Source organism: Carassius carassius, chromosome 21 (genome assembly GCF_963082965.1).
Source record: "Carassius carassius chromosome 21, fCarCar2.1, whole genome shotgun sequence".
Lineage (NCBI taxonomy): Eukaryota > Metazoa > Chordata > Actinopteri > Cypriniformes > Cyprinidae > Carassius > Carassius carassius.
In genome coordinates, this window is record NC_081775.1 from 8,213,533 (window position 1) to 8,266,723 (window position 53,191).

General features: G+C 37.5%; 2 protein-coding genes across 5 annotated transcripts; one reads left to right on the forward strand and one right to left on the reverse strand.

Annotated features, from left to right (window-relative positions):
• The first annotated feature begins 20,055 nt into the window (after window positions 1-20,055).
• On the forward strand, window positions 20,056-34,190 carry klhl22 (kelch-like family member 22). 4 transcript variants are annotated; one of them, XM_059503198.1, is made up of 7 exons: window positions 20,056-20,221; window positions 20,868-21,088; window positions 25,916-26,393; window positions 28,185-28,594; window positions 30,029-30,221; window positions 30,562-30,795; window positions 33,576-34,190. In XM_059503198.1, the coding sequence occupies exons 2-7, from the start codon at window positions 20,868-20,870 to the stop codon at window positions 33,915-33,917; spliced, it is 1,878 nt and encodes a 625-aa protein (XP_059359181.1). In that variant the 5' UTR covers window positions 20,056-20,221; the 3' UTR covers window positions 33,918-34,190. The 4 variants fall into 4 exon arrangements, with proteins under 4 accessions (XP_059359181.1, XP_059359180.1, XP_059359178.1 ...); XM_059503197.1 differs by having other exon boundaries at window positions 20,057-20,221; window positions 20,802-21,088; XM_059503195.1 differs by having other exon boundaries at window positions 20,057-20,221; window positions 20,805-21,088.
• Window positions 34,191-40,615: 6,425 nt separating this feature from the next.
• Window positions 40,616-44,589, reverse strand: tbx16 (T-box transcription factor 16). The gene is made up of 9 exons (XM_059502721.1): window positions 44,370-44,589; window positions 44,054-44,210; window positions 43,818-43,920; window positions 43,245-43,409; window positions 43,018-43,164; window positions 42,275-42,345; window positions 41,982-42,067; window positions 41,609-41,822; window positions 40,616-41,521 (listed from the first exon to the last, which is right to left on the reverse strand). Exons 1-9 carry the CDS (start codon window positions 44,383-44,385, stop codon window positions 41,065-41,067), a joined length of 1,416 nt encoding a protein of 471 aa, XP_059358704.1. The 5' UTR covers window positions 44,386-44,589; the 3' UTR covers window positions 40,616-41,064.
• Between the last annotated feature and the right edge of the window lie 8,602 nt (window positions 44,590-53,191).

Here is a 53,191-nt window from a genome sequence, read left to right on the forward strand (position 1 = left end):
ACCTAATGCAATTTAAATAAGGGCCATTTCCCAATGAATCCTTCAGCTGAAGTTCCACCAATCACCCTAAAACAGACCACAGTGGTTTCTGTCACAATGAATCAATGGTCATTCTAATGGCAACAGACCAAAGGCAGAAAAGGTAAAGTGAGTATGATGAGCACATTTATGCTTGTTTCGGTCGGAATGAGAGGTCAGGACCAAGTTGACTTCTTACATCAGTTGTAAGTGTCATTCACATCATTCACATTTTTTTATGTGCTCAACAGAATAGAGAACATTCTGGAAGTCCCCTAATGACTTGAGCCTGATTCGAGGAGGGAACAGGCCTCTGCTCCTTCAGTACCCTGAGAGTTAGAATCACCGCAGGACATAGAGACCACGGCTCACTCAGACATGATGGATTCTCTCTCTTTAATCAGGGTGACAAATGGAGCCCAAATGCCTAATGATTCCACAGAGAATTGCATGAAAAGCAAAACCATTTTGTAAGACATACAAAAATATGTGTGGTCGGGGTTCATTTGTCAGTTTTTGTCTTCTTTGTCAACTTCTTATTTATTATCTGCTAAACTGATTAGCTAAATGAAGTACATGCAGCATGAAAATGTAAGGTATTTAATGGCAAAAGAAAACATTACCAAACATAATATAATTTTTACATTATTATATTATATTATATTATATTATATTATATTATATTATATTATATTATATTATATTATATTATATTATATTATATTATATTATATTATATTATATTATATTATATTATATTATGCTTGACAGATCATTAGTTGATATAGGCCAATAATGTGATGATATCTATTCATTTGTATTAAAAAATCAACAAAAATATATATTTAAATTATGTTTTTGTATTTTTTATTATTGTATTTTTTTCTATAATAAAACCAACTACAAGGAGAGACCAATAATATCACATTATACAACATACATTTCATAATAATAATAATAATAATAATAATGATAATAATAATAATTGGATGCATTTATATATTTATTTATATATATATATATATATATATATATATATATATATATATAAAATTTCTCCCACTCATTAAAGTTATCAGATTTTACCAAAGGCACTTTTTCATAAAATTTATTGACTTATTATGCTCATGATACATAACTGTTTAATATGATAAATAACTGTTTAATATTAGCATTTATATTTAATTTCTAAAATACAACCTCTCAAGTGTGTGTATCATTTTTCAAAGTGTGTACTTACATAATAAGCTTCATAAACAAAATTCTGTCCAAAAGCACCATCCTCAATTCCTCTACTTTGAATGAACTGCATCCACCCTGATGAATGGAAATGCTCCAAAAGCACAAGAGCAAGGCCTGCATGGGCTGAGAGAGAATAATGCTTTATCAAGATTACATTTCATTAGGAGAGTGAAAAGTAAATGCAACCCAGGGTTAGATTTTCTGTCTCTCTCTCTCTCTCCATATCCTCCTATATTCATCTTTATTCATCCTCTCTGCTTTTGTTCAGAGTCACTCAGTAATGCAAGCACACGTTTGCTAAATGTTAAATCTTCTTCGTCCTTCATCATATTTGTATATTTAATGTCCAGATCACCTCCATTTGAGCACATCAGAGGTTGAGCCAAATTCATTATAGACATAACCTAATTTACAACTTAAATTGATAACATGAAAATCCTGTCATTGACTACTCAACCTCATGTCGTTCCAAACCTATACTTGTATTGTATGAAAAAAGCAGCACAAACATTCTGCTAAATTTCTTCTTTTGAGTTCCACAGAAGAAAGGAAGTTATATACGTAGGTTTGGGACAACATGAATGTGAGTAAATGATGACAGAACTACAATTTCTGAAGATATTTTTCTTTGTTTAGCATCTTGCTGGTGTATTTGGAGTGAGAACATGCTTTCTCTCTCATAACGACAGGCATGAGAGCACAGATTAGGGTGAATGAATCCATAGTGAATCACTTAGCCGTTCTGTTATCAGCCCTGCTGTGTGCTTAATATTTATCTTCAGTCGTGTGTGTGTGTGTGTGTGTGTGTGTGTGTGTGTGTGTGTGTGTGTGTGTGTGTGTAATTGATCAATATACTTTGTTACCTAGAAATCGGACTGTGGACCTTTTAAGCAGGCACAACAAAATGTCCAATATGGAGCTTTAAATAGCACAGTCGTCTCATTAAAGCACAGTTTAATAACTGATATCCTCCTGACCACTTTTAAAAGCAATCATTTAGAAATACATCTCAATAGCTGGACAAATTAATTTGCCCAAAAGTAGATGAATCAGTAATCAATTTAAATCAATGAAATTATAAATTAAATATCCACTCTATAAACATAAAATATATATATTAGACTCAGATTCACTTTTTGTAATATACTGTACATACACATCCATACATAAAAGTATATGAGAGATTCAGTTCGACCCCCATCATGTAATCATTGCTAGCTTTCAGGTTGCCATTGGACTGTGTGTGCAGTGTAAAAAAATAAAAGAAAATTGTACACCGTCGTCATGTGGTACAAAAATAAAGTGCTAAATAAAGATGTCAACACAATAGAGGAGTTACAGCATCAACCAGCAGAGGTTATGAGAATAACCTGCTAAACCCTGATGCCTCAGTAAAAGTATCACTTTTAATGTTTTAAGTACACTACAAGTGCATTTTCAATACATATTCATTCTGTTTCACATGGGATAGTATAAACTTCCAGAAATTTGCTTGCTCATGTGCTTAAATATATTTAATTATTATCCTGACTATTTACACATGCTGTTAAACATACATGATGCTGTCTAACAGAATAAAAATATAGAGCTAAAGTTATAGCCAAAGCTTAATAAGGAGTTGACAGTCATATCAATTATATAATGTCGTTCCAAACCGTTAAAAGCTTTGTTTGTCTTCAGAGCACAATTTAAGATATTTTAGATGAAAACCGGGAGGCTTGTGACTGTCCCATAGACTGCCAAATAAATACACTATCAAGGTCCAAACTAGTATGCAAGACATCATCAGAAAACTCCATCTGCAATCAGTGGTTCAACCGTAATGTTATGAAGCGATGAGAATAGTTTTTGTACACGAAGAAAACAAAAATAATGACTTTATTCAACAATTTGTTTCCTCTGTGTCTCTCCACACATCAGCGTAGCGCCATTTTGGAAAATATTTGCTGAATGCAAACTGCCTACGCGCTTCTGTTTCATCCGCGACACACGGATATGTTTTCTACGTGCCTATTTACGGCGTAGGCACGGCTGACACAGAAGACCGTTAGCTGCCTGCGTTCTGCTCATATTCTCCAAAATGGCTTTATGGTGATGTGGAGAGACACAGAGGAGACAAATTGTTGAATAAAGTCATTATTTTTGTTTTCTTAGCATACAAAAAGTATTCTCGTCGCTTCATAACATTACGGTTGAACCACTGATGGCAGATGCACTATTCTGACAATGTCTTTCATACTTTTCTGGACCTTGACACTGTTATTTACTTGACAGTCAATGTGACAGTCACATGCCTCCCAGTTTTCATCCCAAATATCTTAAATTGTTTTCTAAAGACAAACTAAGCTTTTACGGGTTTGGAACGACATTGGGGTAAGTGATTAAAGACAAAATTTTAATTTTGTGGCAGAGTATCGCTTTAAGAGTTGAGTCAAATGTATTTATGTAGCACTTTTTACAATACAATTGTTTGAAAGCAGCTTTACAAAAATTATGTTAATATCTTAATGTTTTATTGTCACATTTAGCAGATTTGAACTGGGTGTAGTTTATATTTTACATTGATTAAAGCTATCAAGCAGTTCAGAATTGCTGTAGTATATCTCACCCTACACTCTTAAAAATAAAGGTTCCAACATAAGGAGGTTCAAAACATTTTTCTGAGTGTGAAGAACATTTAAAAAATCTAAAGTACATTTGAACTAAAGAACATCATGTGCAGTGGAAAGATTCCATGAATGTTAAAGGTTCTTCATGGAACCATCAATGCCAGTAAAGAACCTTTATTTTCAAGATTGTGTAGGCACTGTATTGGACACACTCATATATCTAACTTGATTTAGCAAGTTTAATGTTTAATCCACTACATTAAAGGTTGAGGATTTGACAGCTAATCGTTGAAATGGGTACTTCAGTCCAAATTCAAAATACTGGAAAGAATTGTTTCTCCTACACCTTTCTCCTCAGACTCAAGGCTTACAATGGTTGCTAGATTAAGATTACACAACAGCAACAAGAGCAACTGACAATAGAAGGTGATGAGCTGAGGCTGTCATTGTAATCTGATAAGTTAATTTATGCATCTTTAATATGCCTCAGGTCTTACAGCGTTTTAGTTGAATGTGGAGGCTTTTTAATTATGTTGCTGCACTGTGTTTTCCCCCAACTGGCCACCCAGGGAAGTGAGCAGAATCACACAGACCAAAACAATTGTTTTTCAGAGAAACAGGCTTGCTAATCATAGGCAATCATATTATGGTGTTTTATGCTCTAGTACAGTCAAAAAAATTACATACAGCTGCATTAAGCCATATATGATGGAGACGTGTACAGCTTCGTAAGAAAGACCCAGAGAATCAGTTCGGCTCACCTTCCCACCTTCAATTCAGCTGAGGCAAAGCCATTAGTCCCTGACATCACTGTTGAACGGTCACCCCTGCACTCCATTACCGCTTCACAGAAAGGCCTCCAACACCTCACACAATTACCAAGAGTTCATCAAGGGCATTGGGCTGGATGGACAAAGGACACAACAGCTACAACAAAACAACAGTGGAGCAAGAACAGCACTGTCCTGAGAAGCAGCTGAGGTGGTACTGTACGTCATCAACTATTGACCACATCTTTCCACCAACGTGAAAGAAACCTAACTCAAATGCTGAACAACTCTTTTCAGTCTTTCAGAAAAGCCTCTGCTTATGCGTCAGGTCCACTGTCCACAGTTGTGAAATACACGCTTTCTTTGCCTTAGAGCCAAATTAATAATGACTGATATTTACCCCTGCCCTTCTGCCTACCCATGTCTTTCCTAGTATAGTTCCTGAAATGCCCTGGCCTTTCTGGAAAAGGACCACAAAATGTTCCACCTACCCTCAAGACTAATCTTTCAGCTGGTGTGGGACAGATCGAGAGAGACTGGAAAGACCTTGGGTGACATGACCTGACCGACAAAACAAAGCCAAAACTGGCAGCACTGGAAGATTGTGTTGCATAAACATGACATGGATGGTGGATGTTCATGTCTTATTCAGAAGATCCCACATACTCACATTCATTTCAATACAGCTTCAAAAAGATGAATTGGCCAGTTGAATACAGGTAACATGTACTTTTATTTTTTTATGTTTGTCTTTTTATCTACTCTTCTACTAAATCATTCTATTTTGTGGTTTGGATTCTGGTGTCCATACCAGGCTTCTCATAACCTGTAGACTATGACTGGAATTGTCTGAATTCATAGTTTATTGCCATTATTATATTAATAATATGTTGGATTTTAAATGGTCAAAATCCATATATTGAGAAAATATTTGATTAAGTATTTTACATTTTCACATTAAAAGTATGTAATTACAAATATTACTGTAAAGTAAAACTTTTCATTTAACATTCACTTTTTAAAAGTGCACTCAAGTGTTAAGAAATATAGTCATCAAAGTGTACTCTTTTAAAATATATTTTTAATGAATTATTATATTATATGCAAGTGCAATATTTAAATACACATGCAATACAATTAAAGCACACTTCTTCTTCACAAAGCCAGTGTTAAACCAGCATTAATTAGCATAAACCGGCACGGAAGTCCTTGTCTAATTTTATCTTTTTGGCATGTCTTGGGGGATGTAGGTTGAGGATCAGGGTCAACTATAGGTCAGCTGTATAGGTCCACAACTGAGATATTGATTAAATCCTTTGATAGCGTTCCAGTTTAATCAGGAGATTTTCCTGATTGCCTATCAAAGCTCAATCTTGAAAGATGAAAACAGTCTTGGTTCAGAAGTAGCTATTCCTGCAAGCGGAGACAAGTGGAAAATGGCAATCCAGTCCTGTAATATACACAGTGAGTGACTTTGACAAAAATAATTTATCACAGCAGTTTTTGTGGTCGACACAACTGTCTCTTCATGACTGATTCAGAAGGTCGGTGGGGAGGAGAAAAAGAGCATAACGTCTTTGATTTATTATTGTGAAGGGCGAGAGTTATGCGTCTCTATGAAAGTACCCGAGGAGACCGAGCGTTGAGATCTGACAAGCGTTGGTTGTAGCCTTATAGGATTTTTCTCTGTGGCTGAGAATTGATCACATGGCAGCGCTCGCTGAGAGGCAAAGACAAAATTGCTGTTGTCAGGGTCAGCCAGCTGTCAAGACACCATCCAGACCTGATTAATAGAGTCCAGTGGTACTCAGAGAACTCAGAGAACCAGGACCGAGCGCTGCACTGCTACAGCTAAATTCGATAGCATCTGAACCACAGGTAAATTGGATCTGCCAACATTTCTAAACAGTTACAACATGCTACATTGGATGCTTTTGTGTGAGAACACAATCTATAGCTCCCAGTGAAGTATTTGATCAGTCAAGCCACTGTAGGGCACAGGCTAATATAGTTCAGAGGTGCAAACTCAAGCAGATCACCCACATGGAAAAAATCTATATAAACATATATGTTCAATATAGGTTTTGATATATGTTTTTAATATATGTGACATATATAAAATTGGCCGTTTTCCTATATTATATGTACAAATATGTACATATATGCACACATATATATGTGCATATATCTACCTTTATAAGTACAACCCGAATTCCGGAAAAGTTGGGACGTTCTTTAAATTTTAATAAAATGAAAACTAAAGGAATTTCAAATCACATGAGCCAATATATTATTCACAATAGAACATAGATAACGTAGCAAATGTTTAAACTGAGAAATTTTACACTTTTATCCACTTAATTAGCTCATTTAAAATTTAATGCCTGCTACAGGTCTCAAAAAAGTTGGCACGGGGGCAACAAATGGCTAAAAAAGCAAGCAGTTTTGAAAAGATTCAGCTGGGAGAACATCTAGTGATTAATTAAGTTAATTGATATCAGGTCTGTAACATGATTAGCTATAAAAGCTTTGTCTTAGAGAAGCAGAGTGTCTCAGAAGTAAAGATGGGCAGAGGCTCTCCAATCTGTGAAAGACTGCGTAAAAAAAATGTGGAAAACTTTAAAAACAATGTTCCTCAACGTCAAATTGCAAATGCTTTGCAAATCCCATCATCTACAGTGCATCATCAAAAGATTCAGAGAAACTGGAGAAATCTCTGTGCGTAAGGGACAAGGCCGGAGACCTTTATTGGATTCCCGTGGTCTTCGGGCTCTCAGACGACACTGCATCACTCATCGGCATGATTGTGTCAATGACATTACTAAATGGGCCCAGGAATACTTTCAGAAACCACTGTCGGTAAACACAATCCGCCGTGCCATCAGCAGATGCCAACTAAAGCTCTATCATGCAAAAAGGAAGCCATATGTGAACATGGTCCAGAAGCGCCGTCGTGTCCTGTGGGCCAAGGCTCATTTAAAATGGACTATTTCAAGGTGGAATAGTGTTTTATGGTCAGACGAGTCCAAATTTGACATTCTTGTTGGAAATCACGGACGCCGTGTCCTCCGGGCTAAAGAGGAGGGAGACCTTCCAGCATGTTATCAGCGTTCAGTTCAAAAGCCAGCATCTCTGATGGTATGGGGGTGCATAAGTGCATACGGTATGGGCAGCTTGCATGTTTTGGAAGGCTCTGTGAATGCTGAAAGGTATATAAAGGTTTTAGAGCAACATATGCTTCCCTCCAAACAACGTCTATTTCAGGGAAGGCCTTGTTTATTTCAGCAGGACAATGCAAAACCACATACTGCAGCTATAACAACAGCATGGCTTCGTCGTAGAAGAGTCCGGGTGCTAACCTGGCCTGCCTGCAGTCCAGATCTTTCACCTATAGAGAACATTTGGCGCATCATTAAACAAAAAATACGTCAAAGACGACCACGAACTCTTCAGCAGCTGGAAATCTATATAAGGCAAGAATGGGACCAAATTCCAACAGCAAAACTCCAGCAACTCATAGCCTCAATGCCCAGACGTCTTCAAACTGTTTTGAAAAGAAAAGGAGATGCTACACCATGGTAAACATGCCCCGTCCCAACTATTTTGAGACCTGTAGCAGAAATCAAAATTGAAATGAGCTCATTTTGTGCATAAAATTGTAAACTTTCTCAGTTTAAACATTTGCTATGTTATCTATGTTCTATTGTGAATAAAATATTGGCTCATGTGATTTGAAAGTCTTTTAGTTTTCATTTTATTAAAATTTAATTAATTTCCGGAATTCGGGTTGTACATATATGCACGTATATACAGGTCCTTCTCAAAAAATTAGCATATTGTGATAAAGTTCATTATTTTCCATACTGTAATGATAAAAATTAAACTTTCATATATTTTAGATTCATTGCACACCAACTGAAATATTTCAGGTCTTTTATTGTTTTAATACTGATGATTTTGGCATACAGCTCATGAAAACCCAAAATGCCTGTCTCAAAAAATTAGCATATCATGAAAAGGTTCTCTAAACAAAATATTAACTTAATCATCTGAATCAACTAATTAACTCTAAACACCTGCAAAAGATTCCTGAGGCTTTTAAAAACTCCCAGCCTGGTTCATTACTCAAAACCGCAATCATGGGTAAGACTGCTGTCCAGAAGGCCATCATTGACACCCCCAAGCGAGAGGGTAAGACACAGAAAGAAATTTCTGAACGAATAGGCTGTTCCCAGAGTGCTGTATCAAGGCACCTCAGTGGGAAGTCTGTGGGAAGGAAAAAGTGTGGCAAAAAACACTGCACAACGAGAAGAGGTGCCGGACCCTGAGTAAGATTGTGGAGAAGGAGCGATTCCAGACCTTGGGGGACCTGCGGAAGCAGTGGACTGAGTCTGGAGTAGAAACATCCAGAGCCACCGTGCACAGGCGTGTGCAGGAAATGGGCTACAGGTGCCACATTCCCCAGGTCAAGCCGCTTTTGAACCAGAAACAGCGGCAGAAGCGCCTGATCTGGGCTACAGAGAAGCAGCACTGGACTTTTGGACAAATTTTGCACGTCATTCGGAAATCAAGGTGCCAGAGTCTGGAGGAAGACTGGGGAGAAGGAAATGCCAAAATACCTGAAGTCCAGTGTCAAGTACCCACAGTCAGTGATGGTTTGGGGTGCCATGTCAGCTGCTGGTGTTGGTCCACTGTGTTTTATCAAGGGCAGGGTCAATGCAGCTATCTATCAGGAGATTTTGTAGCACTTCATGCTTCCATCTGCTGAAAAGCTTTATGGAGATGAAGATTTCGTTTTTCAGCATGACCTGGTACCTGCTCACAGTGCCAAAACCACTGGTAAATGGTTTACTGACCATGGTATTACTGTGCTCAATTGGCCTGCCAACTCTCCTGACCTGAACCCCATAGAGAATCTGTGGGATATTGTGAAGAGAAAGTTGAGAGACGCAAGACCCAACACTCTGGATGAGGTTAAGGCCGCTATCGAAGCATCCTGGGCCTCCATAACACCTCAGCAGTGCCACAGGCTGATTGCCTCCATGCCACGCCGCATTGAAGCAGTCATTTCTGCACAAGGATTCCCGACCAAGTATTGAGTGCATAACTGAACATAATTATTTGAAGGTTGACTTTTTTTGTATTAAAAACACTTTTCTTTTATTGGTCGGATGAAATATGCTAATTTTTTGAGACAGGCATTTTGGGTTTTCATGAGCTGTATGCCAAAATCATCAGTATTAAAACAATAAAAGACCTGAAATATTTCAGTTGGTGTGCAATGAATCTAAAATATATGAAAGTTTAATTTTTATCATTACATTATGGAAAATAATGAACTTTATCACAATATGCTCATTTTTTGAGAAGGACCTGTATGCACCTATATGTTCACCTATAATAGTAAAATTAAAATCCATAGCTGCTAGGCAACATAAATAAAAGTCCAGTTATTTTTGGATAAATTATTCCTTTAAAGAAATATTAATGCTTACTAGAAAAATAAATGCTGATTTCTCAATCACTTTCTCTCAAAGACACAACACTTGTGAAAAAGAAGTGCACTTAATTCTATCGAATGTGTATGTAGTTTACTGCCATTGACATCTTATACTGAACCTGGAATATTCCCGAAAATAAACAGATTACATTTTTATTCCACCTTGAGTTGTAAGAACATACATTTACTGAAAACACTGATTCATGCACGAATGCCCCACATGGAAAGAACCTATATGTTGATATATGCGCATATATGAAACCTATATGCGTATATATGCCACATATAGGCAAAACTGAGGTGCATATATGTGCATATACAGGAAATATAGGTCTTCTGTATTGCTTCTTCATATCCACATATAAGCCCTGTACATATGTCTTCTATATAGTTAATGGCAGGATCTGGTCATTTTGTAGCTCATATCTCATTTTTGACTGTCATACATGATGCCTAGCTCATATTTTCTATTATCAAGGCAAAAACTAAGAATTAACGAAAAAAATTATGCAAGAACTTGTGTATGTGCGAACACGTGAAATTTGTATCACATGTAATTGGCATGCTATGGAATTTAACTATGGTAATATATTAACATGATATACAGAGCCGGACAGTAACGGAGTACATTTACTTGAGTACAGTACTTAAGTACAATTTTTAGGGATCAGTACTTTATTCGAGTATCATTTTTGGGGAGTACTCATGACTTTACTTGAGAGGCAAATATTGTACTCTTTACTCCGCTACATTTCTATCCATAACCGTAAGTACCCATTACTTCTTCGGCTCCGTCCACACGGAGAAGGACCCCCGATCTTTTTTTCCCTCGTCTCAAGAAATATCCGCATTCACACGAAACCGATGTAGTATACATGCTAGACCAGAATGTGGCGCTGTAATTTTGCCACAGAGATACACTTAAAATGGAGAAGACATGGATTTGATGATAAACCTTGCGCGTGGTACACAAACAAACATGGAACAATACATTTATTAATCCGTGTTAATGTTAGTTAATAAAAAATACAATCATTCAGTGTTTGTTCATGTTTTTGTTGCTGTTACGTGACGTAGTGGTGTTTGACTAGAGGCGAGATGTGGGCTGATGACGTCATATTTTCAGAAAATGTACGGATTCGCCCTCCAGACGAAACGCAAAGGAGCCGTTTTCAAATATATCCACTCTGGGACCCGGTTTCAAAACATCGGTTTCACTCTGCCAAAACGCCAGATCCGTGTGGATGAAAATGCCTATCCGTTAAAAAATTTGGAAGGAAGAGGAAGAGGAGGAGGAGGAGGCGCGTCATGACAGACCTTCAAAGAACAAGGTACACTGCCAGTCTGCATCCAGTGTGTTTTATTACATTGCAATAAAGTAAAGATAAGTAAAACTTTTATAATAAAGTGCATTACCAGTAGCTGTTACAAGGTATGACACCAGCAGTAGGCAACTTTGTCTTCTCTCTCTCTTTCTCTCTCCCTTCCAGCGGGCCAACGAAGAAGAGGAGCGTATTGGGGATGAAGAGGACATAGTACCACCCTCTAAGAAAAAGGTAGCCTAAATGATGACATCCAGTGTGTGGTGTATTACATACATACATTACATGAAATACAAGATGTGGAAGTTTCATGTTCAAATGCAGGACAAATTTCAGGACAAATGCATTTCAACCTCTGGCGCAGTAACAACATCACTCTTCCTCTCAATGAGTTTGAATGAGAGGGGGGACTTCACAGGAGTGTTACTGTGCCAGAGGTCGAAGTGCTGCAAACTAAGTGCTCTTCTGCCATACAATATAGTTCTCATTTTTTATCCTCTTAAAAAAATCCCCAAATATTGTGCCCCTATACTTGAGGGGTAACTACTCATGTAACAATCTTTAAATAGGGAAAACATGGAAGTTTTTGGTGACTTCTAAATTCATCCCTGTTTGGATCCTAAGGAATTAATGGGCTACACTAAATACTAACAGATTCACGATGCACTGCACGCATTGAAAATAGACAGGGATTTATAATTTCGTCTAAGTTGAGGTAAGACCATAGTAAAAAATAAAAAAAACGGTGTAGCTTTCCTTTAAGTAGGGAATAACCACCAGGAGGCAGGACAACCAGTTACATATAGCCAAGTGGAGGGACTTCTGCCCTAGACTTCTTGTCACCTTCCTCTTACACCTCTCGTAACATCCTCCCAGCCAATCAGAATCAACCTTGACAAAATTAAAAAGGCAGCCATTATTGGTGAGTAAATGCATAATGCGTTGAGAAGGGAAAACACATATTTTAAGACTTCATAGGTTCACCACTTTAACAATAGCCTACAGTACTTGTATCAATGTTTATTAGGCATCAATGGAGACTGCAAAAGGTAGGGCACCCATTATTGTTACTGTATCTGCTTAGGACCTATAATACTAATTCATCGCTTGCTCACTTCTTGATCCTACCTTTCCTCTTCTAAAGCCACATTTCTGGTGTATTGCACTGTAAGGTGTGTAGTCCTCTATTTTGTAGAACATATAGGAGTGGTATCCCGGACAGGGTTATCTTAAACCAGGACTAGGCCTTAGTTTAATTAGGAAATATAAATAGTTTTAACAAGCATGCCTTTCTAAAAACATTACTTGTGTACATTTTGAGGCAAAACAAAGGGGACTGATGTATTTTAAGATATGTCAGTGCAAGATTTTTCAGTTTGGACAGCTCTTACATTTATTTTAGTCTAGGACTAGTCGAATCCCTTTCCGGGAAACCACCCCTACGTGTTGCAAATACCTCATAGCACTAGTTGTTGTCGTCTGAAGTGTTAATAAATAATCATATTCACCCCTCCTTCATCCTTAATCCTCTCTGTCATGTGTTTGTGCCTTATTTTGTCTATACCGGTAATGGATTTGCTTGATTTAATGCCTATCTTATTGCTCTTCGAGTAAACCTTGTATGGCAGCTCGCCGGTGGAATGTGTGTGTGAATGGGTCAATGGGAGGCCATTGCAAAGTATTTAAGGTAGTGTTGGGTGCAGAAAAATGCTATAAAAGTGCAGCCCATTGACAAGTAGATATGTTTAGATATGTGCAAAGTTTCTTACATCAGATTAAATATTTGAGGGTTTGGAAAATCTGAATCAGTGGAAACAAATAGTCAAATCATGACGTGCATAAACATGCACCAAACTTTATTCAGAATAATAGCATTTTGACATCCGCAGAGCGGTAATTTCCCTAAAACAACTGCAGAAGTTGTACTTCACTTGTGTTTTAAGCAAACCAAAAAACGCAGGAGTGGCTATATTTTTCCTATCCATGAATTTTCTCTGCTTTGGATGTACATGATTGACCGTGTGACTGTTAACAATGCAGTCCCCATGACGGACGTGCATATGAAAGAACGATGCCGCTAAAAATAAAAAGGGGGGGGGGTGATGTTTCCAATCAGAATTTCTTTCAGATTTAACAGAATACAATCAGAATCATCTAACAGACGTGTTTACATGACGCACTTTTTATTATGATCAGCCCTTTATCCAAAATGTGTGTCCAATCGCAGATGTACTGTAAGCATTTTGGGTTCCTGATGAAGCACTATATAGTATAATAATAATAATGTCTTATTATTTTTGTCTTCTCTAGATGCTACATTGAAGAAGTGGCCGGCAGCCAGCTGAGGGCAGGTAGGCACATCTATTAATTCGAAGCTCACGGAGCTGAGAAGAGCAACAAGATCTTTTTTTTTTTCTGTTCAGTTTTTTGCCTTATTTTTGTTCTTGTACTATTTGATTGTTCTTGTAAATACATAATGTAAATTTCTATATTTTGGACTTTTATTTATGTTGGCTAGCAGGTTTTTTGTCTTATTTTTGTTCTTGTACTATATTTTTTGTTTTGTACTATTTGATTGATCTGGAGTAAATAAATAATGTACATTTCTACATTTTGGACTTTTATTTATGTTGCCTAGCAGCTATGGATTTTAATTTTACTATTATAGGTCAACCTATAGGTGCATATATACGTGCATATATGTACTTATATAGGAATATGTATGCACATACATATGTGTACATATATGTAGACGTGTAAATATATGTGTGCATATATGTACATATATGTATATATATATATATATATATATATATATATATATATATATATATATGTGTGTGTACATATGTGTGTGTATATATATATATATATATATATATGTACATATATGTGTAAATATATGTACATATATATGTTCATATATGTGTACATATATATATATATATATATATACATATGTGTGTGTGTGCATATATGTACATATAATATAGGAAAACGGCCAATTTTTTATATGTCACATATATTAAAAACCTATATCAAAACCTATATTGAATCATATATGTTTATATAGGTTTTTTCCATGTAGGGCATAATTAGAACTCTGATATAAAATGGACTAATCAGCACAGGTAGTATGTGAATTAGGATGCTACCAGAGACAACACATTATCTGATTCCTTCCTGAGTGGAGCTGAGAATGACCTCTACCAGACCAACCAGTCGACATGGAAACCAACCACCTCAGCTGGTCACTAATTAGAGTCATGGTGTGCAGATCAGACACTCCCTGGCACACGCTTCCGCTCTGGAGAACACTGCTCTCCGCTCACACACCTGCAGGACTTATTAGTAAAAGCACAATATTTACTGAGTGAATATGTCATACTCATGTTCACAGCAATAAAACACCAAACACTCCAGAGAGCAAGACTGAGAGACTCGGTGGCTCTGTAAATGCAGTCATTGAAGGTGTGCACAAAGTCAAATAGTTTTTTTTACTCTCTGGAGCAAAGAACAAGCTTTCCATATATGTCCAATTAAAGAGTCGTCCAAATGCTGTTCAAGAATTTTGGAACAATGCTTTATGTCCTGGGCCGACTCCATCAAAAACAAATTACACCTCACAATGTGACGTATTACTCTGGCGGGCGGCTCAAGGGACAGAGAGCAGTGAACCGACAACAATCTGGTAAAGACATTTATCACTCGATGGGTGACGGCGAAGAACTATTCTTTACTTCTTTTACAAGTTTGTAATTGCTGGTGGGAAAGCAGATACTTTTAAGTATGTATAGCAGTATGGGTACATTTATTTCATATTTGTAATAAAACCATTGTGGAATCTTTCATTCCTAGTTATTTTGAAACATCACAAACTTTGTGTAGTGGGCAATATTATGTCTAGACAGATGGATACATACAAAAACGTTCAGAAACAGCATACCATCTGGCCACTTTCGACTCTTTTAAAGTGTTATGACATCAACAATTATGTCAATAACCCAATGTACAGGATTTTTGACGTTCACAATAATATTTCATTTTGTTTTGCAAAACATGTGTCCAAATGTAGCGTCTGGCAGGCACACTGACACTGATGTATGTAACAGCTGTGGAAATCTATTAGTGCACCTGCCGTTATGTAATATGTTTGTCTCTTAATGGCTTCCCATAAAGTGCCTTTGGGAAATTCTGTGAAAGCCAGATGCAGACATACTGTAGTACACAGCAATGACTTGAGCAAATCTGTATCAAGACGACACTGATCCAGTGCCAGTCAGTTTAATTGAATATTCTGCTGGAGACAGCAGCCATGACGCTCATATCAAGTATGTACTACAGCCGCTTTCTGACATGTACTATAGTTCATGTCACAGCCAGGGGAGAATCGGTTTTGACGTTTGCAACCTCCATGATCTGGCTAAATGAAAATGCATTTATCATTCAGAAAGAAAATCGACAAATGAGTTGATTTCAGTATCTCAGCTGTTTCTTAGACAGCCATGAGATTAAATACAGAGACCCAATAATATCACGTGCGCTTGCTGTATCGTTTCAGAAAGACGTCAACAACATCTCAAACTGCACTCAGATTTGCCAAGATAATAGAATTAAAAGTTAAAAACCTCAATATAGCATGAAAAACTCATTCAGTTCTTACGGGGAAAAAATATCTGAGAAATTCTAACCATATTCATTTTATAGCTCTACACTGTAAAAGAAAAGGAGAACGTTTTACAAGACAGTTTCAGACAATACAACTTTCTTTTATGTATGTGTTTGTGTGTGTGTGTGTGTGTGTGTGTGTGTATATACATATCTTACTACATTCAAATACGCTTCTTTCTTTTTCTTTCTTTCTTTCTTTCTTTCTTTCTTTCTTTCTTTCTTTCTTTCTCTCAATGTGTACTCTTTAAGCATTTGTTTCACTTTTGTCTCTATTTCTGCTGAGGAGTTTTAAGGGCAAAGATGATACTTAAATAGGACACAACAAAGAAATGCGTTTTTAAATTTCCAATTTACCTGCATTGTAAAAATGATTTTCCAAGGTGTTAATATAACAAAAATTACTGGAGTAATAAAATTTTCACTCTACTTTAAAGGTTAAAAATGAAATTCAATGTGTTATTTGAAAAAAAAAAGAAGAAAGAAAGTAAGAAGAAAAAAAAAAAAAAAAGAAAACAGCAATTTCTGAGAGAAAATTGTTTCAAAGGCATTTTTTATGTAAAGACTAGAACATTTGGTACAATGTCTTTATGGAGTAAGACAAAAAAAAGATGACCTATGATGTACAGTAAGTAGTAGCCAATGCTTGACTAAGTTTTATGATTCTAAAAAGTATTTCACATTTAGTGCTTTTTGAATGCATAAGCAATGCTGTCTCTCTTAAGGAACAGTGAACCAGAACTCGCTATGATGGGACACTTGACTGTCTTCATCTCGATCTCTTCCTGCCGTCTACCAGACAGTGACATAACTGCATCTTATCTGCATCACTGCCCTGGCCAAGAGGTCCTGAGACACTAACTGAAGGAGACAGGATGCTCCTCCATGCAAATCTCACTCCACAGAGCTGCACACGTACACAACCAAGCAACACAAATACAGTTGTTCAACCTAGAAAATGATTTAATTCTGTACTGTGACAGGAATTAGTCAAATACATTTAAACATGCAAAACTAATCCCACCCCATTTCACTGCACTATACACTAAATGGTTTTTCTACATTTTATTTCAATGCCATTTTTGATTATGAATTTATTTTAAAAGCATGCTTTGTAGTCTTACATCGAACTCAAACAAAGATCCTTCCTTTACTTTAGACAATAATTTTTTGTCATAGGCCCTGGAGCGACAACAAAAACCTACTTTTGAGTATTCAAAACATTCTCTGCAATGTTTATCGATGAATAATTAGCATGTGAAAGCTGTTTAGCATACTGAACTAGAGTGACATGCACTACGTGCTCGAGTCTCCTGATACTGCTAAACCCGCTCGCAAGATGCATCATCATTTGTTTTTATGAACCTCGCTGTATGGTCTCCACGGGCAAAGCTAATTCAATGAACCATCAGGTCATTAGCAAAGAGCAGAATAGCACGCTTATCTTAGTAAAAACTCATTACAGACCATACCACCATCTTTGTGCAATATGTCGACATCGTTTCCATTTAAAAAGGGTAATTTGACAGATAGAGATGTATGAAATGATTGCATTTTGCAGGTGGTTTGCAATTGTTTGCTGTCATTGGTAATGAAAACAATAGTTTCATGCTCCACTTACTAATCTACTCATCCCCCGGTAAACGCCTCATATATTACACCTTACTGATACCAGCACAGGTTTATGAAACGCAGATAAGCTTTTTGTGAAAGTGGGTATGTTTAAAGATGATTAACAGCCTAATTAATCATGTGTGGACAAGACATCCTACATGCTCGCTGAATGCTTAGTGCCAGTGCAACACTTGCATTTGACAGGCTAGTGTGAGACATCTGAATATTTTATATATCAGAAACTGAAGTGCTTCCAGAGCTCACACAGGAATAATATCAATAATAAAAAAGAGTTAGATTGTGAACAAATGACATAAATGTTGTTGTTTGTGTTCTGCACTTCTATTCTGTGGATGTACAAGCAGCAGGTGTGATTACAGATTTCACTGGCCTTGCATTTGGCTTCTGTGTTTGATTCTTATTGATTTCAGACCCATGACAAGTAGACATATGTCATCACAAATGACCCGGCTGGGGGTTTGGGTGATATGAGCAACACGCGCCATTAGATATGAGATGGCAAAAGCACTGAGAGAAAACAATTCACTGAATAATAACATCAGCTGCTCGAAAGGTTTGTCAAAACGATGCAAATACAAAGTAAAAAAAGGATGTTCTGCAATATGTTTTACAGGAAAATACTATTTTAGTCTTTCTGCTTCAAAATATCACATCCGAGGCAGTGTTTTGCTGCCATTTCTTTGTCATTATCTGAGAAATTCACCAGCAATTTCTGAGTGAAAGTAGTTTCAAAGCAAATCTCACACCATTTTTTTTTTCTTCTTTTTTTTTAGTGTATGATACAAGAAAGCAGAACAAGATTTCACTTGATGACTTCTCTTTTTCTGTTATTTGACCATTTCAGGGAAACAGATGTGTTTGAAAAAAGCTTTGCTTGCTGCTCCATGGCAGGTCAAAGGAAATGAATTTATGTTTACAGGATGTGTATATCACTGTGGCATTACCTTTTTGAAAGTACTACTTTTAAGTTACTAATATGCATCATTTTGGGATGTATGTTTTGAAAGCGTACCTCCCAGTGATAGCTTTTTTACTTTTTCTGTGACTGTATAGCTTATTTTATATATAATGTGTTTATTATTTAATTTAAATGTTGTAATTTAAATCTTAAAAGCAGCGAGGGTAGCTAGATGTTGGTTTGTTTTCTTATAATCCATCACAATCTCTATAAAGCATTAACCAGCGTACCTGATGTAAGTGTGTTCATTCAATATGAGTGAAAAGTTATATCCAGAATGTGATGTTTTCATGTTTAGATGGAGTACTTCAGACCTACTGATGGTGCTGCAGACATAAGAGGCTGAAAAACATCTTTCTTGTCCTGAGATGAGCTAAGAAATAGAGCTCTAGCGTCCTCTGCTGGTCATGAGAGATGAAAGAGCTATTTATGATATATATATTTTTTTTAAAAGGCCTTTCCATTTACATTGCAAAGCTGTTCAAATATAACAAAATGACTTTTTTTCACTTGTGTACAAAGTAGTATATAAATTAATATATAGGTTTTTATGTAAATGTAATTTGTAAACCACAATCAGTGAGCTCCACTTAATAGCCCATGTGAAAGGCTATTCAGCTTATTTTTCATTGGCAAAATAAGATATGAGAGTAGAATAGTGCAGTAAACATTAAAACTAACCGTGCTACAGCTGAGTTTATAGCTAAAATGATAATATATAATATGCCTATAATCCAAGATGGGATTAGGCCTACATAATCAGATTACAAAAATTAAGAATTTGTGTTTAGATTACATTACATTTTAATATGCTCATAATCAGATTACAGTTACTTATTCATGGATTGCATGCTTACATATTATGCACATACAAAGGCTGTAAATTATTCATAATTTATTGATTCCTAATTCTTCTTTTCCTCTTTTAAATTTTCCTTTCCGAAAGAAAGTACATATTTCAAGAAATATTTATTCTTTCTCTTTACTTTTTATATCAATATGGTACTTTTAATGGTAAATTGAAAACAAGTTTCATGAGATAATCCAAAAGTAATCTAAAAAGTACACTGAATACATAAGTTAAAATGAGTAACATTTTTAATAACAGATTGCATTAAGTTACTAACTACAATTTTAACCGACTACAATATGTAAGTAATCTACACTCTTAATATAACGTAACTTAACATAACATAACATAACATAACATAACATAACATAACATAACATAACATAACATATTATAATACCAGTAAGTAACTGTTTAATTATGACCTGCAGTGAAGCAGCGCTCCGAGCTTTTCATTTGACAGCAGCTGCTGATGTCATTTGTTTTGCTCTGTACCGGAAGCGCTGCTGTGACGTCACGGGGAAAACTCAGCTGGGCGATCAGAAAACAAACATACTGAAACATCTTCGTCACAATCATCACAAGTATCAAAGAGTGGCCGTTGACGTCTGACTGCAACGGGCTTCTTTAAACCGTCCGATTATTTACGGTAAGTGTTGCAGATATCACACTATTTCGTGCACTCATAACTCATAACATTTACTGTAGACTGCTGTAAGTTTATATAACGACCACACACTGCTGTCAGCTGAATACATCTCACCGTTTTATTCGCATCATTTTTATTATCGTACTGTTTGTTTGCACTTTCTGCTTATATCATTTTCATTGGAGGAACAAACATAGGCCACTACAGCTAAATGATGTTAACATAATGTACGAATATAAAAGTAAGAGAATGGTGTCAATCATAGTTTTCTGTTTATTTTAAGTACAAACTTAACATTGCCCTTAAAATTTTATTGTTTTTTATTTGTTCTTGTTTATAGTAATTAACATACCATTATGACCTAGTTCTTGTTTTTCTGTGGTTATAAACGTGACAGGCAGGACTTTGTTTCCTGTAAATCAAACCATGTCTTCTTCCTGTTTTCATTGTTGTATATGATATATGCTCGTCATATTTACTTTCCGTGATGATTAATATCAGTTGATGACTCACACAGGGTTTGGAAAGCTGTCCGGGTTTGTGTGTATTTACTAATTTGTTTCCCTGTGCTTTCATTTAGCAGCAGTGTGGAACGTCGCACAAAAATGTGAGCAGGTTCACTTTCTGTTTGCATTTCTATATCAAGATGGCTGATGATTTGGTCTCGTGCGCGGCTGGAGGAGCCGATCACTGCGCCCAGCCCTGTGCCAAGCAGAAGTACCGCAGTCATGCCCACTCACAGGGCCTGTTAGACGGGCTCCTGATGCTGCGACAAGGAGGGATCCTGTTTGACGTGGTGCTCTTGGTGGAAGGAAAGGCCATTCAGGCTCACCGCATTCTCCTGGCGGCCTCCTGTGACTACTTCAGGCATGTCTGACACTCCTGAAACGATTAGGCATGACAACATTTTTTAAATGTTTTCAGAATCAGAATCAGAATCAGAATGAGCTTTTATTGCCAGGTATGTTTACACATACGAGGAATTTGTTTTCGTGACAGAAGCTCCGCAGTACAACAGAATGACAGCGACAGAACATAAAACACATAATAAAATACAAATAAGTAGATAAGGAATGACAATATACAAATTTACAATTGTAGGCAGGTATATTACAAAAATGCAGTTATGTATGTACATGTATATTATGTGCAAAATGTAAGTGTATACTAAGTATGTGTGTTAGATAAATTAAGTGTATGTGTATATAAATATAAAGTGTAGTGTGTTCAGTGTGTTCAGTGTGTATCAGCTGTTCATAAGATGGATTGCCTGAGGGAAGAAACTGTTCCTGTGTCTGGTCGTTCTGGTGCTCAGTGCTCTGTAGCGTCGACCAGATGGCAACAGTTCAAAGAGGGAGTGTGCTGGATGTGAGGAGTCCAGAGTGATTTTAACAGCCCTTTTGCTCACTCTGGATAAGTACAGTTCTTGAATAGATGGGAGAGTTGAACCGATGATTCGCTCAGCAGTCCGGACTACCCTCTGTAGTCTTCTGAGGTCAGATTTAGAAGCTGAGCTGAACCAGACAGTTACTGAAGTGCAGAGGATGGATTCGATGATGGTGGAGTAGAACTGTTTCAGCAGATCCTGTGGCAGGTTAAACTTCCTCAGCTGGCGAAGGAAGTACAACCTCTGCTGGGCCTTTTTCACAATGGAGTCAATGTGAATGTCCCACTTCAGGTCCTGAGAGATATTGGTGCCCAGGAACCTGAATGACTCCACTGCAGCCACAGTACTGTTCATGATGGTGAGTGGGGGGAGTGCAGGGGGGTTTCTCCTGAAGTCCACAGTCATCTCCACTGTTTTGAGCGTGTTAAGCTCCAGGTTGTTGAGAGTGCACCAGACAGCCAGCTCTTTAACCTCCTGTCTGTAAGCAGACTCGTCACCGTCCTGAATGAGGCCGATTAGTGTGGTGTCATCTGCAAACTTCAGGAGCTTGACAGAGGGGTCCTTAGATGTGCAATCGTTAGTGTACAGGGAGAAGAGCAGTGGGGAGAGAACACAGCCCTGGGGAGCTCCGGTGCTGATTGTACGGGTGCTGGATGTGTATTTTCCCAGCCTCACTAGCTGCTGCCTGTCTGTCAGGAAGCTGTTGATCCACTGACAGACGGAGGTGGGCACGGAGAGCTGAGTTAGTTTGGGCATGAGGAGGTTTGGCATGATCGTATTAAAAGCCGAGCTGAAGTCCACAAACAGGATCCTCACATAGGTCCCCGGTCTGTCTAGGTGTTGCAGAACATAATGCAGTCCAATGTTTACTGCATCGTCCACAGACCTGTTTGCTCTGTAGGCAAACTGAAGAGGATCTAGCAAGGGTCCAGTGATGTCTTTCAGGTGGGCCAGCACCAGTTTTTCAAATGACTTCATGACTACAGACGTTAGAGCCACAGGCCTGTAGTCATTTAGTCCTGTAATTTTGGGTTTCTTGGGGATGGGGATGATGGTGGAGCGTTTGAAGCATGAAGGGACTTCGCACAGCTCCAGCGATCTGTTGAAGATCTTTGTGAAGATGGGGGCCAGCTGGTCAGCACAGAATTTCAGACAGGCTGGTGTAACACAATCTGGGCCTGGTGCTTTTTTCCTTTTCTGCTTCCGGAAGACCTGGCGCACCGCATCCTCGCTGATCTGTATTGCAGGTGTGGGGGAGAGGGGGGATGCAGGAGGTGTGAATGGTGAGAGTGCTTGATTGGAGAGGTGTTCAGGGTGGGTTGCAGGAGTTGTGAATGGTGAGAGCGGTTGATTGGAGAGGTGATCAGGATGGGTTGCAGGAGCTGTTAATGGTGTGAACGGTTGTGTGGAGAGGCATTCAGGGTTGGTTGCAGGAGCTGTTAATGGTGTGAACGGTTGTTTGGAGAGGCATTCAGGGTTGGTTGCAGGAGCTGTTAATGGTGTGAACGGTTGTTTGGAGAGGCATTCAGGGTTGGTTGCAGGAGCTGTTAATGGTGTGAACGGTTGTTTGGAGAGGCATTCAGGGTTGGTTGCAGAAGTTGTTATTGGTGTGAATGGTTGTGTGGAGAGGTGTTCAGGGCAGGTGATGGGTGTTCTTTCAAACCTGCAGTAAAACTCGTTCAGATCGTCTGCCAGTCGTTGATTCTCCACAGTGCTGGGGGGTGGTGTCTTGTAATTGGTGATCTTCTTTAGACTTTTCCACACTGATGCTGAGTCGTTCGAGGTGAACTGAGTCCTTATTTTTTCAGAATAATTCCTCTTTGCCACTCTGATCTCCTTTTCCAGTGTGTATTTAGCCTGTTTATACAAGACATTGTCCCCCTTCCTGTAAGCATCTTCTTTGGCCTGACGGAGCTGTCTGAGTTTTGCAGTGAACCACGGTTTGTCATTGTTGTAATTTAGTTGAGTCTTGGTAGAAATACACATATCCTCACAGAAACTGATATATGATGTTACGGTCTCTGTGAGTTCGTCCAGATCGGTGGCAGCAGCTTCAAAAACACTCCAGTCAGTGAGGTCAAAACAAGATTGTAAATCCTGCTCTGCTTCATTAGTCCATCTTTTTACAGTCCTTAATACAGGTTTAGCTGATTTTAGTTTCTGCCTGTAGGTCGGTATAAGATGAACCAGAAGGTGATCAGAACGTCCCAAAGCTGCTCGTGGAACAGAGTGATATGCATCCTTTATTGTGGTGTAACAGTGATCCAATATATTACTGTCTCTGGTGGGACATGTAACATGCTGTCTGTATTTTGGCAGTTCACGGGAGAGATTGGCTTTATTAAAGTCCCCAAGAATGATTAAAACAGAGTCTGGGTGTTGTTGTTCTGTCTCTGTGATCTGCTCAGCGAGTTCCTGTAAAGCTGAGCTCACGTGCGCTTGAGGAGGGATGTAAACACTCACCAGAATGAGCGAGTGAAACTCCCGCGGCGAATAGAACGGCTTGCAGTTAATGAAGAGCGTTTCGAGATTTGAGCAGCACGTCTTCTTTAACACAGTTACATCTGTACACCACCGTTCATTGATGTAAAAGCATGTCCCGCCGCCGCGCGATTTCCCCGTTGATTCTGCGTCGCGATCCGCTCTAAACAGCTGAAAGTCCGGCAGATGGAGCGCGCTGTCCGGTATGGTGTCATTCAGCCAAGTTTCCGTGAAACACAGAGCAGCAGAGTGAGAGAAATCTTTATTTGTCCGAGAGAGCAGAAGCAGTTCGTCCGTTTTGTTGGGAAGAGAGCGGAGATTTGCGAGATGGATGCTAGGCAACGGCGTTCGAAATCCGCGTTTTCTGAGTCTCACGAGCGCTCCCGCTCGCTTTCCCCGCCTGCGCGTCCTCTTGAAGCGTGTGATCAGCGCAGCCGCTCCGCCGACAAGAATGTCTAGCAAAACATCAGAATAGTCGAAAACCGGTGAAATATCGGGAGATGTGTGTAGCCGAATATCCAGCAATTCGTCCCTGGTGAAACTGATTGCAGGAATATAACTAAAGACAGGACAAACTAACAAAAACACAAAAACAACTGCAGAGCACGTCACGGAGGCAGCCATCCTGTATCGGCGCCACTCAAAGAGAGAAGTCTCTAATATTTAATCAAAAATACAGTAAGAACAGTAATTATGGGGAACTATTTCAAATCTTTGGTATTGTAATGTATTTTAAAATGTTGTTTATTCCTGTGACGGAAAGCTGAATGTTCGGCATCATTAATCCAGTGTCAGAAATTATAATAATATGCAGATTTGCTGCTCGAGAAACATTTCTAATTATTATTAATGTTGAAGACAGTCGTGCTGCTTAATATTTTTGCAGATACTGTGATATAGGTTTTGATTTGCATGATTTGATGAATATAAAGTTCAAAAGAACAGCATTTATTTAAAAATACTATTTTATTATTTTAGTGTGTTTACTATCACTTATGATCAATTTAATGCACCTCTGCTGGATAAAGGGAGTAGTTTCTTAAAATAATAAAAGATTACTGACTTCAAATTTGTTAATGTTAGCATACATATGTAAATGAAAGTGTATATTTTAAGTGCTGTACACTATTTTAAGTTTTTAAATATTACCTTTTTTAAAATATAGCACTGTTGTCACTCCTTGAAATTTCACTTTCACAGAGAATGCACACATTAATTAAGTTACTAAACATGTCAGAGATGAATAAACTTTGTGTCCCCATTTATATGTGTAATGTGCATTTTATATATATATATATATATATATATATATATATACGTATGTATATGTGTGTGTGTGTGTGTGTGTGTGTGTATTTAAAAAATTCAGATTTAGACAAATTTCAAATTTAAAAACAAATTCAGATTTAGATTCATTTTTATTTCATATATGTGTGTATATGTATATATATATATATATATATATATATATATATATATATATATATATATATATATATATATGTGTGTGTGTGTATATGTGATAAATGTCATATATAAAAGAAAATGTTATATATAAAAAAAGCTGCTCATTATAGAATAGATGTATTCAAGTCATGTTATGTGTAAATGTGTGGATAAATTAATAATTAATACTAATGACCTTTGTATCACCAAAGTTTTCTGAGAAGAGTAAATCTAAAGAAAATTGTAAAACAACTGATTGAAGCTGACTCTCTAACACAAAGCACATTGTTTGTGAAAGTGATTTATTAAATCTGGATTTCAAAAGATTGAGCTACATGATTATTGTTCCCCTGTACAGTCCTTCTTTTCTCTTTGTTTAGGGGGATGTTTGCCGGCGGTCTGCGGGAGATGCAGCAAACTGAGATCCCCGTCCGTGGAGTCACATACACGGCGATGACCAAACTGCTGGACTTCATCTACACATCTGAGCTGGAGCTGGACCTGGACACGGTACAGGAAGTGCTGTGTGCGGCCACTCTGCTGCAGGTCCAAGATGTGATCGGCTTCTGCTGCGACTTCCTGTTCGCCTGGCTGGATGATGACAACATTCTGGAGGTGGAAATGCTTGCCGACATCTACGGCCTCAACCAGCTCGGGGAAAAAATTCGCTCATACCTGCTCAAGAACATCCAGACCTTCTCACGCACGCCGGTGTACCGAAAGCTTCCTCCGGAAAAGATCCTGAGTGTCCTTTCCAGCAACGATCTGGAGGTGAACTCGGAGAACGAGGTGTTTGAAGCAGCCCTGCACTACCATTACACTCCTGAACAGGTGGAGAAGGATGAGGTTTGCTTACAGGTGATCATCCTGAATTCAGAAATATCAATTAAACCTTTCCCACATTTCATCTCATTTAACAATAACTGTACTACTGTATTTAGTACAAAAACATTGTTGTTTTAGTATTTTTGAGATACTATGTAGTTTTTATTAATATTTTGAATCAATTTTTTTATTTTTTATTTTAGTCATTTTGTTGTATTTTTGTAGTTTTTTTTCAATGTCTAACCCTAACCCTAATTTTAAATAAATTCACAATTAGATTTAGATTTGTCATGAAGGGTTTTTGTATGCCGTGCCGTAAAAAGGGTTTTGCCCTTTTTCCCTTAATTAGTTAAATCATTATTTCAAAACTGCATTTTGTATTTGCTTGCATGATCTCAGTTTAATAAAAATAAAAATTGATGGTCTGAATGTGTTAGGTGTGACGTATGCAAAGAAAAAAAAAGGCAAAAACCTTTTCACGGCACTGTATGTGTGTGTATATATCACCTTTTTATACTTTAAAATAAGAAAAGCAGCCAAATGTTAAAAGTTAAATGTAGTATTTTACTTATAATCTTTAAATAAGTGCAACAGTATGTTCAAATTATCCATTTAAAGGTACAATTTGTAAGATATTTGCAGTAAAATATCCAAAAAATACTAGGCTAGTGTTATATATTTTGTCCAGCTGATTACTAACAATATCTCTAATGTTTTCAACTACTTGTAAATCATGAGAAAAAAGTGACACGGGGCAGTGTAGTCACCTGTCAATGACGTTAGTTCTTCTTTTTAGTTTTATGGCAGATTACAACCATGGCTTATTAGGTGCATACCGCCACCTACTGTATCGGAGTATGTAGCATGGATATGAATCTAATGATGTTAGTTACCCTTTGTTACCACCTTTACTGACGTAGAAACCACATGACAACAGTGTCGTGGACAAATGCGGAAGTAGCTTCGCGACAAACTTCAACTAGAAAGAGATGCTGATCTCGCTTGTGTTTTACTCGACAGGTGAGTTGTTTTGATTCGTATCTTTACAGAAAACATATGTTATTATAACGATCAACAAGATTAGTATTATGGGGCATACACGCCAAACGCGGTGTGATCAAGTCTCTAGACCAGCGCGAGGACGTGTCTGATCCATCGTCTGATCACGTCTCTGCATTGACTTTGTATGTAATCTACTCGCGCAAATCATTGAACTTGCATTAAATCCATGATTTATCTTTCCGTCTGATTGATGGCCGTCAGCGGTTGGGTAGAAGACAACAAATCCCATCATTCCACGCTCCTTCTTAGCGTCATCAAACCACGCGATTGCTATTGTTTTAATAGTGCGCCCTCTAGTGGCAGGTCCTACAACCTGTACCTTTAATGACCAAAAACATTACATAAAAACATTTATCTTCTTTTCCCACAAAATAGTTATTTTCTGTGGCTGATTTAATGAAGCATCCAAAGATGTAACAGAAAACATCTGGCTCATGTTTGCATTTTTTTCTATCACTGGCCATAATTGTAACCTTGAAATCAGCATTAGGCATAAATTGATGTCATCTAAAAAATAGCTGAGAACTGAACATAGTGTGTAACCAGCTCAGAGGAAGATATGAATCGTGTCTTTGTGGCATTTTTCCAGTGATTTAGGGATAAAAGAAGATATTTTGTGAGAGAATGTGGCATGCTCGAGCAAAACCTGAACTATTCTAATCTGTACCCAAAATGAGCAAGAAATAAGTTTTAGTCCTTGTGGTAGAATATTCATTTTGGATGTAATTAGTGTTATCTTTGACAAATCAACTTTTCTTTCAGGATCCGTTGCAGATGTTGGAAGCAGTGCGCTTCTGTCTGATGGAGAAGCACGTGTTGCAGCGCTTACACAGCCGGATAAAGCAGTGTCCGCTGCGGGACTCGGTGGCCGCCGCTCTGCGTTACCACAGTCAAGAGCTGTGGCAGCCGGTGATGCAAACCCCACTCACTCAGCCTCGCTGCAGCTCCCAGTGCATTGTGGGATTCGGCGGCATGTATTCATCCAGCACACTGGTGGACAATGAGGAGCGCTTCCAGGTGTTCCACCCCTCCTGGGGCGAGTGGCGTAGTCTGGCTGCAGATCGCGCCTCTCGCATGTCAAACATGGGCATCGCCGTGCTCAATAACTTTGTGTACTTGATCGGTGGAGACAAGAACACCAGCAGCTTCCGTGCTGAAGCTCGATGCTGGAGGTAAGTGATGCTGAATATTAAATTAAAATTAAATTAAATTAAAATTAAATATATGCATTTGGCAGACGCTTTTATCCAAAGCAACTTACAGTGCATTCAGGCTATCAATTTTTACCTATCATGTGTTCCCGTGGAATCGAACCCCCAACCTTGCGCTTGAGAACGCAATGCTCTACCAATTGAGCTACAGGAACACTACTAATTAATTATTAATATTATATTAATATGTATCATGTTTTTACAGATGGTACATAAGTGCAACTATGAATCCAAAACATATTTTTGAAGAACATTGCTTATATAATCTTGTTAAAACTGTTTATTAATGTTACATGTTACATTCATGTTACATACTGATCTCGGCGGAAACTTTTTTTTTTAAATGCCGTTAATCACGTTTTGAAAACAAACTCTTCATATACACACAAATCAGTAATTTTTTTATGTTTTTGAAAGAAGTCATTTATTTGATTGAAAAATACAGTTAAAACTAAAATATTGTAAAATAAATTTTATTAAAAAATATTTTAGATATTTAAATATGTAATTTATTTCTGTGATGCAAAGCTGAGTTTTAAGCATCATTTCAGGATCATCACTTCAGTGTCAGATGATCCTTCAGAAATCATTCTGATATGATGATTTACTGCTTAAGAAGGAAATGTGTGAGGTTTTACATTTATAGAGCAGAGCTTTGACTTTAGATCCACCCATATGGCCTTATGTATAGGATTATTGGATTTGTATTATACCCAAATCAGAGACCAGTATAATCAGATAAATGCTGATTGGATTATTAGACTTGTTGTTTATCCAAACCTTAAATCAGTATAATTGCAAGAGCACTCAGAGTTTGAATGCATTTCTAAGCTTATCAAATGAAATAAAACTCAAAGATTTAGTATTCACAGAAACAATAACAAAATTAATCCATTATAAACAAAAATAAACAAAGATGCACATCATCTGTAATATTATAAACTATGGGCTAAAGGTTAAGAAACAGTCTAGAAACTTTTCCAAATCTGGACCTCTTGTTTGCACATTATATTGCACATATTCTAAATTATATAAGTAGACATACTAAAATTACTAAAATTGTGTTTTTGGCTAGGTTTAAAAGAGCAAAAAAAAAAGAGAAAAAGAGCACTTTTAGATAAACAAGGAAAACAATATATATGTTCACTTTTATGGAAGTTCATTAAGACCCGTGACGGCAAACGGCAAAAAAGACATTATTTGTAGTGATATACCAAATGATATTCTATAATGCTGAACTTCTAGTTGATGTATAACAATTTTAAAATCAGACTTACATGAGTATTGAAGTTTTTCAATAATATATTGCTAAAAACAGGCCAGAAAATTAAACAAATGATATGCAACAATATTTGCATTCTACGTTTTTTTTAATTCCATTGTCTTCTCATCAAGGTATGATCCCCGCCACAACACCTGGTGTACTATCGAGCCTTTACGGCAGCAGCATGCCGATCATTGTGTCTGTGTGGTTGATAAATATATCTACGCCATTGGAGGACGAGACTACACCAATGAACTGGACTGTGTGGAGCGCTACAACCCACAAACCAACATCTGGGAATATGTGGCGCCGCTGAAACGAGAGGTGGACTGTCATCAATTAACCATTATAGACTTTCACACTGAAATTGAAATCCTCTGAAATTGAAATAGATTTTAATATTGAGGATATAATACGATTTTAAGGATATATTAGGACATTTTCAAGTTGTCATGTCACAGTGTTTCCATTTTTACTGTATTTTTGATCAAATCCATTTTTGTTGAGCAGAAGAAATATCAATCATTCCAAACTTTAGGCCAGTAGTGTAGTTTGGTAACTGTATTTACAACTGCAACTACCACAAGAATGTGGCACAAGTTTATCAACTTTGAATTTAATGTGCACAGCATATGTTTACACTCTGACATGCCTGTGTCTGCAGGTATATGCCCACGCCGGAGCAGTGATTGATGGGAAGATCTACATAGCATGTGGCCGGCGGGGAATGGCTTATCTGAAGGAGAGCTACTGTTACGATCCCAGCGGCAATCACTGGAGCTTGTGTGCCGAGGGCCCGGTGGAGCGCGCCTGGCACGGCATGGCAGCACATAACGGCCGCGCTTATGTCATTGGAGGCAGCAACGATGGTTGCGGTTACCGGCGAGACGTCCTCAAGGTACTGCACTTCTGAAATACATCCCCCACTGTGACACCAGTTATAGCATAGTGTAAATATTGTGTCCAAAGCAAGACTATTGGGCTCTTCCTGCCTAGACAGCATCATTGGCTTCGCTCCTGAAGTGAAGACTGTTCCAAAAGCCAATATGTGTCAAGATCCACAAGCCTTTCTAAATAACTGACAATTTGACCATTTGTGACAAGATACTGTTAGTTCAGTCAGTTTGTTGCATTAGCCAAAAATACATTGTATGGGTCAAAATTATCGATTTTTCTTTTATGCAAAAAACCTACCATAAATATATCACAACTTCATTCTGGATTAATAATATGCTTTGCTAAGGACTGCGTTTGGACCGTTTAAAGGTGATTTTCTAAATGTTTTGCACCCTCAGATTTCAAAATTTAAATAGTTGTATCTAGTTGTATATTTTATTTACTAATTTTTTTTATTTTAAATACAGAACTTGGTGAAATTATTTACGTTTTAGTAATTTTTGAACATTTCCAGCACATTTTAACAATACCATTATACCGATAACTGTGATCATTTAGGTCACTATAATTGTGATGAGAAATTTTCATACCTTTACACCCCTACTCATATGTATTCAATAAGTATGCGAAATAAGTTATTACTGTTATTTAATGTTAAACCATACGACATAAAATTCTTTCAGTTGAAACTTTTCTTGATTTTTCAAAACCATGTGAAACCATGAATACAAACAGTACATTTCTAAACAATTTGGCAAATGTTATAAAGTAGATTTCTTTTTTTAACCTGGCACACTCTTATCTTCACTGACCTTTATTTGTTTAGTTATTTGATATGTTATTTAATATACTACCAATGTACATATACAGGTGCTGGTCATATAATTAGAATATCATCAAAAAGTTGATTTATTTCACTAATTTCATTCAAAAAGTGAAACTTGTAAATTATATTCATTCATTACACACAGACTGAAATATTTCAAATGTTTATTTCTTTTAATTTTGATGATTATAACTGACAACTAAGGAAAATCCCAAATTTAGTATCTCAGAAAATTAGAATATTACTTAAGACCAATACAAAGAAAGGATTTATAGAAATCTTGACCAACTGAAAAGTATGAACATGAGAAGTATGAGCATGTACAGCACCATAGATTTTCTATGGGGTTAAGGTCAGGTGAGTTTGCTGGCCAATTAATAACAGGGATACCATGGTCCTTAGACCAGGTACTAGAAGCTTTGGCAGTGTGTTCTGGGGCCAAGTCCTGTTGGAAAATGAAATCTGCATCTCCATAAAGTTGATCAGCAGCAGGAAGCATGAAGTGCTCTAAAACTTCCTGGTATACGGCTGCGTTGACCTTGGACCTCAGAAAACACAGTTGCGCAACACCAGCAGATGACATGGCACCGCAAACCATCACTGACTGTGGAAACTTTACACTGGACCTCAAGCAACGTGAATTGTGTGCCTCTTCTCTCTTCCTCCAGACTCTGGGAAAGGAAATGCAAAATTTACTTTCATCAGAGAACATAACGTATGTCTTGCATACCTCTGTGTGTAGTGGTTCTTGAAGCACTGACTCCAGCTGCAGTCCACTCTTTGTGAATCTCCCCCACATTTCTGAATGGGTTTTGTTTCACAATCCTCTCTAGGGTGCGGTTATCCCTATTGCTTGTACACTTTTTTTCTACCACATCTTTTCCTTCCCTTCGCCTTTCTATTAATGTGCTTGGACACAGAGCTCTGTGAACAGACAGCCTATTTTGCAATGACCTTGTGTCTTGCCCTCCTTGTGCAACGTGTCAATGCTCGTCTTTTGGACAACTGTCAAGTCAGCAGTCTTCCCCATGATTGTGTAGCCTACAGAACTAGACTGAGAGACCATTTAAAGGCTTTGCAGGTGTTTTGAGTTAATTAACTGATTATAGTGTGGCACCACGTGTCTTCAATATTGAACCTTTTCACAATATTCAAATGTCTGAGATACTGAATTTGAGATTTTCCTTAGTTGTCAGTTATAATCATCAAAATTAAAAGAAATAAACATTTGAAATATATCAGTCTGTGTGTAATGAATGAATATAATATACAAGTTTCACTTTTTGAATGGAATTAATGAAATCAACTTTTCGATGATATTCTAATTATATGACCAGCACCTGTATGCTACTGTTCATATGTTTGGGGTTGGTACAAATAAAAAAAATTAAAAATCTTTTATGCTGAACAAGACTGCATTTATTTGATCGAAAATGCAATAAATACTGTCAAATTTTGAAAAAAATGTTCTATTTAAATATATTTTAAAATGTAATTTAAATATTTGTTACATTTTATATATGTTTTTACTGTCAAAGCTGACCATTTTAATGTGTCCTTAATGAATAAAAGTTTTAATATATACATTTTCTTAATCTTACTGACCTCAGATTTATTAACAGTAGTGCAATACATTAATAAAAATCATAATAATAATTAAATTCTACCTTTTCTTGAAAATATAAACTACGTTTCCAAGAATTCTGAGAACCTTACCAAATTCTGAAATATTTTTTCTTTTTTGTGGATTTCTTATTGACCTAAAAAGTACTGATAAGGAAAAAAGCCAGTCAAATTACATTTTTACACTTATTAGGGTTTTGGAATCATATGCTCCATGTGAGGTTGGATCATTCTTTGTGTGGCCCTATTAAGTAGAGCGTAGACTACTAAGCAGCTCACTATGTTTTGATCCATAGCCGGCAACTGAACTAAAGGTCTGTGTGTCTCTGTAGGTGGCGTGCTATAACCCAGTAGCAGATGTGTGGTCTGTGGTGAGCCCACTGCCTGCTGGACACGGAGAGCCAGGTGTGGCCGTCCTGGATGGGTGCATCTACATCCTGGGTGGAAGATCACATGATAAGGGCAGTCGAATGAAGTACGTTCACATTTATAAGGTGGAAGAGGACCGATGGGAGAGCGGGACATCCCTCGAGGACCGTGTATCTGGGCTTTCAGCATGTGTCCTGCTTTTGCCACAAGCAGCCATGGCTCAGGCGCGCAGCTGGGAGCAAAGGGCTAAAGCATCATGGGAGGAGGTGGACTGGGATGACTCGGACAACTCAAGCGAGGACTGAAGGTGTTAGCGCTGCTCAGGTGGGGCATAAAATTGCAAAAGTGGGGAAATTGTACTTTATTAAATTCAGCACTTGTACGAAAATCCATAATTCTTTAGTAGATTGAGTTTTGGGAGCGTCCCTGTTGTGCCTGTCTGGGTAAGTTGGAAGTGTTCTGGTTTAGATCATGTCCAAATCACACTCCTTTGTGCTTGTGGGTTAATTTTACTGACTCTTAAGTTGTTGTGCCATTTTATATTGTTTTATGTCCAAAACTTCATTCAGAACTATGAGAAACTTGCACTTTACAAATACGTTTTGATTTTGTTTATAATGATGGTGCCTTTATTTTACAGATTTGATTTGGTAAGTCCAATGCTTTTTTATTAATAGATTTGAATTAAGTGCAATAACAGTTTTCAGAAGAGTAAAGGAAAGGGGAAGGGAAGTGATAAACAGGATGCTCTAGTGCAGGGGTTGGCAACCTTACACACATTAGCGGAGTAAATATTGGCACAAATGTGTGATTTTTTGCAGGAATATTGTGAAATATTATTACAATTTAAAAGAGCTGTTTTCTTTTTGAATATATTTTAGAATTTCATTTTTACCTCTGTGATCAAAGCTTAATTTTTCAGCATCATTGCTCCAGTCTTCAGGGTCACATGATCCTTCAGAAATCATAATAATATGCTAATTTTCTGCTCAAGAAACATTTATTATTATTATCACTGTTGAAACAGTTGTGCTGGTTCATATAAAAAAAATGTGATACAGTGCCATTTGAAAGTTAGGAATAAATAATACTTTTTTTTTTTTTACACACATTAAATTTATTTATATTTATGATGTAACGAAATATTTCTAGGTAAAATTTATGCTGTTCTTTTTAACTTTTTGAGAATCCCGAAATAAAGAATTTGTTTTAAGCAGCACAATTGTTCTCGATAGTTATATAAGACCCTTTATTAACAGGTGAGCATCAACGCTAATATACAAAGTCGAGTCACCCTGGTGACATTTTGGAGAGCGTCACCTACGTAAACAACATTTGCAATGTATGTACGCGGATATACGTTATTTACGTTCAGGTATGTGATACTCTCCAAAATGGCACTATAGGGGGACACGGAGGAGACGAATTGTTGAATAAAATTGTTATTTTTGTTTTCTTTACGCACAAAAAGTTTTCTTGTAGCTTCGTAAAATTGCGGTTGAACCTCTGATGTCACATGGATTATTTTAATGATGTCTTTCCTATGTTTCTGAGACTTGATCGTGGTAGTACCCTTGCTGTCTATGGAGGGTCAGAGAGCTCTCGGATTTCATCAAAAATATTGTAATTTGTGTTTCAAAGATGAACGAAGGTCTTACAGGTTTGGAACGACACGAGGGTGAGCAATTAATGACGCAATTTTCATTTTTGGGTGAACTAGCCTCCGGTCTGTAACAGTTCTTTTCAATTTTAATAATATTTCACATTAATACTGTTTTTACTGTGCTTTTGATCAAACAAATGCAGCTTTGGTGAGCAGAAGAGACTAATTAAAAAATCATTTGAAAAATCTCACCAACATGTCAGCTCTTGAAAGCTAGTGTTAATGTATATAGAAATGGGGATGAGTCACAAGTGATTGCTGTTATAAATTAATCTCAGACAGGTTGCCAACCGTTGCTCTAATGAACGCTGGTTTACTATTTTGTTGGCCGTCAAGTTACTCCAAAGAGAAATAATAAAAAAATTGCAAGTGTTAGATGAGTTAGTTTAACATGGACAGTTATTCAACAGTTCCTCTGGTGTATTTCGCAATGTAAAAAGCAATTCTGTTCCTTTAAATATTATGCACTCCTTTTTACTGTTTGCTTTTTCTTTTATTTATTTTCTGTCTTCGGTATGTCAGACGTATTGCCTCTTCTAAACGTCTCTGATTTGTTTGACCCTTTTGAATTTCATAATACGGATCACATGAAATCTGAAAATCACTGATTTTCTTATTTTTAATAAATGTTTTGTGGAATATTTGATTTTGTGTCAAATTTCCAGTATATTTGACAGGAAATTATATACATTCACTCTGACTGTAATAGCTAAGACTCATTGTGTTTCTTCTAATATTTTGGAAATTCATTACTCATTTTAACTGCATTGTTACCAGTTTGCAATGTCGAATTCATGAATAAAGATCAACGGGTTGTACTGTAGTTGTTTGAGTGGCTTTAAAGGTTTTGAACAAGGCCCGGTTAATACAACGAGTCTGAACAGGAACTGAGAAGAGGAGAGGTAAATCATTTTATATAAGCAGGGAATCCTTTTTGTAACTGGTTTTTGGAAAATGTGACTATAGATTTAGTGACAGATGTAGTTGTTAGTCTCCAGCATGATGGTGTTTTAACTACCTCTACAGCATTAACACGTGCTTGTCTATTAAAGTCACCCAGAGGAGCTTTCATAGCCCCACTTCACAGTTAAATTGGTGTTTAAAGGGTTTTTACACCGCGGGCGTTTGTGTTCTTTCACTCAGTCATAAAAACCCTTTCAGCATCTTGTTTCATTTCCCCTTCTCTGACAATAATCTCATGTTTTACTAGCACATAATAGTCAAGTTTGTATGACCTCATGCAACATCTCCAGTTTTTTGCCTCAATCTTTTTATTCGCTAGCATTATTACAGCTTGATTACCTGACAATTAAATGTGTTAGATACAGTTAAACTAGAAGTACGTTAAACCTCCTGTATAATTCATAACACTATGCAAGTTGCATGTGATAAACAGTTAATTTATATAAAGCAAATGGTTCTTTATTAAATGTTTTCTAGTCATAACAATTGGGAAACAGTTCACCGTTATGATACAAAAATAAATTATTTGGTTGGTCTTTACAAGATGGCCTAAACAAACTGCAAACTTCCATGTAGATATTAAAAGATACGCACTTCAGCTTGCTTTTAAAAAGAGCACTTAATACAGAAATAAAATACTTTAAAAGAATATACTTAAGTGTAAATATAATTGCATGAACTTTACAACTAAATGAAAATGTGTTTCATTTTTAATATAAATTTATATTAAGCCATACATTTATATGAATATAAATATTTTAATCAAATGATTAACTTTACATTTCTACATGCAAAGTTTTATTGCATATTCTACAGGAAGTATATACAAAATGCATGAGCTAATAAATAAATATAACAATAAATATAAAAAAAGAAATACTGTGTGAATACCATAGTTTTCTTAAAAACATGATAAAGGCATAACTTTACTTTGCATCACATGCATTCTGCTTACATAGTTTAATTGAAAATGATTTTTGTAATAAGGTTTGATACTTTTTTGCAACATTTTTGCTATTTTGGCCCTTTTGAAACATAAGACATTTTGTTTTCATACTCATATGCATCTATTTAATATAAGTCAAATTCATGTGTGTTTATTTCCCCCGTTCCTGCCGTAAAATGCAATAAAAACAGCACTTACGTGCTCATTTTGTTCTCTAAATGACTTTCAAAGCTTGAAGAGAGCCAACTGCTTAATTAGAAATAGAATATAAATGATAACACTGAAGATAAGAACTCCAAGGCACTCGAATATCTCCGTGAAAAAATTAAAAAGCCTTTATTACATTCTTGGCTTGCTTTTTTTAAAAATGGTGAGAGGTACACCTACGCGTTGCGGCTACATGCCTTCATCAGGGTGTGTATTACAAACAATGTCTCAGTTCATTTAACAGCAGCTAATTAATCAAATTAGAAACACCTGGTCACTCTGTGCAAAACAACTCAAAGAGAGAGGTAAAAAATAAAAAAAATTTAAAAAAAGGTAGGAAATTCAAATTGCATCTTTTACACAAAAGTCATAAAGTGTGAATCTATCATTATAAATATAATGCATGTGAGAGAGAAAAAAATAATAATAAAAAATAATAATAATATCAAAACATCTCACACAAAAGTAATAAATCATGAAATTATCTGCATAAATATAATGCATGAGACAAAAAAAGGAAGGAATTCCTAATTACATCTCTTACACAAAAGTCAAAGTGTGAAACTATCATTATAAATATAATGCATGAGAGAGAGAGAGAGAGAGAGAGAGAGAGAGAGAGAAAAAAAAAACATCAAAACATCTCACACAAAAGTAATAAATCATGAAATTATCATCATAAATATAATGCATGAGAGACAAAATAAAAAATAAATAAATAAAAAAATTTCATTTCAGAAATGGTACAAAGTCTAACTCTCCGTTTAAGCCTGGAAATGTAGTTGCTTTCAATGTATAAATCCAGAAAGACTCTCTCTGTAACAACCTATTAGTCCTATCTCCTCCCCTGATTGATTTCGGGATATGTTCAATGCCAGTAATTTTTAATGTACTTGGATTACCATGATTCGCATCTCTATAGTGTAGGGCCATAGGGTATAATGGGTTGCAAACTCTAATCGCATTTTTATGCTCTGCTAATCTGGTCTTTAATTTTCTTGTAGTCATCCCTATATAGAAACAACCACATGGACACTCCAACTTATACACCACGAATGAGGTATTACAATTAATAAATGATCTTATTTTAAATTCAGAACCAGAGATTACATCTCTAAACACACCAGTCTTAACCATATTATCACAATGATTGCAATTACCACATCTGTAATTTCCTACACTTAAGCCTAACCAGGTATTTGATTTCTTAGCTGGAAGATGACTTCTCACAAGTTTATCTTTGATTGTAGGTGCTTTTCGAAACGCAATGGAAGGAGATTCAGGCATGACTTCTCTTAGATAAGGATCACTCATAACTATTTCCCAATTACTTTTTATAATTTTCTTAATTCTGTTAGCCTCTGTGCTATATTGTGTCACAAAATAAACTGAATTGTCTGACTCTTGTGATTCTTGTTTTTTTTGTGATAGCTCATCTCTACTCATATTTTTTACTTTGGTATATGCTTTATTAATCACCCTATCTTTATACCCTCGTTCCTTAAATCTTTGAGTCATATCTTGTGCCCTAATGTTAAAATCATCTTCCTTATCACATATTCTTTTTAACCTCTGGAACTGTCCCACTGGAATATTCTCAGTCATCCATAAGGGATGGAAACTGTCTGCTCTTAATATAGTATTTCTATCAGTTTCTTTTCTGAAAATAGTAGTATGTAACATTTCCATCACTTTCTTTGTGATGCCCTACACCCTACACTACACTATAGGCCCTACACTATAGAGATGCGAATCATGGTAATCCAAGTACATTTAAAATTACTGGCATTGAACATATCCCGAAATCAATCAGGGGAGGAGATAGGACTAATAGGTTGTTACAGAGAGAGTCTTTCTGGATTTATACATTGAAAGCAACTACATTTCCAGGCTTAAACGGAGAGTTAGACTTTGTACCATTTCTGAAATGAATTTGGTTTTTTTTGTTTTTTTCTTTTCTTTTGTCTCTCATGCATTATATTTATGATGATAATTTCATGATTTATTACTTTTGTGTGAGATGTTTTGATGTTTTTTTTTTTCTCTCTCTCTCATGCATTATATTTATAATGATAGTTTCACACTTTATGACTTTTGTGTAAGAGATGCAATTTGAATTTCCTTCCTTTTTTTAATTTTTTACGTCTCTCTTTGAGTTGTTTTGCACAGAGTGACCAGGTGTTTCTAATTTGATTAATTAGCTGTTGTTAAATGAACTGAGACATTGTTTGTAATACACACCCTGATGAAGGCATGTAGCCGCAACGCGTAGGTGTACCTCTCACCATTTTTTAAAAAAGCAAGCCCAGAATGTAATAAAGGCTTTTTAATTTTTTCACTGAGATATTCGAGTGCCTTGGAGTTCTTGTCTTCAGAGATTTATTATCCCACAACCAAAGAGCACTGAGACTTTATACCCCATGCAGCACTTTTGTTTTTGCATTACTTTGATAAATGATAACACGTTCTCATCAGTGTTGTAAACAGTATCAAGAAAAATTTCAGTTATTGTTCATATTTGAGGTAAACGAGGTATTGTAGTGCTCTTGTTTGTGCCACAGAAGTAGCTTAGTAAATATAAAGACGGTAATGCTTATCTGTAGTGTGTTTGAGTACCAAATAGCTGCTAAGCTTGTCTAAAAGATGCTAAAGAGCGCTGTAATGAAGTGAGCTTGGCTAATTCTTCCACTCAGGACATGCAAACACCTCCTTCCCCCCACCTTTACGGAAGTCATTAGCGCCTGACATCCGTGACGGCAGCAATCAGCGTCCGTCTGCATTTTGGAGTGGTTAAAAGGCTTGCCCCCCATCCCCATTTTCACGCCTCTTAAGACTCTTTCATGGGCACAAGGGACATGTGACATGCTTTGTTATGTAAGGTGGTACCTTAATGTTCTGAGGAGGCAACATCAAATAATGTGAGTGTAGACAGACAGAGATGGGTGGGGTTCCAATTAGAGTCAACAAAAGGGGCAAAAGTGAAAGAAAAACAAAAATAGGATACTGAAAGATTAAAAAATATATATATACATCAATATATTATGAGTCACCATGAGCCTTTTCGCACAGACTTTCAAAGTGCTCTCATTAACTTCTAGCAGATGTTTCTGTCTACTTCACTTCCCCTTGAACTGAACTTCTTTATGGCCCTTTGGATTTATTCATGGAAGCGTAATAGCTGCATTTTTTTTTCTTTGGAAAAGAAAAAGACCATGACCACAGCATCTTTGAAGATATTTACTGATCATTCTGAATTTCAGACATACAACATTGTCATTTCCAAACAGCATTTTACATGACTCTCTTTTTTAAACAAAAATAATATTAAGTAGCAGCAAACGCAAACACAGAATAAATAGACATTTTAACAACAAAGCCGAGAAAACCAGTCTGTTCTTGGTCCTCTGTAGTTTTCAGGTCAAAAGGTATCAAAAGTCTATTTCCAAATGTGTTTAATGCAGCACAATTGACAAGCACAGACTTTTTTTCAGTTAAACTGAAGCAGATTCTTTATTTTCTATTTGCATTCAAGTTAACTCCTGAACAACATTCTAGTTAGTGCCACTTCCTCGCTACACTTTCGCTCAGTGTTTATCTGGCGCTCGCAGGCTCCCCATCATCTGAAGATCCAGACCTCAACGTGCAAGACTTTAGAAAGCGTGCCATCTCCCGCTCACCAGCACGAGTAAGAGAACAGTGGGTATTGGCTCCAGTCCCCTACATTTCCGTGGTGATAGCCGTGATGGACGGCCTGGGTGCTGTATTCGGTGGGTAGGTGGTGATGGGGAGGGGGAGGAGGAGGGTATTGAGTGGATGCTGCCCCGCTCCACTGTCCCAGAGACTGTTCTGTGCTGTAGGGCGTGTAGAGAGGATGGTGGCCCAGCATACCTGGCTTGGCCTGGGCTATGGCCATGTTTAGCACCCCTGCATAGTCCTGGTGCCCCGCGGAGGGATGTGGAGGGCAGGGAGGCAGGGCGAACTCAGGGGCGGAGGGCTTGCTGGAGGTGTCTTGTTCGGGCACTGTGGCAACATCCGGCACTCGGGACTCAAGGCTGGAGCGGCTTCCGCATCCACTGCTGCTGCCAACACTGGAAGAGGACGGCGAGGGCGACTTGCCATATTCATGAAATCTGTGAAAAGATTGAGAATTTAACATCGTGACACTGACCAGGAGAAAAATAGCTTGGGAAGTCTTGTTTGAGGTCATGAGCCTGTACCTGTAAGGCTGGTATGCGTTTTGTCCTGGTACGAGCTGCTCAGAGCTGTAAATGTCCCGAGGGTCTGAGCTCAGAGGTGACTCTGCACGGAGAGCGTGACCGCTGTCCCGGTCAGACGCACTTCTCCATGGAGAGTAGTGCTCGGCCTTCACCTCCGACTCCTTATGACCCACGTGTTCATCCTCAAGACCCTCACATGAGGACTGCTGGATATCTGAGGAGATAGATATCAATGAAACTTTAATAAATTACAAATAAAACAACAAAAAAACATCTACTCATCAGCTAGGACAACTAAACCCAGGCTGCTAGTTAAAAGCCTACAAATCCTGTACGTACATGGGGATATTAATTGAAATGTAAAGACCATTACCTCGTGGGCTTCCATGTTTTGATTCTTTTGAAAAGTTCATCTTTTTTGCAACTCTTTCAGGATCAGCCAGACTTCTATTTGCTCGTCTGTCAAAGGAAAATTGTAAACAATGTAAAACTGTAAGCAAATGTATTGAAATAATTGGAAGTTTAAAATATAGAATAGATTTTTTTTTATAAAAAAAAAAAAAAGTTTGTTCTTTATGATTTTTATTTTTTTTGTGATGGATTCCATTTTTAAATCAGTTTTTAGAGCAACAGGTCATGAAAAAAAAAACACCAAGATAATCATACCTTTTAGAGTTTGTGCCTTCGTCTCTGAATCCTTTGGCAAAGGGGTTGTGGTCGATTTTCAACTTTGTAATCTGTGAGAGAAACAATGTAATGTAAGAGTGTTCTAATAAATCGTAAATAAAAAAATACCATTACCTATTCAACTTCAAAATGTATGAATAAGAACCTATACATGCTTCACCTAACATTATAAGAAACGGTGCTGTAACAACCATATACGTGACCCTGGACCTCAAAACCAGTCTGGGTGATAGTCACTGGGGAAAATTTTTAGCATTAGCCAAAAAAACATTGTATAGGTCAAAATGATTGATTTTTCTTTTATGCCAAAAATCATTAGGATATTAAATAAAGATCATGTTCCATGAAGATATTTTGTCGGTTTCCTACTGTTAATATATCAAAACGTCATTTTTGATTAGTAATATGCTTTGCTAAGAATACATTTGGAAAGCTTAAAAGGACATTTTCTCAGTATTTAGATATTTTTTTTTTTTGCACCCTCAGATTCCAGATTTTTTCAAATAGTTGTATATCAGCCAAATATTGTCCGATCCTAACAAACCAAACACCAATGGAAAGCTTTCAGATGATATATAAATCTCAATTTCAAAATATTTACACTTAAGACTGGTTTTGTGGTCCAGGGTCACATATGACAAGGTGATGTGTCCCCACCCCAATTTCCAGAATAGTGTTCATTCAGTACGTTGCTGATTTATAATTTTTTATAAAACTCTTACCTTTGTGTTCTGGTATGCAGTGACAGCAGTGAAGGATGTCTCGGGGAAGGTAAAGGTTTGGAAGACGCTCCACCGTACACTGTACAGATCATCAGCCTGGACGATATGGAAACGCGGATGGTAGCGGTGCATGGAGTGAAGAATAATCTAAATTGAAAGGAGAGACATGGTTTAAATCAAAGTCAAATCACTATTAAACAAATGTAGGAATCAGAACAGCCACTTACATGTCCATGCTGGTCCAGGGCATTGTTGGTAAGCTTAAGCTTTAGGAAGGACACAGGCTGTTTCATCCAGTGGCTGCCGGGAGCTGGTGAATCTGGGTGAAGGTAGGTCCTGTAAGGCAGCTGAGGCTCAGACTTACCAGCAACCTCCCATTTGTCCTTGTTCCACTAAGGAAGAAGAAGCATGTCATTAAATAACTGAAGACAGAATAGTGAACTAGAGCTTCTAGAGCGGCCGTGACATAAGGTGCATGGGGTGCTGGGGTGTGAGAGTATGTGTTAACGAGAGTGTGTGTCGGGGCAAAACCCCCCAGTGGGCTCTGTAAAAACAGGAAGAGTTGGGGCTCTTTGAAGTTGAGGAGCGCAATCAGTGGTGAGAACGTTCTGGGGAGACACATGTGACAACGTCCCCCAACGCTCCAGCCATTCCCAATTCAACAGCTCTTCATTTCAAAAGGACTCTTATCGTCTAGACTAGCCTGTGACCAGATCATTCAAATGGATAAGGCTTTAATGTTTGTGATCTATGAACTTTCTTAGAATCTTGTTTGTTTTATATTATGTTTTGGTTCTAACCTTATATCGGAGACCATCTTCTGGCACCATGTCAACCAGTAAGATGTACTTCGCATATGGCACCAATCCAGACAAGTTGATTTTGCAGTGTGGAAACATCCTCCTGTAATAAAGCATACAAAAGCAAGCTTAGCTCAAAGAATTGAGGTCTCAGACATACGTTTTGGTCAGTTTATAAAGTTTGGCTGATCCAAGACTCCTCAACACATTGAGTTGTACATGGTTTTGAGACAGACCTGCCAGGTTTGGTGATGATCATCTCAGTGCCGATCTCATGGAAGGATCTCCACAGCTCTGGATCCTCCAGAGTCATTCGAATGTTGCCCTGGTGATAGGAATCTCCGGCTCCAGTCATGGAAGGTGGAGGAGGGAGACTGAAATTGTGCTTGAGGTCTGAGGCAAGATGGAATATTTGAGATTTTCAGGCAATGACATTTAATGGAATTTAATTCAGTGTAAAACGAGTTAACAATGAAGCCAAGTCTGTAAATAAATGTTGCACACCAAGAGTAAGAGCCCTCAAGTTGCATTAGAGTTAAAAGAATTACTCACCTCTGATAGCCTGCATTATTTAGGCTTCTCAAAAGATGTCCTCCGGAAGAAAATGAGACGGACCAAAAGATCTGAATGAGCAGTTTTTAGATGTTGTAATTAAAAATACAAGTTCTCCATGAGATCTCAAAGAGCTTGAGTTAATTCCAACGTTAAGTCCAAGAATGAAGGTGTTCAGTGTGTTGTGTCTGTCTTTTGCTTCTGCCACAGATGCAGAGGGGGTGTCCCTCAGCTTTAAGTGGGATCTGGATGTGGGCGGGGCTTGGACCCCCATCTCCAGCCTTTGAAGTGACACAGTGACGAGTCAATGTCATGATCTCATTGGCCGATGGGAAGAATCAAAGAGAGTTAGCAGAGCCTTGATAGAGTCCCAACAGGAAGGGGACAAGCAGAGGAAACATGTCTTTATAAACTGCTAAAGGAGTTTTAAGCAAATACGTATAGACCCAAAGTATACAGGATGGCAAATCAAGCACAAAATTCCCTTCATTAATTCAGCTAATGTGACTTCACCTTCTAATTGACAGCATTGACCCCTTCACACAAACATAATCTGACACACTCAGTGCTCATGTTTGCCAATTCACACACACGTATCCATCCACTAATTCTCACTTATGCTACAGTCACCAGGTCCTGATTTTAACAACCAGGTCAGACCATGCCAAATAATTTGAAATGCAATTTAAGTTGCCACTAGAGCATTAGGTTCTTTTCATATGTTCCAATCTTGGCCTTCAAACTTTAGCCCTTGGGTTAAACACATCATCTTCCATCATGAAGAAACTACAAAAGACCACACAGAACCATCTTAACCTTCATTACCTTTAGGTTTGGTCGTGGTTATCTTTGGTCAACAGCAGTTTTGAGACAAATATTGACATACGGTCTTAAAACTAAAGCTTCTTAATGGTTCTTTGAATCCCTAAGAAATACCTTTCTTATCAAGAATTAGTTTTTGCGGTTCAGAGTGGCTATATTGTTCTTTGGAGATTCAAATATTCTTGATATTGTATTGAAAATATCAGATCTGATTTTTGGTTTTAGGAATCATCTTTTAAAAGAGAGGAAATAAATAGGTTTCTTGGAACTTGGTTTTTATATAATTGTGAAACTTAAAACATTCTGCTTTGGCATGCTGGAAAATCAGTTTTGGTACTTATTTGAACCTTTGTTTTCATGGGATTGAGTTTACACTCTTAAAAACAAAGTTTCCAAAGGTTTTTGCAGCAGCGGTGCCATAGAAAAACATTTTTGGTTGCCCAAAGAAACAGATGAACAGATCTTAAAAGAACCATTTTCTTGGTGTAAAGAGCATTCTATGGTAATGGAATGGAAACATTTATGGATATTAATGGTTCTTTTTGGAACCATAGATGGCAATAAGGAACCTTTATAGAGAATGTTTGAATACTTTTTGCATGTTTTAATGTTTCAAAAACAAACTGTTTTGAGGGATTTCCAAATTAAATTATGGAATATCAAGTACATGATTCTGACTGTATCATCTCACTGAATGTCTCAGTGAAAGTGCACCACATAAAGTCATTATGGAAAGCAAACCCTGGAGCAAATCTGCAGGTGAGGTTTACCTGAGAATGAGCCTGTGGATGTGTGTGTGGTGGGAGGGAGGGGTTGTGTATTCAGGGTGTCTAGACATGACCGTTCCTTGATGCTTTATCTCATTAGGAAGAAATGCTCTCTGAAGGCAGCAGGCTTTCTATTCATGAAGAGAGATACATAAATAGAGATATAAAAAAAGAAAGATGGATCCAAAAGAAATGGGAATGTTTTAGTGGTTTACAGCCTGTTAGCACCACTCACTGCAGTTTTCTTGTCCTTTTTTTAAGAATAGGGAGAGTTTACTGAATTTCTGGGATTGTTATGTATCTGTGACTATAAGCTGAAAGGAGTGCTTGACTGACTGTTGACAAATTGATCTGCAAGCAGATGTGTCTTTGTTCCTCTGTGCTTCTTTGGTAAAATTGAAAATTGGAAGGGTTGATTTATATTTTTGATAATTAGAATCGAAATAGTAGGGAGTACTGGAAATTATGGGGAAATGGGAGAAGTTGAAAGCTTAAAGATTATAAAATGGGGTCAAATTATTATTTTTAATTTTATTGAAAATTCTTGCACATTTAAAAATTAAAAGAGATTTAAGATTTTTAAAATTAAAGTTATAAGAAACAGATTTTGTTTTTAAAAATATTAAATATACATTCTGCAATATTTCTTGGCAGCTTTGTGACATTGACCATGTCTGGTCATAAAAATCTGGGATTCTTTCCCATTTAAAAATGAAAAGAAACTTTTACGATTCATAAAAAAAAATGATGACAAATAAAAAAACTTATACCATAAAATGAATTAAAATTATTAAAGATTCTGTAATATTTCTAAGTTGATTTGTAACATTGTTCATGGGAACCTAACTGCTGCTGCCTTTACAGTGAGAGGGGGACAGACCAAATAAAGATATTTGGAATATTAGTGTTTACATATTAATATAAGAAAATAAATATTAATACTTGAAAATTAATTGCTGTTTTACCAGGTAGTACCTTACCTTACATAATTCTTAGTTGATTTCAATACAAACCAAATGGAACACTTTTGTGTTGATTCAAAACATGTCCCATATGCAGTTGCTTTAGGGGTGTTTTAAAAACAGGAATTGAATGAGACAGAGGCAGAACTGATGACTATTGACTGGTTCTGATGTTTTAGTCATCAGAAAACACAATCCACAGTTTGTTCTGTTTCTCCACCCTAGCATAGAGCACTGTTAGCACAAATCTTTCTCATGCTAAACGTTAACTCCAGCAAAACAGACTCTTAATCACCACCATTTCCTACATTTGCAAGAACTCTCAAAGGACCGAAGCATTTGAGAACAAATACTGCCATATAAAAGATGATCGCTAAGACCATTCGCATGACGACATAATGTTGTATTGTTGATGCATACTGTTAATATGTATAGGCACTGGAAGAGATGGATGTCAGACTAATTTTTAACATATGTAAAGTCCATTTATAATTTATTATACATTAGATGGCATATAAAGCAAGACACATGATAATAATAATTCTTCCCGTTCATGGAAACATTTATAAATGAGCTATTAATGTTTAATAAATGTGTTATAACACATAGTCAGTCTTGAGTGCATTTTTCCCCTATTGATTAATGTCAAATGATCCTGAAGCTTGTTTTAACTGTTGTTTTTAGTGGCTGCAATAAAAAAGATTAAAACACTTGTTCTTAAAGCAGCGGTTAAATCAGAGATGCCTTTTTTTACGAGCTAAAAGCCCTCAAAAGCTGGAATCGTATTGATTGGGAATCTAAGGTAGTTTAGAAGGATCTGTGTTAGTCTTACACTCAAATTCATCTACACAAAGTAAAGAAGAGAAAGAGAAAGAAAAATCCCTCACACCTCAGAGTCGCTCTGGAGATTAACATTGCTAGGCCTAAACCTGGAGAAAATGACAGAAGACATTAGCCAAACACACGCTCTGCTATTGCTCCATCATGAAGGTTTGATGGCCAGGTTTCATTTCCTTCACCTGATACTGGTCAGTATGATTCACACATGGCGCGTGGCTCTCCTCACTACTCTGAGATTACGTACACATTGCTGCAAGTCTAACGTATAGTTTTCCTAAACGTAATCCAAGGTGACATGCTTATATTAGCACTCATGCTAATTATCATAATGTATGATCAGAGTGAAATGTTTCAAACATTTTACACTAGATTAGGTTTGTCGTTGGTGTAAATGACTGGAGTAACTTTAGTACTTACTACAATATTCAGTAATTCAATTCGATTATATTTTTCTGTGAGTTTGCGCTATTGTACTATTGAAATTGAATCATTCACTTTCATTTTAAAGTCAAAATCATTCTTTTACCTCTTACAATCCTTTAGACTTCCAGAGTAAAAAGGCCTTTTTGTAGATTATCATAACTTAAAACTTTCCTTGTTACGAGACAATTAAATTACACTCGTTGAATTTTATTACCCATCAAAAACCATTTCAGTTAAAATGGTTTGGCTGCAATAGGGGTCAGATCTTCATGCTTTTTTTTTTAGCTTAGCATAAGCTAGCGTGTGAAGAGCTAATGCTGTCATTTGAAACAAGTCAGTTGTTGAAACGGACACCAGTGCTTATAAGCATGGAAATCAGACACATTAGACGCATTTAATTATGGTAACGGACTTTACCCTAGTGATATTCCTCAAAGAATATATACAGCCGATAGACAAACATACAGCCCCGTGAGGCTAAATATTCTTCAGTTTCAAGAAACCAATGCCATGGTATAGTGACACAGCAAACTTGACCTTCACCTCACTGACTTTTGCTTAACCCTCCGAATCAGTGAAATGCACCATAAAATTATCCATATCCCCTTTGATCAGGTTAAAACATCATTAGTGTGTAACTGAAAACACATGGCTGCTCTTTAGAGGAAACGTATGGTTCCGTGAAGTGTCGTGTCTAAACGTTACTGAAGGTTTCCTACTGTAGACCCCACAGGGATCAAGAGAGTCCCGCTGGGACTGGGCTGGGTCGCCCCACACTCACGCTGGGCTTCATGTGTTAACTCTGCGACTCCAGCAGCTGATCACAAACCAGTTTGGCTGCTGGCTTTTAGGACGGGTGACAGTTTGGGTGAGAGAGAGAGAGAGAGAGAGAGAGAGAGAGAGAGAGAGAGAGAGAATTAAAGGATGGAAAGTTCAGAAAGGATGCACTGGAGGAACTGGCAATGTCACGGCCAAGATCACAACACATGCTTTCTTTCTGCTTTCCGCTGCATTTTGGCCCACAAGAATGAAGAAATTGTGTATTCTTATTACACCAAGTTAATCGCATAGTCTCGCAGAGAGGTTTATTTATCTTAGAGTCAAAGCATTTCAATTTGGAGGACATTCTGGAAAGAATCAAAGACTGTCACTAGGTCGGACACTCAGCATGTCTTAAATCTCCTCTTCCTCCAGCTCAGCTCTGCATCCATCCCATATCGCAGACACTAAAGTCAGGAGGTGTTAGGCACCTCTGCCATTTGCTGCAACTTGTGTGGACGTATCGTCACTCAATAGCTTAACAGCTGCCAATACACAGGCGCTCCAGGCTGGGATCAGACGGCTGTGGGGTCTATAAAGAGCCCCCCCGCTATGGGCCGACGAGAAATCTCACACCTTTCACTGCATTAGCCATGCAATCTTCCCTTTTGATGCTCTAACTGGCCACTTTAAATGCTCAGGTACAGCCGTCGGGGGGACGACGAGGACGCTAAACTGGATAATTTCTGGATGATAAGTGGGGTTTCAAAATGTGCAGAAATCCAGTAAGGCTAGAGTAAATGAATGCCACAATCACACTGAACTGGCACCAAGCTTTTACAGGATTCCCATAGTGTTTGTTCCCTGAATTTCCCCCTAGTTGTTCTTGCTCACTGGAGAAGGTTATTTGGTTTTAAAACCATGAATTGCATGCAAAAATTTACACCTTAAATGCAATGCAAGCTTTGGATAAAAACATCTGCCACATGCATAAATGTAAATTTCCAAGATTTTCCTACAGTTGGGACACTGTACAAATTGTGAATAAAACCAGAATGCAATGATGTGGAAGTTCAATATTTTATTCAGAGTACAACATAGATAACAGATCAAATGTTTTAACTGAGAAAATGTATAATTGGAAGGGAAAAATAAGTTGATTTTAAATTTCATGGCATCAACACTTCTCAAAAAAGTTGGGACAAGCCCATGTTTACCACTGTGTGGCATCCCCTCTTCTTTTTATAACAATCTGCAAACGTCTGGGGACTGAGGAGACAAGTTGCTCAAGTTTAGGAATAGGAATGTTGTCCCATTCTTGTCTAATACAGGCGTCTATTTGCTCAACTGTCTTAGGTCTTCTTTGTCGCATCTTCCTCTTTATGATGCACCAAATGTTTTCCATAGGTGAAAGATCTGGACTGCAGAGTGGCCATTTCAGTACCCGGATCCTTCTTCTACGCAGCCATGATGTTGTAATTGATGCAGTATGTGGTCTGGCATTGTTATGTTGGAAAATGCAAGGTCTTTCCTGAAAGAGACGACCTCTGGGTGGGACCATATGTTGTTCTAGAACTTGGATATACAGTGGGTATGTCAGGAATTCAGACCCCCCCCCCCCCCCCCTTAAATTTTCCACTCTTTGTTATATTGCAGCCATTTGCTAAAATCATTTAAGTTCATTTTTTTCCCTCATTAATGTACACACAGTACCCCATATTGAAAGAAAAACACAGAATTGTTGACATTTTTGCACATTTATTAAAAAAGAAAAAATGAAATATCACATGGTCCTAAGTATTCAGATCCTTTGATCAGTATTTAGTAGAAGCAACCTTTTGATCTACTACAGCCATGAGTCTTTTTGGGAAAGATGCAACAAGTTTTTCACACCTGGATTTGGGGATCCTCTGCCATTCCTCCTTGCAGAACCTCTCCAGTTCTGTCAGGTTGGATGGTAAACGTTGGTGGACAGCATTTTCATGTCTCTCCAGAGATGCTCAATTGGGTTTAAAGTCAGGGCTCTAGCTGGGCCATTCAAGAACAGTCACAGAGTTGTTGTGAAGCCACTCCTTCATTATTTTAGCTGTGTGCTTAGGGTCATTGTCTTGTTGGAAGGTGAACCTTCCGCCAAGTCTGAGGTCCTGAGCACAACGGAGAAGGTTTTCATCAAGGATATCCCTGTACTTGGCCGCATTCATCTTTCCCTCGATTGCAACCAGTCGTCCTGTCCCTGCAGCTGAAAAACACCCCCACAGCATGATGCTGCCACCACCATGCTTCACTGTTGGGACTGTATTGGACAGGTGATGAGCAGTGCCTGGTTTTCTCCACACATACCGCTTAGAATTAAGGCCAGAAAGTTATATCTTGGTCTCATCAGACCAGAGAATCCTTCAGTTTTTTTTTAGCAAACTCCATGGGGGCTTTCATGTGTCTTGCACTGAGGAGAGGCTTCAGTCGGGCCACTCTGCCATAAAGCCCAGACTGGTGGAGGGCTGCAGTGATGGTTGACTTTCTACATCTTTCTCACATCTCCCGACTGCATCCCTGGAGCTCAGCCACAGTGATCTTTGGGTTCTTCTTTACCTCTCTCACCAAGGCTCTTCTCCCCCAATATGTCAATGTCACCTTTATTTATATAGCGCTTTAAACAAAATACATTGCGTCAAAGCAACTGAACAACATTCATTAGGAAAAAACAGTGTCAATAATGCAAAAATGATAGTTAAAGGCAGTTCATCATTGGATTCAGTTATGTCATCTCTGTTCAGTTAAATAGTGTCTGTGCATTTATTTGCAATCAAGTCAACGATATCGCTGTAGATGAAGTGTCCCCAACTAAGCAAGCCAGAGGCGACAGCGGCAAGGAACCGAAACTCCATTGGTGACAGAATGGAGAAAAAAACCTTGGGAGAAACCAGGCTCAGTTGGGGGGCCAGTTCTCCTCTGACCAGACGAAACCAGTAGTTCAATTCCAGGCTGCAGCAAAGTCAGATTGTGCAGAAGAATCATCTGTTTCCTGTGGTCTTGTCCTGGTGCTCCTCTGAGACAAGGTCTTTACAGGGGATCTGTATCTGGGGCTCTAGTTGTCCTGGTCTCCACTGTCTTTCAGGGATATAGAGGTCCTTTCTAGGTGCTGATCCAGCATCTGGTCTGGATACGTACTGGATCCGGGTGACTGCAGTGACCCTCTGATCTGGACACAGACTGGATCTGGTGGCCAAGTTGACCTCGGAACAAGAGAGAAACAGACAAATATTAGCGTAGATGCCATTCTTCTAATGATGTAGCAAGTACATAGGGTGTTACCTAATTAATGCAGCCTAAAAATCCTTTAACGGATTTGGATAATAAAAGCATATTAGTATGTTATGTGTATGCCAGGTTAAAGAGATGGGTCTTTAATCTAGATTTAAACTGCAAGAGTGTGTCTGCCTCCCGAACAATGTTAGGTAGGTTATTCCAGAGTTTGGGCGCCAAATAGGAAAAGGATCTGCCGCCTGTAGTTGATTTTGATATTCTAGGTATTATCAAATTGCCTGAGTTTTGAGAACGTAGCGGACGTAGAGGATTATAATGTAAAAGGAGCTCATTCAAATACTGAGGTGCTAAACCATTCAGGGCTTTATAAGTAATAAGCAATATTTTAAAATCTATGCGATGCTTGATAGGGAGCCAGTGCAGTGTTGACAGGACCAGGCTAATATGGTCATACTTCCTGGTTCTAGTAAGAACTCTTGCTGCTGCATTTTGGACTAGCTGTAGTTTGTTTACTAAGCGTGCAGAACAACCACCCAATAAAGCATTACAATAATCTAACCTTGAGGTCATAAATGCATGGATTAACATTTCTGCATTTGACATTGAGAGCATAGGCCGTAATTTAGATTTATTTTTGAGATGGAAAAATGCAGTTTTACAAATGCTAGAAACGTGGCTTTCTAAGGAAAGATTGCGATCAAATAGCACACCTAGGTTCCTAACTGATGACGAAGAATTGACAGAGCAACCATCAAGTCTTAGACAGTGTTCTAGGTTATTACAAGCAGAGTTTTTAGGTCCTATAATTAACACCTCTGTTTTTTCAGAATTTAGCAGTAAGAAATTACTCGTCATCCAGTTTTTTATATCGACTATGCAATCCATTAGTTTTTCAAATTGGTGTGTTTCACCGGGCTGCAAAGAAATATAGAGCTGAGTATCATCAGCATAACAGTGAAAGCTAACACCATGTTTCCTGATGATA

Coding starts and splice junctions, on each gene's coding strand:
- klhl22 (XM_059503198.1), top strand. CDS start 20,868: ATGGCTGATGATTTGGTCTCGTGCGCGGCTGGAGGAGCCGATCACTGC. Junction 28,595..30,028: donor GCTGAAGCTCGATGCTGGAG/GTAAGTGATGCT, acceptor CTTCTCATCAAG/GTATGATCCCCGCCACAACA. Junction 30,796..33,575: donor ACCGGCGAGACGTCCTCAAG/GTACTGCACTTC, acceptor GTGTCTCTGTAG/GTGGCGTGCTATAACCCAGT.
- tbx16 (XM_059502721.1), bottom strand. Junction 42,346..43,017: donor CTGCATACCAGAACACAAAG/GTAAGAGTTTTA, acceptor TTTCTCTCACAG/ATTACAAAGTTGAAAATCGA. Junction 41,522..41,608: donor AACGCATACCAGCCTTACAG/GTACAGGCTCAT, acceptor ATCTTTTCACAG/ATTTCATGAATATGGCAAGT.